A 58763-nucleotide genomic window follows, 5' to 3' on the forward strand; every position below is an offset into this window, starting at 1 on the left:
TTGCACCTCCACCTTTATACTGCCTCCAGTTCCATTTCCCATGGCCCCTCAAGCCTTCCTCCTGATGGCCCCCCTTCTCCCCTTATCTTAAGCTCTTCATGGTGCCCTGTTGTGATGTCTGTGCACATGCAGACATCACGTGTCTGGACTGTGTGTGTGTGTGTCTTTAACCACCTCTTTTTCTGCAAATGGGAATCCTCCCAAATTTGCAGAAATCTCCTCTATCCATATCTGACCCCAAGGAACAAGTTCAGAATTAAATACATTGAATTCATATCATATAAGAGAGCTGTCTTTCTGATCCTATGTTAGTTTTGTTTTTGAACCAGTCTCTATGATTATTTAATCCTCTTTGCATTGACAGCACTTCTGCTTGAAAGCCATTGAAATCACCATGCATTAGAACCTTATCTGAAATAAAGTGTACTTACTAACAATGACTTGGTCTCTGCTTTGATGAATTTCTCAAACCTACCCACTTGAGGGTTTTGCTGAAGTTGGTTGGTGGTTCCAAGCTGCTGTCCTGCATATTGTATCACCCCTCCTGTTTGGATAACAGTACCATGGGTTATTTGGCCTGCCTCAGTTAGACTGAAACCATTTGGGGGAATGATTAGTTTTGTTCTGTTAGCCATTCTCCCTGAATCTGTTGTCATAACTAAGCTGCCTGTGAAAAGAAAAAAAGAAAAAGAAAGGAAAAGCTTTCCCTCAGATTTATACAAATATTAAAAATGTCCTTCCCATACACACTTACTCAAAGCTAAACTTCAAGAGATGAATGACACGAGGATGCTCACGTGAAGGGAGTTCGGAAGGCTTTGTCAATTTCCCCTCTATACTGAGCCAGCAAAGATGCTCCTCAGAGGGTTTGTTTATTTCCTCTTCACTTCCAAAAGGCTCTATCAGTTTTACCTCCCCTTCTAGGAGGTGAAGAGGAAATAAACAAACCCTCTGAGGAGCAATCTTTGTTACTCTGTAGAGAGGGGAAAACTTGGCTTCCCGGCTAACATTGTGACTCCCTTCATGTGAGTGTCCTTGTGTCATTCATCTCTTGTAGTTTAGCTCTAAATCTTAAATGGAGCCCTAAAACTGGGTTCTATGCCAGAAGCTTGACTCATGTAAGTATTTAATGGGATAATTAACCATGCATAATTCCAGTGCTGTACTTGGCACATATGAACCAAATACACAAAAGGCTAGAGGTTTCCTGGTATATGGCCAGATGAAAGTGTTTCCCTCTTTTTGTCTCCAAAAGAAACAAAATTATGTGAATAAAATTTAACCTTAATTTTCAGTTATTGTCTTCCTTACTGGAAAGAATCTCTCTGCCTAATTTCAGGCAGATAGGAGAAATAGTCCCCATTTTATACGCAATTATAATTATTGCTTGCATGGCAGGCACAAGGAAGAATGAATGTGAGTAGCTTTTTCTTCATTTCCCAGGATCCATAAAAATGAGCTAAAGTCCATTCCTTTTTTCAGTTCAGTTTGGGACTTTAAAAAAACACCCTCATTAAAACAGTTTTAATGTCTCATATGCACAATAAAACTTCTATCGACATTTTCCAAGGCTACTGTTCCTTTAAAATTTTCTTGTGTTCCTCCTTTTTTTATTTCCTGTTTACACACACCCCATAGTTGGTTGGTTCTCTTGAGCCATTCACGGATATATTGAAAATTATCTGCTCTTGTTCACAGAGGACTGATGTGTCATTTACATTTATAGCCAGCTAAAGCTGCTGCTTGTTTTTTTAAAAGATAATTTATGCTATTATGATTATATAAAATAAAATATGTATAAGTAGTTACTTAGACTTACAAAATAAAAATAGTAGTTATCTTCCTTCTCCCTCAATGGAACTAGAGAGTTTTGAACACTAGCTGATAGGGTCAAATTATGATTACCAGTCTCAAGTAGGCAGCTGATTTTTCAGTGATCAGTTTGACCACATGTGACACTATCGTATCTGTTCAAAGAGTTGTTGTTCTGCTTCCAAACACTGTAGAGCACAACTTTTCTTTTGCATGTGTATTGTCACACAACTTGATGGAGATCTCTTCCCCACTGTCATTGCTGCATACAGCTTTGCTCCACAGCCATAACACAGAATTAAATCAATCAAGTAGAGAAACTTCTGGCAAATCAATGATTTTTTAAAATGCTTGACAAATAGGTCTCTTTAGCGGCCAGACTATGACCCAGGGGGTACGCACAAATTCTCCAAAAGATTTAATCAAGTTTGTAATTTTTACTTATTACCAAGTTATGACTTGGCTATATAGCACAAATAATTGCTGCACAGGTGTAAAACTGTTTAGCATGGCATGTAACTGAAGCTATTTAAAATTTGAACATTAATCTGATGGTCATCAAAACAGAAGTGCTTGAGATGAAGAATCCTCTGCCAGTGGTTAAAAAAAAACTCCAGCGTTTCAGACTATCTACCATGGAAGTGTGTCTTTTGTTTTTAGGTGAAATCTGATCGTTTAGTAGTGAGGAGAAGGGCATCTGATCATGGTCAGAAGCCCTTTGCACATGTTCCTTCAAAATTGCAAACTATGCCCAAATACCCAGAACGTAATCCCAAAGTACTTACGTTACGCTCTGTGGTGTGCTTACAGCTTCCCAGTGCATCTGCAGTTTCACCAGGAAATGATCTGTGACAATAATACGGGAGGCCATCTGTCAACATTAGACTTTGACTCCTGCCCTGCCCATGCTACTGAGTCTTTCTCCATTATCATCCTATTACTTTATGACAATTAAAAATGTTATTCCTTTTAAGATATTTTTCTCATCCCTGTCAAGGGATCAGACTCTCTTTCTTGATTATTCTGTACGTTGTCTTCTATCCTGATACATAGCTGTTTTTCACAGATCACTAATTTTCTCTGGGGGGAAAAGGCAGAGGATCTGGTCAGGTCTCTGGGAGTGCTGGGCTAGGGCTCTACCCCCTCCCTCTGGTTCCAGGGCTGCTGCCAGGCCCTGAGGCCAAGCTCAGTGGGCGCCTCGGCTGAGAGCTCACATTATTATCAGTGCCTGATCTGGTCAGGTCTCTGGGAGTGCTGGGCTAGGGCTCTACCCCCTCCCTCTGGTTCCAGGGCTGCTGCCAGGCCCTGAGGCCAAGCTCAGTGGGCGCCTCGGCTGAGAGCTCACATTATTATCAGTGCCTGATCTGGTCAGGTCTCTGGGAGTGCTGGGCTAGGGCTCTACCCCCTCCTTCTGGTTCCAGGGCTGCTGCCAGGCCCTGAGGCCAAGCTCAGTGGGTGCCTCGGCTGAGAGCTCACATTATTATCAGTGCCTGATCTGGTCAGGTCTCTGGGAGTGCTGGGCTAGGGCTCTACCCCCTCCCTCTGGTTCCAGGGCTGCTGCCAGGCCCTGGGACCAAGCTCAGTGGGCACCTCGGCTGAGGTCTCACAGTGTTGTCCCCTTTTTTTCCCTCCTTGTTTGCTGACACAATGAGGCTTCGGGTGGGGGCAAAGGGTAGTCGTGGGGGGAAGTGCAAAGATTGTCCCGGTTGCCCCACGGGAAGCAGTACTGGGCAGGGCTCTGCGGCAATAGAGACTCCTGCTCCCCAAAAATCACCTGTGGGGCTGTGGAGGAGGCCAAAGAGCTCTTGCCGCTGGGGGAAGAGGAACTTTTTCAAATGTTTGAGGAGGAGGAGGCTGAGGGATCCATGGAGGAATGGTTTGGGTTCGATGAAACATCCATTCCGTCCCCATCCCAAACTCCTGTTGCTGTCCCTGCCTGCAGTCCATCCCCTCACCCCATCTTCTGTTGCCAGCTCCACAGCGCAGCCAGTAACCCTTCATCCTCCCTCCCCTGGAAGAGTTAGCGGGCCATGGTTCAAATTGGCTGTATGGAGGCCCTTCTGAGCCCTTCCGAATGACCCCCGTGTGGTGTGGTGCCGTGTCTGTGATGGCCTGGTGTGCAGGGGCATTGACCTGAAGCAACTGTCATTGACAGTCCTGACCAGGCACCTGAAGACGCACCACTTGAGCCTGTGGTCTCCATCCTTGGCCAGCGAAGCATCCGGCGGGGGAGACAGAGGGCTACCAGCTCCTCTGAGCAGGGATCAGTGGGAGGGTCACCAGAATCCACCCCAAGCAAGAAGCCTTGCCTCGAGGTGCTGCTGATGGGAGCGGAATGGTCAGGCAGGCCGCCCTTGGAGAGGTTGTCCCATTGGGGTCGGGGATAGTGCCACTGAAAAGGCTGAAGTCAAGGGCTCAGGAGGCGGGCGTTCGTGTGGTGGCAGAGATGATTGCCCTGCAAGGATTCCCCCTATCCATTGTGGAGGGCGTGGGCTTCCAAGGGCTGCTTCAGCACTTTGCCCCATGGTTCTCCATGCCGTCATGGCGCACCATTGGGCATTGATTCCTGCCTGCTCTCTACCAGTCTGTGCGAGACATGGTGCTCAGGGAGTTCTCGGCCACCAAAGGCCGTACCGTACACTTCACAGCTGACCTCTGGAGCGGCTGCCATCACGGGTACCTTGCCATCACCGCCCACTGGTGGCAACCAGAGGACCTCCGCTGCCCCAGGCCAAGAACTGGTCCCTGGAAAAAGGCACCATGCTTGACACTGGGCTACAAGGTAGTTCTTCTCCAGGCCTGGGGCATGGATGAGGTCCATACTGGGAAGAACATCGCCACCACCATGAAGGCAGCTCTGAAGGACTGGACAGTGGGGGTGGAAGGTTTTGTCCGTGGCTTCATGGTGACGGATGTGGGAAGCAACATGTTGGCAGCCCTGAAAGAGGCATCCCTCCCAGGCCTGGTGTGCATGGCGCACAAGCTGCACCTGGTGATGAGGGACGTGCTCGGGCTGGGGAGCAAGCCAAGGGATAGCTGGGACGAGGGAACCTTGTGGATGCATAATCTGCTGGAGAGCTGCTGCCGCATCGCTTCCCAGTTCTCCCGCAGCATCAACTCTTCCCGCGAGCTGTTCCGGAGGCAGAGGGAGGGGGGACCCCGAGCACCAACTCTTTCAGGACCTGCTCACCCACTGGAACTCCACCTACGACATGATATGTCGTCTGGTGGAGCAGAGGGGCCCATTGCAGGACATCCTGTCATCCATGGACTTTCTGAGGAGGGGAGAGAAGCTGAGCCTCAGCTCCATGGAATGCAGAGTCCTTGCCCAGATGTCCCAGATGCTGAAACCCTTTAAGGTGTCAGGGTTAGAATGTTCTTCCTATGTGTGTAACCAAAGAGACTCCATTTTAATTCTTTCAGTATTCAAAGTGCTTTATTCACTGGTGCCTAGATGTTCCAAGCAGCTGTCTCACAGAAGAGGATTGTTTTGGCTATCGCTTTTCCAGCCTTGGGAAACTTTCGCTTTCTCAGCTTCAAAGAGATTGTTTTGAGAACGATGGGGGGAGGTTGGGTCTGCTGGGATCTGATACTTTGTACTTTATGCTTTGCCTGTCATTCGTAACAATACACGTGTACCAGCCCAGATATTGCATCTGGGCCAGTGGACTATAATGATTGCTTTTTCAGTAAATCTTTTTGGAAACAATGGACTCTTGTCTGATTGCAGAAGGTAGTCTGGATTACAATTATTATTTAGCCACAGATCTGACATTTTGTTACGAATCACATTTTTCCAATGCCTAAGCCGGAGAAGACGGATTCCAAAGCTGCACCCGACAGGGACCCTTTGTTTGATCCATATGCCTCTCCTGGCTCTCAAGGACTGGAACCTCAAGGACCCGTACAAAGAGGGACAGGGTCCTCTGTTACTACGATCTACACCCTCGCGCCCAGTAGGACAGATACCCGGCCCACAGCCGCCGCTGACCCGCTGATTTCCTTGCCGACGCCAACACAGTGGGGTTCGAGACCAAGGGACGTGAGGGAGAGGAGAGCAAGTACGGTGTTCGTGCAAGCCCCGATGGAAGGCCGACGGAGTCTCGAGGTGATTGCAGAGCACTCCAGTAGTCAACCTTGGTATTATTGGAATCAAGAGTCTGACCAGATGGAATGGGATCGAAGAGCCGCGGAGAGTACCCACACTTGGGAAACATCGCGCTGCGATGTGATGAGTTGGGACTATGCGGAGGTCGTTCCGTGGACGGGACACCAAGATCCGAATGAACATTCGTGGATACAATTACAAAGCCGAACCATAGCCGTGGATGCTGGAATCTCGGCGGTCACAGGATTAGCGAAAGGAATCCTGGCGGGGAGATCGCAAGAAGAGCAAGGGGCGGGTGTCCAAGGCATGGGGGAAATAAGACCTTGACCTGGAGCGACCTGTGCGGAATCTTATACAGAATACGGAGAGGCCCCACAAGGTCCCGGAGAACCGCCCTATCAAGGTACGGGAACCGAGACCATCTCAGGGGACATTTCTGCTCCCCCTAAGATTTCCCCCTCCCTTGGCATTAAAGAAACTAGTTTTAGAAAGTAAATAAAAATCTAATGGCACCTTACTTTTAAAAATGTATTAGTACTGTAGTGATTTTGGAATCAAATTACCAATAGCTTGTAGATGAAGTGGAAGCCATAAACGACTTTGAAGGGAGTTTCTCCAGTGGAGGCATGCACACTGTTATTATATGAAAATTCTGCTAGGGGAAGCAAGTCAACCCAGTTGTCTTGTTGAAAATTAATATAACAGCGGAGGAATTGTTCTAATATTTGATTAGTTTTTTCCGACTGTCCGTCGGTTTGAGGATGATGACTTGAACTTAAACCTTGCTCAATCCCCATAATTTGTAGAAGCTCCCGCCAGAAGTTGGCAACGAATTGTCCGCCACGGTCCAAAATCACCTTTGACAGAAAAGAATGCAGTTTTACAATGTGTTTTAGGAAGATATCTGCTAGTTTTCGAGCCGAAGGTACAGTGGTGCAAGGTATAAAATGAGCTTGTTTGGAGAATAAGTCCACTATGACCAAAATGCAATTGTGACCCTTGGAGGGGGGAAGGTCGGTGATAAAATCCATGGATATTGTTTCCCATGGTCTGCTTGGCGTTTCTAAAGGTTGTAACAGTCCCAGGGGTTTGCCCTTGCGGGACTTGGCGCTAAGACAGATGGGGCATGACGCTACATACTGAGAAATGTCTTTGCGCATGCCCGGCCACCAAAATTGCCGTTGCACTAAATGGAGCGTTTTTAAGTACCCATAGTGTCCAGCCGTAGGGGCGTCGTGACAGCATTGTAATACTTCTTTTCTTAAACTGCTGGGTACATAGAAGCGGTCTCCCCAAAGCCATTCTCCCTGTTCAGATTGTTGCAATTTTTCTTTGGGTACGTTCTCCCCCTCCTTTTCTACTTCAGCTTTCAGTTTTAGTCTCCACCCTTGATCGGGTTGAGGAGGTTGGGTTGCGCGGCTGCGCGTTGTCACCACTCCCCCTAATTGCATAGGCAAAAAGACGGTGTCTATTGTCTCCTCCCTCTTGCTCTTGTGTTGGGGCATGCGCGACAGAGCATTGGCAAGAAAGTTAGTTTTGCCCAGCAGAAAGTTTAAAGTGAAATTGAATTTAGAGAAATATTCCGCCCAACGCAGTTGTTTGGCATTTAGTCTTCTGGGACTGCGTAAGGCTTCTAAATTTTTGTGGTCCGTCCACACTTCAAAAGGATGACGGGCTCCTTCTAGCCAATGTCTCCAGGCAGCGAGTGCCGCTTTTACAGCGTACGCCTCCTTCTCCCAGACATTCCAATTTCTTTCAGTTTCAGAAAATTTCCGGGATAGGAAGGCACAGGGTTTAAGTATATCATCCTCCCCCCTCTGCAAAAGGACGCCTCCAATTGCAGTGTCGCTGGCATCAACCTGTACTATGAAGGGGCAACTTTCATCAGGGTGTTGTAGAACGGGCTCAGAAACGAATTGGGTTTTAAGGTGATTGAACGCCGCCTGGCATTCCGGCGTCCAGGACAATTTGGCATTTGGTTTTTTGGCTTGGTCCCCCTTGTCTTTGGTTTTTAACAGTTCGGTTAGGGGGAGTGTTATTTTAGCAAAGTTCGCTATAAATTCCCTATAGAAGTTGGCAAAGCCCAAGAAGGATTGTAGTTCTTTGCGGGTAGTGGGTGTTTGCCAGTTTTGTACAGCTTATACTTTGCCCGGGTCCATTTTTAGACCATCTTTAGAGATGCAATATCCCAGATAGGTGAGTTCCGTTTTGTGGAATTCACATTTGGACAATTTAATGGGCAATTTGTTACACATTAGAGTAGTCAAAACTTTCTTCACGAGCTCTACATGTTCCTCTTCTGATTCTGAATAAATTAAGACATCATCTAGGTACACTACTACTCCTTTGTATAAGAATTCATGCAATACTTCATTGATCATGGACATGAAAACCGAAGGGGCCCCGGCCAGGCCAAAAGGCATAACCAAGTATTCATACTGGCCGAGGGGCGTATTAAAAGCAGTTTTCCATTCATCTCCTTCTCTGATACGAACGTGGATGTAAGCATCTTTTAAATCTAATTTTGTAAAGATCTTACCTTGCGCCACGACGATGAGTAAATCTCGGATGAGTGGGATGGGGTAGGCGTTGCTGGAGGATACTGCATTTAGTCCTCTAAAGTCCATGCAAAGTCTTAGTCCCCCATCCTTTTTCGTAACGAAAAGTACTGGAGCAGCATGCGGGCTATTAGCGGATCGGATGAATCCTCTTTGAAGATTTGTGTCAATGAATCTGCGGAGCTCTTCACGTTCATTAAGACTCATGGGATACAGTCTGCCTCAATCTGTAAAGATCTTTACCCAAAGGCAGACTGTATCCCATGAGTCTTAACGAATGTGAAGAGCTCCGCAAATTCATTGACACAAATCTTCAAAGAGGATTCATTCGACCCGCTAATAGCCCGCATGCTGCGCCAGTACTTTTCGTTAAGAAAAAGGATCCACTAATGTTTTCATTATGCCTCTTTTCATTATGCCTCACCACCCCCGACAGAAAAGAGGCATAACGAAAACATTAGTGGATCATGCAAGACGGATATGTGAGCCGCACTTTCTCAATGAGGAAATTAATCATCTAAACCACGCACTTCAGGCAAATGGCTACTCCAGAAATGAAATCCGAAGAGCAATCAAACCCAGGATGAATCAAAAAACCAAGGAAAAACAGCCTCCTACAGGAAAAGTGTTTTTGCCATATATCAAAGGAATTACTGATCAGATGGGAAAGCTTATGAAAAAGCATAACCTTCAAGCAGTATTCAGACCCACCTGAAAAATACAACAGATGCTACGATCAGCAAAAGACAGCAGAGACCCCCTCACCTCTGCAGGAGTATACCGTATACCCTGCAGCTGTGGACAAGTTTACATCGGGACCACAAAGCGTAGCATCCAGACAAGAATAAAAGAACATGAAAGACACTGCAGACTTGGACAACCTGAAAAATCAGCAGTGGCTGAACATAGCCTAACTCAAACAGGGCACAGTATCTTATTCCAGGACACCAAAATACTGGACAACACTTCCAACTACTTTGTCAGACTGCACAGGGAAGCCATTGAAATTCACAAGCATAAGCAAAACTTCAACAGGAAAGAAGAAACCTTAAGAATGAACAGAGCATGGTTTCCAGTTCTGAAAAACACCAGGCTAACAAAACACTCTATACCCGACAATAGCCCTGCAGAGAAGATTAGCACATCAAGCACCAATCCATATGCAAAAGAACCTCCTCAGGATACAGTGAAGCCTCCCACCATTAGCATTCCACACCCTGGGAAACTCTTACAGGATGACTCAGCTCAACCCCACCCCTCCTGAGTAGATATAAATGACCTGCCAACATCTTTTCCACACTGTGACACTGAGAGATCTCTGTCTTTTGGTACTACACCTCTGAAGATGCCAGCCACAGCTGCTGGCGAAACGTCAGGAACTACAATGCCAAGACCACGGCAATACAGCCTGGAAAACCCACAACAACCATCCACTCAGTGGTTTGCAAAGTATGCCTTTATTATCCCCACAACATTAATCACCCTGTGAGGTGGGTGGGGCTGAGAACTAGAAGCTGTGACTGACCCAAGGTTACCCAGCTGGCTTCAAGTGGAGAAGTGGGGAATCAAACCCGGTTTTCCAGATTAGAGTCCCGTGCTCTTAACCACTACACCAAACTGGCCGGAACTAATATTGAATGGATGAATGTACTCACATGGAGCAAATTGAAGTGTAACTGTGAGTGCATGGGAAGTTGGAGGGGAGACATGTGAAATCAGGATCACTTGAGCATTCCTAGGTACTTCCTAAAGTGTATTTCTACTCTCAGTTGGGGGCTTTAAGTATTTTCTTTTGGCTGACCATGATCACAGAAATGGAAACTAGCATCATTGAAGGTTCAGCTTCCATAGAAGTAGAAGAAGTAGATTGTTTTATGTTGCCCAAAACTGAGCAGTGCAGGAGCACTCCAGGGCCTGTTATGCTGCCCCGGCAATGCTCCTGCACTCCACAGTGAGTCAATTTTGGCTCCCAAATGGGCTCAATTCAGCCCACTGCAGAGCATGACCGCACTGCAGGGAGGGCCCTGGAGAGCTCCTGCACTTCACAGTGGGCCAATTTAGGTCCCAAACAGGCCAAAATTGGGCCACTGCAAAGCACAAGAGCACTCCCAGGGGAGGCACAAGGCCCTTTGTGATGACATCACTTCCCAGAATTGACATCATTGCACACCCTGGGAAGACATGTATGATGGTGATGGGCAGTTCTCCTATCTCCCGCCCAGAGGGTGAGGGGACCTGTCAACCCTATAGTCTACTATGGCAACAGCAGCAAGTGGGGCATGAACATGAAGGAAACGTGCCCATCCCTTCACTTTCCTGCGCTGTTCATTGCTGCTTCTGCCCTACCTCCTGCTTCTCCCTGGCTCTTTCCCCTATTGGGCGTGTGCTAAAGCACAGATGCTATGGTAATTTCCACAGCCACACCTTTTTGCCTTATTTTCCCCTACTCTGGAAAATCCAGAAGTGGCAGGGAATGTGAAGAAAGGCCATAAATTTAATTCTTTCTCTACATGTGAGAGAAATATAATTGAAACACTGCTAAGAAGGTGCATATGTAGGAATTTAAATGCATGAGAAGATTAGTTTGGAAGAGACGTAGAATTTCGGGGCAGAATTTCAGAACGTGCTGCCTGGGTTTTCTTATGTAGGTGGTTTTGCAATGGACCATGGGAGTGATAATGTCTTACCACATTTGTTGATTGGATTTAAAAAAACAAACAACCCCATGTCACGTTTTAAAGGCAGCTGCAAACTGCCCCAAAAGTCATTCTGGACATTTGCAAAGAGAACAATCAAATCTAGGGAATAGCTGTGTTTGGATGTATGCCGTTTTTAAATTTCTTCAACCCGTATCCTATTGTATTAGTTCATTGAATTTCCTAGCTGTTGAACTTATTGACTTGCACTGTGTAATCAACCTTGGGTATCAGTGAGAAAGGTGGACTATAAATAAAACAAAAGAATAAGAAAATAAATAAGTTTCACAAACATTAAGCACGGTAAATTCAACTGAATCGAGCCTATTACTAGGTGGCCTTTGGCAATTCCTATATCTCAGTCCTCCATTTATAATATGGGGATAATAGCAGGAGTGTTGTGAATAGAGGTGAGCACGATCCCCCCAAAATTAACGATCCAGCTGATCGTGGATCGGTGCTGGTGCCGATCCCGAATTAACGATCCACACCGATCATCTCCCATCCCCGATTCGTGGATCGTGGATCGTGGAAGCCAAAGTGGGGCACGCTGCTATTCCCAGCAATGTGGGAAGGTGGGTGGTGGTGGTGGCCGCTGGGCCCGGTAGGCACGGGGAGATGGCGATGAGCCGCCTCCCCTCAGGGGGCGGGAGGGTCTGGCCATTCGCCGGCGGCACCCCCCATGTGCCTGCCCGCCAGGCCGAAGAGGAGCGCGCTGGCGGGAAAAGAACGGTGGGTGATGACGCCAGCTGCCGGGCCTGGTGGGCACGGGGAGATGGCAATGAGCTGCCTCCCCTCAGGGGGCGGGGGGTCTGGCTGCTTGCCGGCAGCACCCCCCATGTGCCCGCCTGCCAGGCCGAACTGGAGCGCTCTGGTATTCCCTGCGCAGGCAGGACGGTGGGTGATGACGGCGGCCGCCGGGCTTGGCGGGCACGGGGAGGTGGCAATGAGCCGCCTTCCCTCAGGGGGCAGGGGATCTGGCCACTCGCTGGCGGCACCCCCCATGTGCCCACCCGCCAGGCCAAAAAGGAGCGCGCTGGTGAGAAAAGAACGGTGGGTGATGACGGCGGCCGCCGGGCCCGGCGGGCATGGGGAGATGGTGACGAGCCACCTCCCCTCAGGGGGCGGGGGGTCTGGCCGCTTGACGGCGGCATCCCCCATGTGCCCGCCCACCAGGCCGAAGAGGAGTGTGCTGGCGAGAAAAGAATGGTGGGTGATGATGGCGGCCGCTGGGCATGGTGGGCACGGCGGGCACGGGGAGATGGCGACAAGCCACCTCTCCTCAGAGCTGCCTATCAGGGTTTGCAGGGATGAGATTGGAGTGCCCATGGCTATAGAACACCCCCTTCCCCCTCCCTCCCCTGGGTGTCTTCTCCCAACTGGTGACTGCTTTGCTGCTCCGTGGTTGGAAGGAAGCCCTGCTGATCAAGGAAAGCCGGGCTTCCATTTGGGTTTCCAGGGCGACAGAAGGAGGGCAAACACAGCTCAGGCATTCTTCTTGGCTCCGTTGCCAGGGGAATAGATTGCTGGCGCCTGAGTGTCTGGCTTCCCGATCTGAGCCTGATCGCCCCAATCTGGGCCCCTCCTGATCGCTGAATTGTTGGCCATGGACGATCACGATCCGCCGGTTCACGATCGCGCGATCGCCATTATTGTGGGGTTTTTCGATTGTAATGCGGATCGTGCCCATCTCTAGTTGTGAATACTACTGAGATAATGTGAGTGCAACACTTGGAACATTTATTTGTTTACTTATTTAAGACATTTACACTGTTTTTCACTCATCAGCATGTCTCCTGTACCAGCTTCTCAACAATAGTTAAAAGAATATTTTAAAATCACATTTACAAAAAAACAGTAAATAGTCCCAGATTAATCATAAGATCATTGGCCAATTAATTGGGTGAGGCATTTAAATTAAAAAGTTTTAAATTAGTGATTAATAGATCACCTGAGTACAGTTTTGGGCAAGGACAAGGGGCGCAGGGGGACATGACATTGGCTATGAAACTATGCCACTTCCATGGAAAACCCAGAAGTGGCATAAGGTAGGTACCCTTAGTCACTTCTGCGTTTTCTTTGGAAGTGCTGTAGCAGCATATCTGGCACTGCCATTAAAAAAAAAACCTTCCTCTGCCACCTGGACCAGCAATGAGCAGTTAGGGCTGCTGGCAGGAAGCCTCCCACTGTAGTTGGAAGGCCTGGCAGTCCTGCACTTGAGTCTGCACTGGAATAATTTGTGCAGATGGATTATGTTGGTAAGCATCTTCCAGATATTTAGCAACCTAATCCAAGCCCTAAATTGACTCTTGGGCAGATCAGGTTCTCTCTGCCAGATTAGTTCTTCCTGCCAGCCCGTTTGCCTGGTTTTTTTGCAGTGGCAGTTAGTGCTCATGCTGAGAGATAAAACAGAATCTGCATTAGGTTCCAGATGCTGCTGTGAATGTCCCTGGGCGCTGGCAGCATCCAGTGCCAGTGGGAACCATGAGAAATATACATTCCATCATGCCCAATAAGGATATGCAGAAACATTGAGATGCAGAGGGAACCACTGGAAAAGTAGTTCCTTGGAAACGGCTGGGCATACTCACAGCAATGTTCGGAGATGCTGGGAATTATGGAAATTACATTTCCCATAGTTTCTTGCTGCTTAGGATGCAGCTACATGAGGTGGAAGAACAATTCACAGGCAGCAGAGTGAACATTCAGTGGGATACAGTGGGAACCATAGATGCTGTGCAGGCTTGCAGCTGTGTTTAGGGCCCATGGAGATCACAGTACCTATGGATTCATTTTGGGTCCATTCAACTTGGGGGATCTGGGTTTGAACTAGAGATGGGCACGAACAGCAATACGAACCAAAAAAAGCCACGAACAGCCCAATCTGCTTTTCGCGAACAAGCTGTTCATGAGGCCCCATTCTAAACGAACAGGTGGTTGTTGCAAGCCTCGTTCATTGCTGTTTGTCAAGCCAGACAGTCTGGTACCTGCAATCAATTCCCTTGGCAACTTAGGCAGGGATTGTCTGAACTCTGTCTGAACTGCTGTTGCCCTGGAAACCCCAACCTAAGCCCAATTTAGCTTGACAGGCAGGCCTTCCTTTCAAGTGTGGAGCTCCAAATTTGTTACAACAAGGGAGCAAAGACCAGGGGGGAGGGGGCTTCCAGCTCTGGCTTTTGCAGACAGTGGAAAGGGAGAGACAGGCGCTGTTGGCATTTTGATAGAGAGAGTGCATTGGAACTTGAATTTTCTTTGTGTGTGGTGGGATGGGGATCTACCCCTTCAAGTCCTAGGGCTGCTGCCAGGCTCTGGGCCAAGCTATTATTTATTATTGGTACCTTTCCTGCTGCCTGATCAGGTAAGGTTTCTGGGAGTGGTGTGGTAGGGATCTACCCCTTCAAGTTCCAGGGCTGCTGCCAGGCTCTGGGACCAAGCTATTATTTATTATTGGTACCTTTCCTGGTGCCTGCTCAGGTCAGGTTTCTGGAAGTGGTGCAGTAGGGATCTTGACCAAACTTGGATGATAAGGACACAAAACTCCTGTGGTAAGAATTTAAGGTATTTAAAGTACACCGTGCAAATTAGCAATTTCAACATATGATATAAACTCTCTTACAATTCAATCTAGTACAAGGTAAACAATGCAATAAATCTTACATAAAGTGCAAATGCAAGATGCATGAACAATTCTTACAAGGTGCAACCATACATTGAAAAGTTCCTTCCATATGATTGCAGTTCCAAAATATATAATATGTAAGGTACACTTAAGAGAAGAGAGTGGGGAGTGTCCTTCCACTACCCTATTGGGGTATGGCACAGTTCTCAAAACTTCTGTAGGATGGTTTTTAATCCTCTGTTCTTCTCATTGAAAATTAATGAGGCAACGCTGTAGAGGAGGGCCACCAACGTTAGATGTAGACAGGGTCCAAAAGCTGCTGAGAACCACTCAACAGGCACTAGCAATTCTCCTGTTTCTCAGGACTTTCTCAAAAGGGTTCAAATTCAGACAATTTGCAGCATCTGGTCTTCTAGTGTACTCCTTTCTCCACAGTCAACATCCACAATGGGTTCCCAGATACAAAATTGGTAGTTTTTGCAGAAGTTTTGAGGACTGTGCCACACCCCAGTAGGGTAGTGGAAGGACACTCCCTACTCTCTTCTCTTAAGTGTTACATATTATATATTTTGGAATTGCAATCGTGTGGAAGGAACTTTTCAATGTATGGTTGCACCTTGTAAGAATTGTTCATGCATCTTGCATTTGCACTTTATGTAAGATTTATTGCATTGTTTACCTGGTACTAGATTGAATTGTAAGTAGAGTTGTACTACTTGTACAACTCTACTTACTTGTAAGTAGAGTTGTAAGTAGAGTTGTACTAGATTGAATTGTAAGTCATATGTTGAAATTGCTCATTTGCACGGTGTACTTTAAATACCTTAAATTCTTACCACAGGAGTTTTATGTCCTTATACTCCTGGTTTGGTACTCCGCGGCATCCCTCCTTTCGGTAGTACAAACTTGGATGATGGCTGGAGGAGAGCCTGCTGGCCCCCATGAACAGCCAACCATGAACATGTTCGTGAAGAGGGCCATGCTCGTGGTTGTTCATGAGTCCCTGTTCATGGATGGCAACGAACAACGAACATCATGTTCGGGTTTTTTTTCTGTTTGTGCCCATCTCTAGTCTGAACCTACATGGGGCTTTTCATCATAATTTTCAAATGCAGCTCCATCACTTTTGAATTTGATTACTTAATTAATTTATCTACTAAAATTTGCAGTCCTAAGATGTAACTATGGACTATTTATGTATTTGTAAACACTGAAGGACACTGATAAGATTTGCTTCTAGGACAGCTGGATTGCTCAAATTGTGAACATATTTTCTATAACTTCTTTCTTGGTTTCTTGATGACTCAACCTCTTTCTCTCTAGGAAGAAGGAGCCACATTATTATAAACTGGAGGAGCAGGATTGACTTCAGCAGGAGCCACACTATATCCACTGACAGCATATGGCACAACCACTGTGACCTGCAACACAGGAAAAACCATTCACTATCAGAAATATCTTGTGACCATAACCACGGTCATCCTCAATGTAATGGTGGTAGTATGCGTTTATTAGCCAGAGGCCATCATGTTCTCAATACGAATTCAAAATTACAAATGATTGCACATCAGTGGGGCACATACCATATAAAAACAAACATTAAAAGGCTACATATTTCAGCAATTCCCTACAATTTAAAGTTTACTTAATAAATCAATCTTTAAAACACAATCAATCAATCCTAAAAACGTAATCAGTCTACAATATATATTTTAAAATATATCCAGACAGTCAACAAAATTGTACATTACTATAATTTACATAATATAAAGTGCATAGAATTCCAATTACCTTATATTATCAAATTATATCAATACTTATCTAGGATTTGCCATATTTAGCCAGGATTGCCTATTAATGACCATCCAGCCATACTTCGCCACTTTAAACGTCATTTCCCTATTTCTGTCTGCTGACATAAATAACTAACATAATATAATTCCTTCTATTTTTCCCTACCCAACGATCAATTATAGGTTTAATATACATTTCCCTATTATGGTCATATATTTTAAAATCGATGAAGGTATGCGGTAAGGACTCAACACTCCCATCTCCGCATGGGCATAAACATTTTTCATAAGGTATCTTCTTATATTTACCTTCCAGGACAGCAGAGGGTAAGACATCATACTGTAATAGACTAAAAGCTCGCCTATAATCAGGATCCTCTAAGCTGTTTATATAAGGCATTGTTGAAACCCTATTCATGATGCCTCTGTCATGCTGCCTTTCCACATCTAGGATTTTTTGTTTGATCGGAACCTTAGCCTGTGCCATTAATGGTGGTAATATTTATTGACACCACCCTCTCTCATTATCATTAAAGTAAGTGCCTCCAATCCAGCATTGCTGGTAAAGTGGGAACAGGGGTAGCCTATACTTAATTTATTATTTTAAGAAATTATGGCATGAAGTATTTACTTGAAAGAATGAGCGCTTGTTTTTTGTATATAGGAACATATGTGAGAAGACCTTGAAAGAACCAGAACAAAATGATGGAAACAAATTTGGTAATTTCAAGATTATTTCATCTTTCTCATGGGGAAAGGTTTAGAAAGAGGACTGTATTTGCCACCCTTCCTGTTAGCAGTCAGATGCCTCCTCACACAGAGAGGGGAGTTTATAGATAAACTATCATAAACCCCCTTCCTCATATTCCATAAGGCACTGCCTGGTCTAAAGTGGGTGCAAGTCAGGTGGGAGCCTGGAAAATTACCAGAATGTGAGTCAGAGTGGCTGACTGACCAACGGCCCCTTCCTTGTCCTGGAGAGATGCATGACATAGGAAAATGAGGCTCCCAGGAAGCTCCTGACTCATTGTGTCAACACCTGACTTTACTTCCTCTCACCCATCTACCCTAAACAAACAACATCCAAGCTATTCAGCAAGCACCATTCACACCTATAATACACCTCAGGAAGACCTATTTAGCCTCTTCCAACTCCTTTGTCCACCTCCAGAGACAGCCACAAAACCAGTTTAGTGTAGTAGTTAAGAGCAGCAGGACTTTATTCTGGAAAACCAGGTTTGACTCCCCACTCCTCCACTTGAAGCCAGCTGGGTGACCTTGGGTCAGTCACAGCTCTCTCAAAGCTCTCTTGGCACCACCTACCTCACAGGGTGATTGTCATGAAGATAATAACAACACATGGTTGTTGTGGGTTTTCTGGGCTGTATTGCCATGGTCTTGGCATTGTAGTTCCTGACGTTTCGCCAGCAGCTGTGGCTGGCATCTTCAGAGGCTACACCTCTGAAGATGCCAGCCACAGCTGCTGGCGAAACGTCAGGAACTACAATGCCAAGACCACGGCAATACAGCCCGGAAAACCCACAACAACCATCGTTCTCCGGCCGTGAAAGCCTTCGACAATAACAACACACTTTGTAAACTGTTCTGAGTGGGTGTCAAGTTGTCCTGAAGGGTGGTATATAAATTGAATGTTATTGTTTGGGGGGCAAAGATGTTAGCTTGCCACACAGAACATTTTATCCTATATTTGGGCTCTCTAGCCACTTGTGTTTATGTGTGTGTGACTTGGGACCTGTCCATAGACCCCCAAATCCATTTTGGCCTCTTCTCTTCCCTGTGAAACATTGGTCATTTTGCTGCTGTCTTTGTGGACTTCTATCTTCGAGATTGGTAACTATAGCTCTCCCTGAAACTGCTTTTCCTCCCTTTCCTCCTTGACTTTCTTAGTTAGCCTTGTATGTGCGCTGTGTGCGTTTTTTTGTATGTTTGTCCTTTTATTTTTCCTAAAGACATTGCCTGTTGAACCTCTGTTGATTTATTTGCAAGTTCTCTAAGGGAACAATCCCCATAAACATAGGTGGAGAATCCCAGTTACCCCCTCTCGCTGTGTCTCCTTAAGCTAATCCCCCCCAACTAATTATGGACCTCCTACTTGGATAACATCAATTTGCTCAGTAGTTAGATGTTTTTGTACATAATGGCTTGGATCCCAAGTTACATTTCTGCTAATGGAAGGGAGCAGTTTTCAATTCATCCCTCATGCTATCCCAAGGGTCCCCTGTCCTCCACTGCCCTATGAGATCCAAGTTTATGCATTTCCCATTTAGGTAATCAATGGCTTTAATTACAAGTAATATAAATTTTTAAAAATGAAATTAGAATCTCATAGTAGTCTTCTCCACCTAAAAAGCCTAAACTAGGCATGTGTGTATCAAGGGGCAAAGAAAAGAGGGGGTGAGAATTTTGTATTTGAATTAATAAGACAGGCTAGTCTCCAAAGCTTTTACCTTAACAGTAAATTAGAGCAGCCTGAAATCACTAAATGAAATAAAGCACAGAGGAATTACAGTACTGGGAAGGAGCTGTGACTTAGTAGTATTAACTTTGCTAGGCACATGAGTAGCACGTTCAATCCCTAGCATCTTCAAGTTTTATTTATTTATTTATTTATTCGATTTATATTCAGCCCTCCCTGCATCAGCAGGCTCAGAGTGGATTACAACCATATACAATTAAAACACATTAAATAATTGATACCAGTTAAAACCATAAAACAGTCAAGGTTACACAGTTAAATATACATATATATACATCATCATAATGGCAACTGCACATTTTAAAAGGATCAGGTATTAGATGATATGATTGACCTTTGCCTGAGGTCCTGGAGATCTGCTGCCAGTCTGAGTAGACAATAATATCCTTGATAGACCAATGGTTTAACAATATAAGGTAACTTTCTGTGCACTTGAGAAGTTTTTGAATGACAAGAAGATTTTCTGTTACTGACAGTGGTTAAAAGTTCTTACTACTGTTTTATATGTTGGAATAAGGTTGGAGAAGTGAATTTGACATTAAGGTATAGTAACTTGCATTCTGGGTCAGTTGGGTAAATTCCCCATTCTCCTAGTGGAATAGAGATACCTGTGGAGCCTATTTTAGTATAGCATGAACTCATTTTATTGCAGGAAATAATCTGTTTAATTACACGATGGAATCTGTACTCAGCTTCTTTACACTTTGCACTTTTATATTTTCACATCATGATTTATATGGCCTTGGAGACTTCCGGTTTGGCTAATGGTGGGCTGAAGTGGTCCAGGGAACTGGACCGTCAAGAGTGACTGTTTTGGGCAGGCCAGGTGCTCAGATCACCGGCTGCCACTTCTCTCCAGGTAGGAGAGGAGCCATAACGCTACAAGTTCCAGAGAGAGCGAGATCTCAGCGCGGGGGAGGGTCCAGGACGATGGATCTCTCACGCCGCTTTGAGGTACTCTCGAAGAAGGATGAGCTAACATCTCTGCAGCACTCTTTGAGTCATTGTTCGGCATAAGCCCGCCAGGACCCAAGCTTCAGAACCAGATTTGGCTAATGGGTAACGATTGAGGCAGCACGAAAGACCCAAACGGAACAAATCGAGGTAAAAGAACTTTATTTGGCTTTCAGATTTAAAAAGAGAAGGAAAATCTTTACTAAAAATGAAAATTGTGGACTGAGATGATAAAATAAGACAGGAGCAAGACATCTTGAAGGAAGATTTGAAATTTGAAGGATTATAAAGCATAAAAGAAGAGAAAATAACTTTTGTTTATGCATACTTGCGGTTTGGAGAGAGATAGCTGGCTGTGAGAAAAGGGGAGGAGGTGGAGGAACGGCTGAGTAAACATCGCGAGAGAACGGAGCAAGAAGAACATCGAGTGGAACTGCCTAGAGAGGCTTGATTTGGAAAACAGGAAGAAGGAAGTAAAGCAGCAAAGAAGTCCCCGAAGAAGCAACGCGAGATATAGCAGCGAGAAGGCAAGAGGAAGGGGATATTCATCACTTTGAACTACCTTAAAGTTGCCATAGAGACTCTCCGCCCGATATCTGGTGAGATTAAAATAATACGAATATTTAAAGCAAAAGATAAAGAAGATGTCGGGTGGGGGGAGAAATCTATTGTAAATTTGAAGAGAGGGGAGAAGAAACGGCAGGCTGCTATGCGATCGGCTATAAAATTGCTGGGAGAAAAAATTGCAGAGGGACATAAAGAGTTGATACAACTTATTCGGGAAATGAAAGAAAGTTTAATTAAAAGCACTAAGGATATATGTAAAACAGTTGTGGAACTGAAAGATGAAGAGCAAGCAATTAGGCAGACAACTCAAGGAGACGAGCAGGTGGCAGAAATTGATTACAAAACAGCAGGATGTAAACAACAAAAATGTGAGGGGCGAGGAGAAACGGAGCAGTATTTGCAAGAAGATTTGAATGAAGACGTATCAGCATTTCTAAAGAATCAAGTGCAAGGATTAACAACAAGCATGAAAGAGAGAGCCATCCCCAGTTACTTCAAGTGGAAGAAGCTACCAAGTGATAGAAGAATTCAAGTGAAGAAGAAAGCCGAGAAAAGCAATACGAATACAAGAATCAAGTTACAAGTGGGAGTTACTTAAAAGACTAAGGCCACAGTTTAAAGTCTGAAGAGTTTATTTTTCATTTCTTAGAAGTGGGATGTATGGGGTTTTTAAGGTTAAAAGTCAATTGAAGAATTAGTAAATTAGGTTAAAGTGAATAAGGGAAATGTAATGTATAGTTAACTAGGTAATTGATATTAAATACATTTATATATAAAACGGTAGAAGGAATTAAGAGGAAGGCAAAATTGTTAATAGTTTTTTTTTAATTGTTTGTTTGTCTATTTGTAGAATTGGGATGTATGATGCAAATGAAATGTCGTGAGCTAAATGAAGAAATTAGCAAATTAAGACAAATGGAAAAATTGGGAAATGTAATGGAAAGTTAACTATGCAAATTGATACTAAGCAAATCTACATATAATTGTAGAAGGAAATAAGAGAAAGGTTAAATTGTTAATTTTAATCTATAGTGTTATTTGGGAAAATATTAAGCTAAATGTATTTAGATTAAAAAAAATGGGAATGATAAATGAATGGTTTGAAGAAATGTATATGAGCAAAAGAAATATGTTCTGATGGCTTTTTAATAGCTTATTAATAGTTATAGAATTGTATTAAGTAATGGTAAGTTAGGATTTTACCTCTAGTTAGTAGGGAGAAAGGAAAAGCGATATAGAACAAATGACAAGGAAATACGGGACCGTAGTGCTGTCGGGAGTCTGCACAGAAAAGGGGGGAAGGGGAGTGGTTGGGATGCATCTAGGGACAAAAGGGGAAATGTATTTGTAAGATATGAATGAATTGTATGTCAAACCATCCAATAAAAATTGTTTAAAAGGGATGATTTATATGGCCTTGATTGAAATCAATCCATTCTGCATGAAAGGATTAGCTAAAGTGGGGGGCAATCACGCTCCTTAGCCCTTCAGGCTGCAGCTGTCCAATGGCTCTTCAACAAAAGAGGACTTCCCTAGGCTGGGTTAGAGCCTTAAGTCAGAATCAGTAACCTGTCTGAAACCTCTTTAGGATTTAGAACCAGAAGAATCCTATGGTAGCTTGAAGATCATTTTTACTCATGTTTTATTTGGATCTGTAAGTGAAATATCTATCCTGAACCGCCATCACCATGAGATTTTTAACATTTAAACACTAAGAAGGTATAAGATGTTTGCTTACCTGGTCATTGCTATGGCAGGCTGCCCTACACCCAAAATGTGCAGTTGAAGTGGCGATACAGAACTCTAGAAAGCTGAACAAGAGGAGAACAGTACCAAGAGCAATCCCTAAGGTCTGCGGAACAGAGGGAAAAGCGGGTTTGGTACTTATTTACTAAAGGTAAATTAATTCTGGTGGGGCATCAAAACATTAAGAAGTGTCCTAATAACCACCTTTGGGTGCTATCAATTTGAAATCCTCACCAAGGAAAGAAATGCAGGCAGTGGCAGTTATTTGGAATCATCTGCTAATGGGGCCTGCCTGCCTGAGAGGGAGAGGAGTTGTGGGGGTTTTTTCAGCAGTGAAGTATCCCTCACAAAACCACACAGACTTTCCATGCAGCACTCATGATTGCAGAGGACATGGTAATGGTGAAGGGGAAATGCTTCAAAAGGGGCTTAGACAGACTGAGGGAGGAAAAGTCTATCAGTGGCCACTAGCTACTAAATTGAACCTCCACATTCAGAGTCAGTGAACCTTTGAATACCAAAGCCAGGCGGTAACTTCAGGACATGGCCTTGGCCTCTATGCTCTGTTGTTGGCTCTCCATAGCAACTGGTTGGCCACTGTGTGAGGCAGAATGATGGACCAGATGGATCACTGGTCTGATCCAGCAGCAGTTTTCTTCTGTTCTTAAGTGGGGATCCATGAGAATCACGGAGGAGAGTCACACAACCCCTCCTGCAACCTCCCAGCTTCATTGCAGATCCTCCACCATCCTTGATGCTGTGCCCACCAGCCTCCCTCCCATTCCGGGTGAGAGTAGGCCAGCCTCCTCCTTACCCTTCTCTACGGCGAGACAAGCAGCCCCACTGGGCCCACTGCTGGCAACTCCCCTGCCTACCAGCAGCTTTGCTGATGGAGGAGGAGGGAGCAGGTGGGGGGTGGGTAGGTGGGAGCTCAGCTGTGATGGTGGAGGTAGGTAACCCAGCCGTTGATGCTGGATGTCTGTGCACAAAGATATGCTCCTTGCACAGGCAAAGGCAGCAATCATATCTTTTGATAGGATTTAACACCTCCCTCCATTTTTTTCCATTTACCAGATTTTTCTGCAAACCTGGGGGGCGGGATGTCCCCGCAAGTTTGCAGAAAGGCCTCAATTGTCTCAATATGGTCCCGATCTAGGATTACCAGTCCCCCAGTGGTAACAGGGGATCCCTTGCTTTCACCTTCTGTCTCTTGTCACCACTCACCTGGTTGGCAGGGGGAAAGGTGCAAGAACTGCCCTCCTGGGTGCACTCCTGGGGCGGCGTGACAATGTCACTTCCCAGGAGTGACATCATCGTGCTGCCCCGAGAGTGCTCCTGCACTTTACAGCGGACTGATTTGGACCCCAAGTGGGCCAAATTGATGTCATTGGGCACATGTAAGGGACATGGAGAAGGTTAGTGCCTCCTGCTGGGAGTATTAAGGGGACCTGGTAACCCTATCCTGATCTGCAGATTTAAGTATCTTCAGATCAGACCACACTTGAGTAGTAGAATATAAAAGTGGGGAACCTGCAAGGACTTGCATGGGTGGCATGTCCTCTTTCTCTTGCTAGCCCCCCTAGCCTCTCCTCCTTTCTGGTTCTCTTATCTCTTTCCCACCCACATTTGTCTACTCCCTTGTATTCATATTCCCCCTTTCCTACCCACCCCCAGCAGCCTCTACCCTATGGCTCAGTTGTGTGGTGCTGGCTTAGCCGGGCCTTGTTGCATAGTGAGGAACCTGCAAGGATTTGTAGGGGATACTTCATTTTTCTCTGTATCCCCTTCCCCACACTATTCCCTCTTTCCCTCCTCCTAGCAGTCTCCATATGCTCATCTTATAACACACTGTCCAGTCCAGTCTCAGTGTTGGATGCTGACAGAATTCTAGCATCTGTGAAGGCCTCTGCTTGTACTCTGGATCCTTGCCCATCCTTAAAGTCCAACATAAATCAGTCACTAACTCAAGGCACCTTCCCTCAGCCTCTCAAAGAAGAGGTAATCCGTCCACTACTTAAATCATCCGTAGACAAAATGATGTAGCCAATTATCTCTGAGTCTCTAATCTGACCTTTCTGGGCAAAGTGGTTGAGAGAACAGCAGCTGCCCAACTCCAGGCCTTCTTGGACAACACTGATGCCTTGGGCCCTTTTCAGTCTGGTTTTAGGCCAGGCTATGGGACAGAGATGGCCCTAGTGGCTCTAACTGATGACCTCCATCTAAATGTATACAATATGTATAGATCTGTCTGCAGCCTTCAACATAGTAGACCTCCATCCTGTTGAGGTACTTGGAGGCACAAGTAGGTAACAGGGTATGTGCCCTGGACTGGTTCACATCATTCCTTATGGGACATACTCAGGGGGTTGTTATTAGCAGGGCCGGATTGATGGGGGGGCAGGGGGTGTAGCTGGCCCCGAGCCACCAAAGAGGGGGCGCCGGGCACAGTTGCCAGCCCCAGGAGCACGCTGCCAGCCCCGGGAGCGTGCCTGGGGAAAGGCAAACGGTGCAGGTGGCCTTGCAGCCACCCGCGCTGCCTTTTGCCTTTCCTGCAGGACAAGGGGCAGACAGCTTGCGGGAAAGGCAAAAGGCAGCGCGGGTGGCTGAGAGGCTGCCCGCGCCATTCACCTTTCCCCAGGACAAGGGGCGTGTGGCAAGCCGGCCGCCCCTTGTCCTGGGGAAAGGCAAAAGGCAGCGCGGGTGGCTGGGAGGCTGCCCGCACCATTCGCCTTTCCCCAGGACAAGGGGCGCATCGCAAGCTGGCCACCCCTTGTCCTGCGGGGCAGGTGAACAGCGCGGGCAGCCTCCGAGCCACTCACGCTGCCACCAGCTCCACGGCGTGCCGGGACAGCCGGCTTGCTGCGGGGGCGGGGGGGGCGCTCCCCAGTGTGACGACATCACGGAAGTGACATCATCACGCAGCGCCAGGTGCGCATGTGCGCTATGCGCGCGCACGTAGAACCTAACTACGGTTGCCCTGGGTGCTGGCAACCGTAGATCCGGCCCTGGTTATTAGAGACCTATTAGAGAGCTATCCTCAGAGTGGGAATTATCTTGTGGAGTTCCGCAAGGCACATTCTTATCTCCAATGTTATTCAACCTCTCTGTAAAGAGAATTTTTTAGGAGAATTCATTTGTAGCTACGGAATTGGATGCTAGCAATATGCAAATGATACACAGCTCTATATCTCATTATCCAAATCCCCTGGGGATGCAGTAGAAGGTACTGAGTTGCTGCTTGACAGCTCTTGTCAATTAGCTAAAATCAAACAAGACAAGAAAGAGGTGATGCTGGTTAGAAAAGCAGAGCTCTTGAAGGACATTATGGTTCCAACCTTTGATGGGGTTCAGTTGACCCTGGCTGACTCAGTTGAGAGCTTAGGGGTTATACTATACCCAGCACTGCTGCTAGAGAAGCAAGTAAATGCAGCTGTAAAAAAGGCCTCCCAATTCAAACTAGCTTTACTCATTGGAACAAGATACCACCCTGCAGTTGGGCAAAATCAACAGCTGCCTACACATGTGCTTTCTCTATGGTAACCCCCACCTTATGGAATTGCCTGCCTGAGGTAGTAAGGAAAGCCCCTACACTCCTGGCTTTCCACAAACTATGCAAAACTGAATTATTCAGGATGGCTTTCCACCTGGTTTACAGGACTGTGTCATAAGAAATAGCTCAGAGAGATACCTTGGTAAGGATGAGGATAAAACACTATGCTTTTGGGCACTGTCTGCTGATATAGATATTTCCATGCTGCTAAACATGCTATGGAAATTATTTATGCTTTGTTTCAGATAGATTTCATCTCTGTGCTGGGGTTTATGCTTGTTTAAATTTTCTCTGCTACCATTCCCAACTGTAGCAACTAGAGAAGGTAGCTTTATTGTTTTGTTATGCTTCAGACCTGCTGAGATTTGTACTGGTTTGATTTTAATGAATTGGTTAATTGAATACTTAATCAAAACATATTTTCCTACAGGAGTCTATTACTTGTGCGTAACACCACCGTGGGACACAGGGAGGTTAGCTGGTGGCTTTGCAAGGGTTTGTTAAGAAGACAAGGGATTCCTCTGGTTGCTAGGTACGGGGAGTTAGAGGAACAACAGCAACTCCCTTGCCCTTCACAGAACTTAGGCCCTGCTCAGGGAGGAAAGGAAATGTTATAGGATTTGTTCACTTACTCTATGCCATTTTGTAGACTCATAGTCTGGATTTGCAGCCATCTCAGATATATACAAGATCACACCAATTAATGCCATGACAGCACTTGTGATGTGCATTCCCACAGTGTATTTCACCTGAAGGAGAAGAACAAAGAATCAGGCTACCTAAAGGCAGGGCAAGAGGTTCCTTGAAAGCAAACAGTACAACAAAAGTTCAAGCATAATGTATACCCAATAAGAATCCTGAGTTTAAACTTCACAGACACTTTCATCAAGGGAAAACTTTGAAGGCTCAAGAAACAACATGAAATTGTGATGGTTCCTAGCCTTCATCTTACATTTCTCCTCATGAAAAAAACCAGAGTTTGAAGCTACATAATACCAAACCTAAATGACACAAAACAGTGTACAAGCTTTTGAGTTCTTCAGAACTCTTAATCAAGTGTTTTTTTAAAAGAAGGGGTGAATATATTAGTCCATGATCTTAAGACCTTGCCTTGTCAGTATCCTCTGAGCAGGTATGCATTTAAACTGGTGCTGGTAAAAGATGGCACCCTTGGCCTACTGGAAAGAAAAAGTACAAAATTGAAAATACTAAAAACAACAGTTGATCAAATGTCTTTCTAATACCAGACAAAGCGCAGAGACCCCTTAGATGAAGAGTTGCCAGTCCTTGGGTTGCAACCCATGGGAGCAATATGGGGGGCAGACCCTACAGAGGGGTCATAGTATTAATGCTGTGATGATACCTGCAGCTGAGCAAACAGAAGTGATATCACAGCATCAGTAACACTCTAGGATTTACCCCAATCTCTACAGTAAATACCATAGAGATACAGGACATTCCTAGAGTGTTGCTGTGACACTGTGATGTCACTTCTGCCTGCTCAAATGGAAGTAGTCATGCCACCACCACCACCCATCCCCATCCCATTTTCGCTTCCCAATGATCCACAGAACAGAGTCGGACCCAGAGCGCAAGGGCTGGAAGTTGCCCTCCATGGACAATCCGGTTAAGGTTAAACAGGTGAGAGCACAGGAAGAATGTGGGGTTAACAATAACTAAGTTTTCCCCACTACACAAGATTATACTACCTCTGTGGCTTCCATTGACTGTGTGCACTAACAAAAATTAATCTATAATGCCAATAGGGGAACTCTGTAGTCCTGAGTTGCACTGGAGTGGCTTCCAGCAAGGGTTACTGACAAGGCTGGCAACTGGCAGGAGACTCACCAGTTAGGTGGAAGCCTGTTAGGCTCCTCCTCTCTTCCAGGGATACCTCATCCAGCCAATAAGGAAGCCTCAGAACTGGGTGGAGGAGGGGAGTTGCAACCACATCCTTATCCCTCTCTCACTCCCTTAGCTAGACTTCCCTAGCATGCCTTAGGAGAGCTCTGGCTTTCCCAAGGATCCCTCCCCCCGGCTTCTCCTTTTGATGTTGCCCCTAAGGGTGGACAAACCTTGTGATTGGAATCTTGGAATATATTTGGTTAAGTGGAAGAAGGGAAATTTATCATTTGTAGCAGGGTGCAAAATTTCCCCTATCAGTTGGTACTGTGACCATTGTCTTAACCAGGTTTTCTTCTGTGTTGATTTTGAGATACACAGCCCTTGCTGGATAACAGAAAGGAGGCTGCAAAATAAACTCTGGGACTTTCCCCCTCTAACTTTCTGGTTTCCTGCAGAAAGTTTCCTGGCTTGCATGTCAACACCAAAATTTAGTGACCGTCCAGTGATATACAGAGAAACATTTGTTGTTTTATGTCTAGGGATTGGGCTTTTGCCCTGGTTCTGATATAAAGTTGTTACCGGTTATTTAAAATACAGTAAGCAGTTGTTGCTCTAACGTTGCTCAAGTTTGAGTGTTGTTATTAGGAAGCTAGGTTTCCTTCTTTTATTTTGGCTTAGTCCTGACTTGATTCTGGTGGAATGCACCATTTGATTTTGGGTTAAAGTTATTGATTATTGTTGATCCTGTGGTTGAGGAAGGCTGATACTGTAGAACTCTTGCCTTGTTGTGGCTTTGTTCCACACCAAGTTCTTGTTTGAATGAGACTTTAAGTTTAAGAAATTGGGGGGAGGGAGGAATTACTTTTTATTTTCTTTATTTTGTTATGGGTTTATTTTATTTAATGCCAGCAACTCCTTCTCCCAGGTCTCCATTTTAAGTAAAGTTATGCTTGCTTTGGGGACATTGGACCAAGGATTTTGTTAAATTGAGATTTGTCTGCCAGTGTAGAAAACAATGGGTTCCCTGCACATCTAGATTCTCTCTTGTTTTATTTCAACTACTGGGTAGAACAGGCTGCCTTTTTTTCTGCCTGCAACCACCAAAACTTGTGCATGTGACCATGAACTTGATGTAATGATTCTTATCACTACGGCTTTGAGCTGACAGCATTCACCAGAACCAAATGCTGTGATAAGTGGTCCCTTTTAAAGTCAGTCATCATCACCCACCTCTGAAGCTTTAGGCGACCTCAGTTTGCCTAAGCAGTCTTCATGAGATACTACACCTCACTTGGCTCTAACAAATCAGGGGAGGAAACTGAAGCTTTCATTTCATGATATTAATGGCGATAAACAATGTTTATCCGATGCCAGACCAGCTGGTGAATAATAGAACGAATTTTTCTTTGAGCATGAATTGGCAGTATTAATTGCTCTGTAAGGAGGCTTTATTGCCTTGTGAAGTGTTTGATTGTAAACTGAATAAGAACAAGGTACAGCTATGTGGGCTTTGGGGCCAATCAATGTTCTTGGAACTTGTGCTACCTGACTAGCCCATGTGTGGAGACCCTCACACTTACCTGACCGAGCTGCAACAAAAAGCAATGGTTTCAAGTGAGTGCCTTTTTACAGGAGTACCCAGCCCACCCTACCCGGGGAGATTTGTGCCGGGAAGGGCTTCTCTCTTTCCTGCTCTCTGACAGTTGATTGGTTTGCCCCGGTCCTTCTTTACTCCCTTATCTGTTTGACCCATGAGGTCTCTCACATGGAAAAGAGGGGTGGGGGCTTTGCAGCACAAACTTTAAAATCATGGAATGCCCCTGAGTTTTATATGATGACAAAAAGGATATTGTAATGTTTTATAACAGGTCAAAGGACTTTTCATCACCATTGGGTTTATGCTTCCCTTTTTAGCAATTGTAAATGGGTTTTAAATCCTGGTTGGTGATAGTGAATGTGAAGTTTATTGTAGAACAGAGGATTTGTAATTTATACCATTCAGAGGAAGTGGGATTGGTAGATAGAAAAAGGAAAGGAAGATAGGGATATTAACTCCAGCTTGAATAAACAGAAGAATGCGATTAAACAGAATTAGGATGGGCCAATGCCCTGCCCTTCTTCTGGTCATGATACACTTAAGAACTACTTCTACCACCATTTGATATCTCCCATACAGAATAACACTTTCAGAATTGTCAACTGATGCCTCTAAATATGAGATCCAGCTGAGTGTACTTTTAAATCACCTTCATGAATGAGTTCTAATCTCCCAAGTTGTTCCAGGAGATGTTGCTGCCCCTGACATAAAATCCCTGGAGACTTGGTCCACCAGAAGTGAACTGGACTTGTGCCACATTGGGAAAGGCTGAACTTGAATTCTTCTGGCTATGAGTATCGTCATCTGAATAGCAGAAGGAAACCAAGCCACCCATGCATGAAAAAAAGGTTGTAATACCAGATCCCGAATGTGAGTGAACATAAGAGTAGCTATGAGCAGCTGAAACCTCCACCCAGCCTGTTCCTGAGAGTGAGGCAGCAACATGAACTTTGCTTGGCCCTGGAGAGGGAGAATTGAAAGACCTGGACTCTTTAAGTTCTTTTCCAACTTACAAGGACATTGTCTGATAAAGGACTTCTACATGAAGAGAAAGGTCTTCTACATGGTTTAAATTATTTCTCATGGAACGGACTCAAAGGGTTGCGGTCAGAGATCAGCTATCTCCAGAATGGGAGCTATCTTGCGGGGTTCCACAGGGCGCAATCTTATCTCCTTTGTTATTCAACCTTTACATAAAGCCTTTAGAAGAACTAATTCACAGCTATGGAGTTGGGTGATATCAATATGCAGATGACACCCAACTGTATAGCTCTCTATCTAGGTTCCCACAAGATTCAGTAGAAATTTTGGATCGCTGCATGACAGCTGTGGTGAAATGGCTGAAAAAGAACAAATTGAAATTGAACCTAGACAAGATGGAAATGATGCTTCTTGGGAAGGCAGAGATCCTGAAGGACATTGTACTCTCCACTTTTGATGGAGTTTGTCTGACTCTTGAAGACTTGATTAAGAGCCTAGGGATTATACTGGATCCAGTGCTATTACTAGAAAAACAAGTTAAGGCAGCGACAAAAAATGCTTTCTACAACCTCTCCTTAGCCTGGAAAATGGCCTCTTACCTTGACATGGCCAACCTGGCCACCTGGATCAATGCTACGGTAACATCAAGATTATTGCAATGCACTACATAGGTCCAGGGCTTTTTTTCTGCCAGAATGAGCCAGAACTCTGTTCCAGCAGTTCTCCAAAAAGATCACATGATCATGTGTTCTCCTCCCCTCCCTCTCAACCAGCCCTCAACCTGTGTGTTCATGATTTTGTGTCTTCTGTTGCATATCCTCCCTTCAAACTCTCCCCAGTAGTTATGTTAAATCCCCTGTAAACCCCTCTTTTAATTTTGATACCTCTTTATTGATTTAACAGTTTAAAAGGACATATTTTTTTAATCAATCCCCACAGGCCAGATGAAGGGGGGAGGGTTAAAATTTAAAGAGCCCTTTCTGTGTATGACCTGAATTGACTGGAGCTTTGTGGCACAAAGTAGCACATGGGCAATAAAGGGGTTAACAATATAGTTGGACCTGTGCAGTATGGGAGTTGTAGGCAATAAGGATTCTGGGAGCTGTAGTAAAGCATTGTGCTGCTTCCTGTAATGGCCAGTCCCAGGGACGTGAGGGGAGATAGTTCTTTCAGTCTGATTTTCTACCTACTAAATACAGCAAATGGCCCCAAATGAGGAACTGCTTTTAAAAATGTATTTTTAGTTTGCTTAAAAATACACCGATCAGTTGTGCCCTTCTTCCCCCCGCCCCTTGCCTATATTCACTTTCTTGAATTCTGGTACACTAGCAAATAGGCTTTCCTGCTGGGTGGAGTTCTTGTGTTCTTTATATTTTGCCGAAGTAATTGCATGTTTGTGACCTTTTCAATATACCTTCCTTTACTCTTTACCTGTATTGGTAGATTTGTAATGACTCATTTCTCATATGTGTACCAAGTGAAATTGCAAGTGCACACTTGAAAATTCATTGGGGTTTTATTTCTTGTTTAAATTTAGGCTTCATTGAGGGACATTGAATTTTATTTTGTGGATAGTTCCAGATACATTACATTTGCCTTTTAAAAAAACCAATCTGTGCATGGTGTTTATTTCATTTCCATGGCCAGTCATTTTGCATACTCCAAGTCTTGTTTTTGCACCATGAAAATGTTTACATAGATGTTTTTAAGGCAAGAGATGTGGTTTGCCATTGCCTGCCTCTGCAAAACAACCCTGGAGGGATCACCTACTTAGCTTCCGAGATCTAAGATCAGGCTAACCTGGGTTGTCCTGGTCTGGGCTCAGGTGGTATACTGCCCCAGTTAACTCTTTTTTTAAAATTTTTTTATTGGAATTAGAAATATTTTGTCATTTATAACAATCAAATTACTTTAATATTCCAGTTCTAACCCCCTCCCTTCCCCCCCCCATTTGTTGACTTCCAACAGTTTTCCAACCCTTTGTCTATTCTTCCCCTACTCATTTCAACTTATTTTGTCAATTAAACATATACTTTCACACTCTTCTAAGCTAGTCTATTATAACACAGTGCTAAGTCAATTTCCCTTCACTTATCAACTAACTAATACATTCCTGGCATGTTATTCAATAGTAATAATACTGGTAATATTCTCAATATCCTGTACTCTAACTTATTCATACTGCCCCAGTTAACTCTTATGGTCTCAAACCTATGCTTAGTCTCACCTTGCTCATCCCTGATATAGATTGGGGTTGTGTGGGGAGAGGAAAGAGTTCTGGCCCTTTGAGTCCAGTTTGCTTTTGTTAATCAAAGCTTGTGTTCCCTGTGCCGTGGTAGCATTTTTTTAAAAAGATGCTTCATTTCCCCTTTAAAATTCTTATAACAATACAAGAAGCCCAGTTACAATAAGTGTGAATATACCTTTCATCCACACATTTCTCTAATCGTTTTTAAAGTCCCTAACACCCTCTAGCAATTGCTACTTCATTTGGCAGTGAATTCCAGATATTACAGATGCATTCTTTAATATCCAGAGGAGTTAGCTGTGTTAGTCTGTAGTTGCAAAATAATAAAAAGTTCAGTAGCATCTTTAAGGCTAACCAACTTTATTGAGGCATAAGTTTTTTGAGAATTACATACATAAGTGAGTGTCATCAAAATATTGATGGCACCCTATACCAATGCCTCAGACAATCTAATTCAAAAGTCTTTTAATCAAATGGATTCTGGTTTTGGAAAAGGCGTGCTCAAAACTTGGAGGTTGCTGCTCACAAAGTAGATTTCTGGCTCACAACACTGCACTGCTTAGAGGGAACATTGACCAAGTAAGGGGTGGGGAGTGCTCCTGGGGTGGCTCTGCCTTGCATAATGAAGTCACTTCCTGGAAATGACATCATCGCATGGCCTTGGGAGCGTGCACAAGCGCACTTTGCACATACTCATATGATCCCAGTGAGTTCTACCACCTTTTTTCCCAGAAAAAAAGCCCTGTCTCCCATCTAAACTAACTAGGAGAGTCCAACTGGTGCAAAACACTGCAGCTTGACTGTTATTAGGAGTGAGCAAGAGCATGAACATCACTCCCATTCTGCAGTCACTTTGCAGGCCACCCATTAGTTACTGTGCTCAGTTCAAGGTATTGATTATCACTTACAAAGCTCTTCACGGCCTTGGTCCGGCATATCTGTGGGACCACCTCCCTCTCTATGCTCCTCCATGGCAGCTTCACTCTTCCGAACAGGGTCTCCTGCAGGTATTATCCTGCACATGGGTAAAATTAACAGCAGCCCACATGGGGTTTCTCTGTGGTGGCCCCTACCCTGTGGAATGGCCTGCCTGAGGAGGTCAGGACACCCCCCCTTGGCTTTCCACAAATGATACAAAACTGAATTATTCAATTATACAGCCCTCCTCAGATAGAAGGGCTGAATAGGAGGGCTGTATTGTAGGGAGATCTCAGATGATCTGCTAATGAGTTAGGAACCATAGACTCACTATGTTGTATTGGATTCCTGCTAATGCTATGTCTTTATGATCTTGTATCTATTTACCCTATGGCATTGTTTATTGGAAATGTTCCTGATATTGCCTGTACTGATCTCACATTGTGTAATCTGCCTTGAGTCTCAGTGAGAAAGGCAAACTATAAATGACATAAATAAAATAAATAAATAAATTCAGAAACAGAACAACTGAAGACTGAATCAACCCAAGGATATACACTGCTGTGTATAAACAGCAGTGTATATAAGGATAGACTCCAGCAAAGTTTCATGTAGCTCACAGGCTGAATGGCAGAAAAAACAAAGAAGGTATTGCTTATGCTGTTATGTTTATTGTCCTTGGCATTTTGGGTTTAATTTTGGCAATTTTGATGGTGGTGCATTTTGGACACCTGATATTTCCTTGAGGTGTAAGTGACCAGAGGAAAGGAGTAGTTTATTATTGGTGAGTTTGGTCAAATTTTTTTCATTTCCTTTGACAGTTATGGACATGAGCCGCAAACTCTGCTTATCCTAGTCACCCAACTCTCCAGGAATTTTCCAAGCAGATATTGACAGCCTTATATGCAAACAACTTTGATTTATGATACATTAATATGAGAACAGTGTTAAGGTTACCATATAATCCTGTGTAACAAATGGGAAGGTATTTTTTAATCCATCTTTATAAAAGAAAACATTTCATATGTCTTACCCAGCAACGGCTCAGATTTTTTTCAGCTGACACAGAAAGGGATCCAGAACCAATGAACTGTCCAAAAGAGAAAAACGCATCAGAAAATATTTTAATTAAAATTTACAAAAAATAATTATCTTTGCTCAGAAAAATCAGTGTAATTGGTGTGATATTGGCCTATTTTCTCCCTTTAGTTCATCTTTAAACAGGAAAAGAATTGGCTTCTGGCAGTCTTAAGAAATGCACTGACATAGTTTGAAGAGGATCAGCAATAGATTTTTCAGTTATGAGGCAAGTTGGCTTTTCCTTTCCCTTTGCTTATTAACTGACACTTATACTGTTTCTTGATGAAAAGTAGCATTGTTAAGACGAATTTTCTTAATTCCTCTTTATCCAATTTCTCCCTGAAATCTAACAATCTATTTCTTTTCCTGTTTTTAGAAATTTGGAGTCTGTGGAGGTTCTGCAAAATTTCAGAATTTTGTTCAGCAGATTCTCAGAGGCAGGCAGTGGCTTCCCAAACCTTCCTACCCTCCTGCTAGAGTGCTCTGTTGTGTGTAACATCAAAAAACAAACAAACAAAACCTGCAAGGGCTGAAGTTACAAAAAGTACACAGAGGTGTAACAGAAATGTACAAAGAGAAATGAAAGATAAATTAAAGATAAATTATTTTTCTTTTTGAAGGAGAAAAAGAGAATAAGAGGATTCAATGACTATATCTTTAAAAAGTGAATTTTGGAAAAAGAATTTCCATTCTCCATAACAATGCTAACTGAAAGGGGCTGCTCCGTCATTTATTTTTGAGTCCCATCACTCCGCATCAAGCGCCTTGCATGTTTATCAATTGTTTGCTAATTTATTTTTAAAGTTCTGTCACTGTCTATTTAAACTGTGATACCTGCTCCTTTAGGGGAGCAAAGATGGCTTTACGACAGACACAAGGCGAGCCAACCCTGTGTACAGCCTGGGTCTAAGAGAGGCAAGTTGATTCATGATCCACCTAAATGCTGGACAATCAGTGACACACAAAGCTCTTCCTGTTCCAAATTAGAAGCACAAGTTCTCTCCAGTCCCCAGACTTTACAATATACAGTATTGCCCCTGAGGACTTGAGTGGCTTGTTGGAAAACTTGTGACCAGTCTAATGCAGCTGGAACCTTTGGTGCATAGCAGAAGACACTGTCTGAAAAAACAGGAATGTTGATCTAACCAAACCAAACCAAGTGCCCAGAGATGTGGAGGAAGTATCCAAGTAACTAAAGAAAGATGCTGCCTGGAAAAATCACATAGATAGGATTGTCTATCCAGATCAAATGAGCAAAGCAATGCAGAGCTGGAATGAGTCTGTGCTCCTTAGCTAGACACGTAGCCACAGAGAAACATGATGTAGTTGGATTCGGTTTCGTTTTCTCAGCCATGTTGGACGCTCCTCTTCGCGGGCTCGAGAGGAAGCGCCCGAGCACCCTGTCCGGGCGGCTGATCTGCGAAGATTAGCCCCCAAAACTCCCAGTGAGGGAGGCTGGGTCCGGGACGCTGCGGGAAGAGCCCCCTGGAATCAATGCGGGGGGTTAATTGCCCGTTTGTCCCTACGGAGGCCGGCGGACGTGCGCGGCGCCTCGAGTGCTGCCGGGCCATGGAAAACGGCAAAGAGCAGAATTAAGCGAGAGCCTGCAAGTAAGCGAATCCCTTCTGATACTACAAGCGTACGTGAAGGAGTGGTGGGATCTGAAGCTAAGAAGGCTTGTTCTTCCCCTTTGCTGAGTTTCAGAATCCGGCTGGCGGTTCCCCCCCCTAAAATGGCAACAAAAAAACAAAGTCCTGCCCTGGGCAAGTCAGTTTCGGCTGCCCTAAAAGGAGAGTCATTGGAGGAGGTAGTGCGGAGGGCGGTTGGTGAAGCTATAAAACCCTTTGTTGACAAGCTGAATGAAACAGATCAAAGGGTGGGCTTAATTGAGAGCGAAGTGAAAACCATTAAGGAAGCAGCGGGGGGGGGGGCAGAGAAGTCTGCTTGGGAAAGTGCGTCACTCGTGAAGGCTACGAATAAAGAGCTCAAACTGGTGGAGAATCAGCTGATCGGGCTACAAGTGGAACGAACACAGACAATTTTGCGTCTCCAGAATGTGAAAGAGGAGGAAAATGAGGATTTACGGGGTCTGGTCTCGGAACTATTGGTGACACCCGCGAGGGCAACTAAAGAAGAAGTAAAAAGCGCCATTTTGGAAGTCCGTCGGGCTACTTCAAAATATGCAATGAAGCGTCAGTTGCCTCGCGAGATCATCATTGATTTTTCATCTAAGAGGATCCGGGACACTATCCTATATAATTCATACAATGCGGATTTGGACTTTTTGGGTAATAAAATTGAGATATTGAAAGACGTCCCATTTCTAGTTCGGAAAAGACGTTTTAAGTATAAAAAGTTCGCAGCTCTTCTGAGAGAACGTGGAATAAAGTACAAATGGTTATTTCCGGAAAGAATCTGGTTCAGTCACAAAGATCAAGCTTTCAAGTTATTATCAGAAGATCAACTAAGGGATTTTGAGGATAAAAATCCGGGATTTCAGTGCACCAAGCAAGACGAAAAGGAGAAGTCTGAGGGGGAGGGGGAGGAAATGAGCACTGCGGCTGCAGCTGCTCAGAGAGAATTGCATCCGGGACCCAGGAGGGGAAGAAAAATTTAATTTGAATTTAAATTGTAATTTGCATTTAGTAAGGTCAACCACTCCATCAATATAATATAAAGCTTTAACTTTTGAATAATGGCAGTATGAAGGGAAAACATGAAACGTAGTGTTTAGTGTTTGTAGATTACCTTCCCCTTTTTCCTCACCCCCCCTTCCCTTTCTCTTTTTTCTCCTTTCCTTCCCATCCCTTGTGCTATTGTAGTCTTTTGTAGTTACTGTTTTGTAGGGTATGTATGTATGTAGTAGTTTTGTATGTTAGATATTGAAAAATAAAAAATATTATTAAAAAAAAAAGAGAAACATGATGTAGTTGGAGAGGTAGGGGAGGAGCTTTGCTTAGAGCTAGGAGCTCAAATCATAGCTCAGCCCCCCCCCCCAACCCATTCCCTGCCCCTAGATGAGCCCAGCCATTCAGAACAAAGGAGCTGTCTGCACAACACTCTCCTGGATTTATTTATTAGAAGCTATGGACACTCATGAACCTTAAACTGAATCAGTTAATTGATCTTCTCTGACTGGCATCTGCTCTCCAGGACCACAGGTAGAAGTCTTTCACATCACCTGTGCCTTTTAACTAGAGATTCCAAAGAATGAACCTCGAACCTTCTGCATGCAAGATGGATGCTCAGCCACTGAGCCATGTCATTCCCTATAGATACTGCTCTGCAGCAAGTTGCTACAAGGCAACTTACCCAGAATTCTCAGTGGATAATTGTTAAGCCAGCCTTCCTCTTGTCCTAGCTGTAGCTCGCTGCTGTCTCTGTTACTCTTCTGAGGCCACAGAGGCTATGGGGGAAAATACTCTTTCTGCCAGGATATAGGATGTTGGATTAGCACCCAGCAGGTAGATGCTGCTGTTCCAAAGAGCACACTGCTTCTCTGAGGACAGATGTCAGTTGTTAACTCCTTCCCATTAGCTACATCATTAGCAAAAGGAGAATCTTTTGATATGGTACACAGAAGATGAGATAGTCAAAGTGCAAATGGTGAAGTGGGCTATAAATTTTAATAAAGAAATAACAATGGAGGCGTGGGAATACTTGTGGAAAAACACATTGAAGATCACGACATGCACTAATATTAAAGAGAATGTCTACAAAATGATTTATCGTTGGTACCTGACACCAAAGAAAATTGCATTAGGGAATTTGAACATGTCCAATAAATGCTGGAAATGTAAAAAGCATGAAGGATCTTTGTACCATATGTGGTGGACTTGTGAGGTAGCTAGGCAGTACTGGGGGGAAATAACCAGAGTGATAAGTGAAATTTTACAATTTCAAGTTAATAAGAACCCAGAACTGCTGCTACTGAATTTGGGAATGGAGGACATCCCAGCACAATATAGGACATTGTTATTTTACATGACGGCAGCGGCTAGACTTTTGTATGCGCAAAAGTGGAAAGTACAAGAAGTGCCAACTATCGAGGACTGGATTTACAAATTGCTGCTGTACATGGCGGAAATGGACAAAATGACAAGGATACTGAGGGACCTTGATCCAGGACAGTTTAATATGGATTGGAAGAAGTTGAAACAATATTTGGTGAAAAAATGGGAGGTGGGAGGAGAACTGTGGCAGTTTGAAAATTACTGAAATATAACAAAAGAAGAGGGAAGTGACTTTACCGGGGGGAGGAAAGTTAAAGGAGAAATTCTAAGCAATTATATTATTTGACTATTAAATATAGTATTAAGCAATAGAGGTGTTATTATAATAATTATAAAGAATTATAAGGATAGAAATTAATTAGTTTCATTTCTGGCAGATAACTGTTTAATGGAGAAATTATATAATCAAAATAGAATGAATATAAGAAAGGTGGAAAGAAATATATAGTAACATACAGAATATGAGTTAAATTGTTTAACCTGTGCCGAATGTATATCGTGTTCATAGAAGTACTCAGAAATATGCAGTATATGGGTCAAATTGATTGATTATTGCCGGCAGATAATTGTATAATGGAGAAATTATATAATTAAAATATAATGAACATAAGATAGGTAGAAGGAAGTAAAGAGTAACATATAGAGTGTAGGTTAAATTGATTGACTTATGTCGAATGTATATTATGTTTATAGAAGTACTTAAAGTCATGTAGAATGTGAGACAAATTGTTTGTCCCATATTGATGAGACTAGAATGTGTAAGATAGAGTATAGAGTACAAAAAATAGATAAATGATTATTATTAAAGGGTATATGCCAGGAATGTAATGTCTAGTTGATAAGTTAAGTGGGAAAGGGAACAGAGATAGCACGGTGTTATAATAGATAAGCTTAGAAGAGAGCGAAAGTATATGTTTATTAGAATAAAATAAGTATGAAATGAGTAGGGGGAAAATGGATAAGGGGTTGGAAAACTGTTGGAAGTCAACAAAAGGGGGGGAAGGGAGGGGGTTAGAACTGGAATATTTAAAGGAAATTGATTGTAATGAGCATAATACTGATTGGTTTCTAATCCAATAAAAAATTTTCAAAAAAAAAAAAGCAAAAGGAGAATCTGGAAGATCCCCAGTTCTCCTGAGCTTGCTGCTATTGTTAGCAGTCAGATCCCCAGTTACCTTTGCTTACTGTCTCCTTTAATGCTAATTCCTCCAACTAATTAAGGAGACTACCTATTTGGGTAACACTATCGCTACTGCTCAATAGGGTACAGGCTAGCTGGTTGCTACTGAAGGCTGAGAGAAGAGGGACCAGGATAGTTGGACCAATGAAAGGAATCTCATTCTTCCTGTTTTCTCTTCTGCTTTTTGGTTGCACTGGAGTTTAACAGAATGCTGGAGCCATTGAATGAAACACTGCAAAATGACTTGTATTTAGAGAAGTATGTAGTCTTTAAGCTTCAAGATGAGTAACATCTCTATTTCTTCTGTCTGCATAATAATCTTGTTCCTGTTGTATTTTACGGGAATTAAATTGTAAAAAGATAGGAAGCTGCATAATGAGGATCTACATCAAGGCTTAAATTAAAACCACAGACATTGAAACATATTGACTTTAAAGATAAACATTATAGTACTTACAAAAAGCCCACCCCAGAAGGGATAGCCAGAAATGGTGGTCAATGATACATAGTAGTGGATATTAAAAATAACAGCTAAGACACCCCCAAATCCAATGTGTATCAATCCAATCATAATCTGAATGGCCTGTGGGGGGAGGACACAAAAAACAAGAAGATAAAGCAGTTGCTTGAACCTGGGAAAGACATAAGCCTGAGATGACAATTTTAGAATGGGTAAAAATGCCGGAAGCTGAGCTGGTCTATTTCCTTTAGTCAATGCAAAACAAAATTGAAACAGAATCTCTTATTTTTCTAGAATTCATCAAAGGAATGTGAACACCTCAGTTTAAAGATGTTTTAATCCAAATACAGATGAAATACAAGTGCTGAACAGTGGTTTTGTCCCAGCTACCAGATAATTTGTCCAGTTCTGATCCTTAACCACAATGACAATTGCTGATCGATTTTGCGAAGAAGCTGAAGTTCCTCACCCTAGTGACACTTTTATAGCCTTTCATAAAAGCTTCAATAGCATTTGTTGCCTTTGTGTTATGTCAGTCTGCGTTCTGGCTCAAATGATTCACACAACAACTTTCTTGGGTTAGAAAATGGCCACAACTTTACTAATTACAGCTTGATAGAGCATTGGCCAGGCACCTGGGCTCAGATCTCCATTGGCATTGGAGGGCCATCCTGCCGCCCGATGCATCCTCTGCCAGCCCCATGCTGGACCACCGTAGCAAGTGTCATCTGCCACCAGCACATGCCAGGCGGTCTTCTCTTCCCAATCCTTTGGGGTGAGCAGACCTGTGGCCCACTCATCCTGTTGGGATCTGGCCCAATGCCGCAAAACCGCCATGGGAGGAGAGCCGGAGGAAAAAGTTGGAGCTGCTTCCCTCCCCTAAGGGTTCCCGACTTTAATGACCAAAGGAAGGCAAAAAACCCCAAGGGGCCTTGGCCAGTCTGGCCCCATGTGGGGAAAAAATTCCTTCCTGGCCCCCACAGGCAACTGGCTCAATTAGCCCTGGGGATCTCTGCTGGGACCCCAAAGGGGGCCCCACTGCATCCCCTGGCTCCAAGCTCCGGCTGCGCCGCTCATCCTGATGTCGTCGCCAGTCATTGGCCATCGTACCCAGGGGATGTCTTACCTGCAGCTAGATCAAACAATGTTAGTGCCTTCTCTTATCACAGACACTCTGGAAGCCCACCAGGCAATAGCCTAATCAGTCTGCCGGCAACCCCGGCCAGGTTGCCATGGCTGCTGCACTGCCTGCTGCTTGAGGGCTGGATCTCTGGACTGCCCTGAACTGGAACCTTGTGAGCCAGCTACTGTTGGCATGGTCCAGGAGCTGGCCTGTCACCACTGGGCATCTGCTCCAGCGCTCAGGCTGCCCATGCCACCGCCCTGTCGGATGTGTCCCCAGCTGACCCAGCCCCCCACAGAAAAAAGGCTGCCCTGTACTGCATGGTCTTGGGCTGAGTTGCAGCCCTGGTCAGGTGCCCCCAAGATGACCTGTGAGGCTGCCATGATGGGCTACCCAGGGTCTCCACTGGGGGGCTCCCTGCAGGCCTGCCCTGCTGTGGCCCGCTGTGCCATAAACTGCCAGCTGGGTTGGCCCACCCTTTGCCTGCCTGCCAGCTGGTCACCACATGCATCTGGATTGTCTTGTGAGCCTGCTCAGACTCATCCCTCCCTGTCAAGTGATCCAGGCCCCTGGGGCGCCCACTCGGATTCATCCATCCCCACTGGGTGTTCCGACCCCAGCTGTCCTGTGCACCCTGGTGGTCTTGGGTGCATACCTGGACACATCCATCCCTGCTAAGGGGTTCCAGAAACCCCTCTTCCAGACCCTCCTGCTCCGCCCGGCGAGCCATCTGGAGAGGATGGCCGAGAATGCAGGACAGCCACCTCGCGCACCTGTCTGCAGATGGTGCCCGTGAATTCGGCATTCCAATGTTCTCAAGTTTCCCCTGCTCTTCCTGGAAGGGTTCTGGGTGCCATTCAGCGTTCGGAGTCCGAACCCGAAATCCATCATCCTGACACTGAGGAAGGAGGCGTCTGCCTTTTGTTTGTTACCCTGGTTGCGTGGCGGGCACCAACACCCCATAGTGTCACAACCAAAGGGGTGCCGGCTTGCGCGCCAAACCACAAGACTCGCTCCAAGCACAAGGATTGACTGTTCGCCGTTCGCAGTACTGTCTGATTTTAGTGCCGCAACCCAAGGAGTGCCAGCCTGCGCGCCAATCCCCTGTTGTGGGATTGGTCACTCCAGAGGCCTACCATGTTCAGGATTGGGATGAGCTCCATAGCGCTGGGTCTCCAGGAGTGCCATCCCCATCCATGTCTCCGGCCATCAGTGTGTTTCTGCCATCTCCACTGGAGGATTCACCCTCAGGATGCACCTGCCAATAGCATTTGTGCCATCTTCCCTTGGGGGATTCACCCTCAGGATGCAAACCTGCACAGGATACACCTCCCTGTGGTGGCACTCGCTTGTTGATTCTTTGTGCATGTCTCGCAGTGGTCCCAGTCTCTGGCCTGGTCATTCCACACCTCCTTCTGAATCCAGGGTTCCAGCCTCCCTATCAAATAATAGAGCTTCTACTTGTTACTCCCCCTGCGTGTTGGCATCCCAGACAGTTGGCCTCATATCCAAATCAATAAAAGAGACCTCCTCAGCTGCTAGGCTGGCTTCCACCACGGGGTCCCCTATCTGGGCACTTGGAAGATAGTACTTCCTCAAAGCAAGCCATGTAGCTCATATTAACCGAGAGTGTTTCAGGATTAATGATGCTAAATCCCTTTCCATCAGGGCACACCCAGCCAGGAGTCCCCATTCCGCCCCGGGCCCAAATTCCCATGTTTTAGCCCCAAAGGTTCCGATGTTTGAGTCCTGCCTCTCTTCTCAACCACATCTCAAATGGAGCCTTCTGGGACCCTTCAATGGCATTCTATTGCCAATATAGGCCGCTGAGGTTACCGCCTCTGCCCATCAGGCGGAGCTGATGTCCACCCTGGTGCCCTGAGGCCCCTGAGTGCATGGCCATGCCGGTGCGATGTGGCCCGGCCACGGCCCGGGCACCCAGGTGCCACCAACCAGCACACTAGGGCAGCCCCTGGCTTGATGGGACCACCCCAGGACCCCAGCATGCGCTGCACCATTTCTGGCACCAAGGCCCACCAAGGTCCCTTTCATTGCAGCCTGGCTGTGACCTGGGAAACCCAGGCAACACAGCCTGGCATGACAGGGGAGCCCCGGCACACCAGGGGGTGAGGTCTGCCTTCTGCTACCCCCCCCAGCTGGCCCTCCTGGAGGGAGCAGTTCGTGGCCGCCCTCCTCCCCCAGGAGACCCCCCTGGAAGGAGCCCTACACCCACCAACAGATGAAGCCAGAAACGTGCTGCTCCTGCTGACGCTCCTGGGAGGAATGGCGTCGACCACGAGGCTGGACTGGAGGTGTCCTGGGCGCTCCACCCAATACTGGCTGACCCGCCTCTACCGCATCCTTCACAATGGTGACAACCCAGCCCGCTGGTGAGTCAGCGAGCTTCTCTTCTCACACACAGCTACCACAACATCTGTAGTGTCTGGGGTCTGAGACACAGCCCCCAGCCTCGCCGGGAGAAAGCAATGGGAGGCAGCTGGGAGGCGGCTGCCCTGCCACCCCAGCCAGCGGCCAGGGCCAGAGCCTGTCCACCCCAGGGGAAAGGGGCAAAGGTCCAAAGCCCCAGAGGGCTAGAGGGGGCAGGGAGAGGCCAGCTTGTTCCACCCTACAGGGGGAGGATAGGGGGCTGAGCAGAACAGAGGGAGAAGGCAAAGGCAGGGAGAATAGGGACCCAGCAGCAGCCCAAACAGAGCCCTTACCTGCCAAGGAGGAGAAGCAGCCACAGCAGCTCAGAGCCACGCCCCAGCCTCCACCTCAGCTTGAAGACAGTAACCCAGCTCAGAAGATGCTAAGAGCCAAGCCCCTCCAGGTGGAGCTGCTGAAGGCACTCTGTGGGAAGAGCTGGGCAGCCAGCCAAGGGGCCACAGTTGGGCCTGCCTTCAGCAATCAGCTCAGCCAGAGAGGCCTGGCCGCCAGCCAACATGACACAGCTGTTGCTGACCCAGGCAGCCCAGCCAGCTACCCCAGCTGCCGCAGCTTGAGACAGCCCAGGCCAATGCTGGGAGACCAAGGAGGGATGTGGCCTGGCAGGTGGGGCCTGCAAGGAGGGCGGAGCGGTGAGAGAAGGCCCTATAAAGGTTGGCTGGGAAGAGTTCTGGGGTGATGGGTGTGAGTAAGGAGCAATGGCGTGGAGTGGGAGCAGTGCGAGAGTGGAGGCTTGGAAGAGAGTTCTGGGAGGAGGAGATGATGGAGGGCGCAGGGGTGAGCAGGCCAGGTTGAGCAGGCCAGCGAGTGGACTGAGAGGGAGTCTGGGTGATGTATACTGCCCCTCCTTCCACGGAGCAGGGTCCTGCAGCATCCCTGGCACCCCTCTGATGTCAGGGTCGGCCCAGCCAGTGCCCCGCACAGTGGCAGCGACGACGAGCCCTGACATGTAGCTCCAATGCAATGTCTGAAAATCTTGCAGACAAAGAGATCCTGTAGAGAAGTTCCACTCAGGCTTCATGTACACATTACAAACACCTCATGTTCATTGGGGGATAACACAAGGACTTTACATCACATGTGTAATGGGAGCTCTGTGCCTCCCAGACATACATCATCTCTTTTCTGTTTGCAACCAGAGAAGCCAGGTAGAAGGAGCTTTAGCCTCTCCCCCTTGCTATTTTCACACCTGCTGTGGAAAAATGCTCTTATTTGTAGGTTTGGACTGTGTCAAAACCTTCACCCCTGGTTTAAAAAGTATCTCTTAACTGATAACAGGGAGGAGGGAGGAGGGAAAGCCAGATGCTTTTAAAGCTGTAACCAGCCTTTAGTCATGCAGCTGTGACTTGAAGGTTTTCTGCTAGAAGCTTGCCCTTCCATGTTTGGGGGAGGGGGGCAGAGACTTGGAGGACTAAAATGCCAGAAAAGTTTTTTTCCTGGAATTTCCAGGAAAAGCCTCTCAGAATTGCACCTTTGACCTGCCTAAGGGGTGGGGTAAGGGAGAGAATAAAACTCGCTGGCACAGGGAGGAGAGTCTGTGGCTGATTTGAGCTGGAAGCTGAAGGAGGTGAGAGCTGGCCCCTTGCAGGTGGTGGCCATTGACCAAGTGGAGGCTGGAGGCCTGAAGCAGGAGAGGTATGAGGACTTCTCAGAGTACACAAGACATCTTATACAGGGATGCTCAAGTGACTTACTTTCTGTGTGGTCTTACACTCAAGTGTACTCTGCTGCCCTAGCAATGCATGTGTATCCCCAAGAGCAGAACAAGTGTAAGATCTTTCACTTGAGTATTCCTGTCTTGTGTACAGAGACTCTCAGGAAGCTGGAACTTTCTAAGGGCCAAGCTACACATGACGAATGACACGTGAACGTCATGTGTAGCTTGGCCCTAAGACAGAGATAGAGAGATAAGATAGAGAGCTTGCCTAAACAGAAGATCTAAGTTAGGCATGTACAAAGGAAAGGATAACTGCATTGCGTTTTTACTTATTTCTTTTTGAATTCCCTTGCTTGCTTTGGTGGTACACTTAAAGTGGGAGTGTGAACATTTTCTCTCTCTCTCTCTCTTTTAAAAAACTTAAATGCTGGTAGCTGTTCTCTGTACCACATTGACTCCCACTGCTCAACAAAATTACCTAAAATGAGCGCCACAGGAAGGGGGTACATTTGTTGGCAATTGGCTGATTCCCCCAATGGTGCAGAAGTACAATAAACTGACCCTGAAGTAACCAGGTGCTGGGTAGTAGGAGACCTGATACAAGGCAGGGCTCAGAGTGGCAAGCCTGCCCAGGAGACAGAGGAATCTCTTTGCCCTCCACACAGGCAATTCTCACAAAGGCCAAGTGGTGGCAGCAGGTGCAAGAGAGAAAGAGCAAATGCCCCTCTAAGGGTTGCAGGGGGCACCATGTGAGTGGCACATACCAGGCAGAGACTTGGACTGTCACTGGTGATCCCTGGACACCCCAGAGAGCAAGAAGAGTTAGTGCTCACAGGTCAGTGGGGCTATTCTGCCACATCTGCAAATGGTCCTGTGCAGCTGTGATTACACAAAAGAGTCACAAAACTCTCATAGTGTGATGCAAAGCCCTGTTGTTCTCCAGTAAGCACAAGGACTTTGTAATGTGAAGAATCACTACTGATCCCCCCAAAAAACCTTCAATGGGGATCAGTTGTGAACTGAACTAGCCAGGGAAAAATGGTTGTTTCCTGCGCTTTTGACAGAGCTTTGATACCCAGAAATCAGTATGTAAAGGTTTTTCATGGCATAGGACAAAACATTTTCACCTACTGATACCCACAGGTATGAAACTCAGCCCCTCTAGCTTCACCCCAAGGAATGGGCTCCAGCCTTCAAAATATCCCTTCTGTCTACTACAGCAATGCATACATTTTATCTGTAGATAATGAATGGGAGAGGTTCTTTCCCTTATTCTCTTGTGTCCTTGAAAGGGAGGCACCATCAATAGGTAGAAAAAGATGGAGCAGATTGGACACATACAAACACACAGACTTGCTTCTACAATAGCCATTTTCTTCAGAATTAATTCCCTTCATTGTCATAGGAGAATGTAGATGATGGCCATTTCCCCATGTCTTAAAAATAGCACCCCACTCCCTGAACGCCAGCAGCTTTTCTGTGCAATTTCTGACATCACCGTTTCCAAAATGCCATGAAAATGGAATCATAACTGCCTGCATCCATTTTGGAAACAGTGACGTCAGAAATCACGCAGAAAAGCTGCCAGAGTTCAGAGTGGGGTGCTATTTTTAAGACGTGGGGAAACGGCCGATGTTGCAACCAAACCATTGCAACATCGAGAACAACATTTGTATGTTGTTCTCGAATTTCTTTTGTTTACAGAGCTGATTTTTGATTAATAGAATGGAATAGCAGTGCTGGCCCTTGCAGTGCTGGCTGGTAAAGCACTGTTGATGAGCATGGGGGAGGAGTGATCTGTGGGGTGGTTGGAACAGTGGGTGAACCCCTTTTGCGAGGAAACCATTCAGTTTTCTATGGACTAGAATATGAGGAGAAATCAACACATACTTACCCCCAAAGTCTTGGTCTCCATTTTGAGAAATTTCTCCAATACCCCCACCTGAGAGTTTTGCTGAGTTTGATTGTTCTGGCTTCTAAATTCCTGTGTTACAGACTGTGTTGCCATTCCTGGTTGGATCACAAACCCAGGAATCACCTGGCCTGCATGGATTATGTTGGGCATGACACCATTTGGGGGAACAAACCACCTTGTCTCATTAGCCATTCTCAGTGGATCCACTGCCATTGCAGAAGTGTCTACACAAGAGAAGGATGGGATGAGAATGAACAATGCTTCAAATGTTGACCACCAGTACCCCCCCCAATATATTTACTGAAACAAAGGGGGTGCTGCCTGACATTCATGTGACTTATTTATTTTTATTTAACAAAATTTATATCCTGCCCTCATGAGTAAGCACTCTACTCATTTATGAGTAATCCCTATATTTTTCTTTGTACACAGGAATCATGTACTTCCAAGGAAGCACAGGAACTTATCTGGACATGGGAAGATTAAAGAGAAAGAAGTAAATTGATGTGAATAAAGTCTAATCTTTAGGGTGCTGTTTTAAAATGTTCAGACTTCAGAAGGAAGAGGAGAGCAGCAAAGACGTTTATGAATGGAGAAGCAAGATTCACAGCATGAGTCAAAGCTTGCTATTCGGTATATTCAAGATACATTCGCAAGAAAGTGTATTTTAACATGTGAATGAACCATACAGCTCTGTAATAATCCATGTGTGCTCTCCCTAAGGTGCCTGATCTTTAGAGTAGGGTTAATGACTTTTTAAAAAATCTGTATTTTCATAGCAGCATGATGATCTATGGCCATTAGTAGGCAATAATAGTTTTCTGCTGGTTTGTGCAAGTCAAGGTTTTATTTAAGACACAAAAGCAAATCAGGGCAACCCCATGTGAGGCCAAAGAGAAGTCACAACATTTGATCACTACTGATTTTCACCCCCCCCCCCCAAAACACCCTTCAATGGAGATCAGTTGTGAACTGAACTAGCCAGGAAAAAAAATGGTTGTTTCCTGCACTTTTAACAGAGCTTTGATACCCAGAAATCAGTATGTAAAGGTTTTTCATGGCATAGGATAAAATGTTTTCACCTGCTGCTACCCGCAGGCCAAACTGCTGGGAGTCAGTTCAAATGCTACCCATATAGACCTCTAGGCCTAGGCAAGAAGAGGAATTATTATGTACTGGAATAACATACAGCTAGATGGAGTTTGACCTTATGTGTATTTAACAGCTTGATAATAAAAAAGAAGTAATGTCTTTGTGTATTTTCTGAGTGAACATTTCTTCCAGCAACGTATAAGGGAAGAACATCTACATGACCCACTCAATTACACTGCAATTTAGGTACCCTGGTGTAATTTATTCTTATCAGAGTTTCTGTTTATGAGTTATATTGGAATTTTGTCTTAGGAAGGTGGCAGAATTTCTCTGTTCACATCCCTACTTATTTGAGGCAGAACTAAATGGTTCTCTTTTAATTAGGGATCCCATTCTCCCAGTGGAGATGGAGGATCCTCAGATTTCACTCTCTGCCCCCGCCACCACTAACCTCGCTGGCAGGGGGGGAGGTGCAAGAACAGGCCTCCCGGGCATACTCCTAGGGTGGTGTGACATCACTCCTGGGAGTGATATCATCGTGCTGCCCCGAAAGCACACGCATACTTCACAGCGGGCCAATTTTTGCTCCAAATGGACCCATTTTGACCTGTTTGAGGCCAGAATTGGCCCACTGTGAAGTGCATGTGTGCCCTCACATCTGTTTGATGATGTCACTTCCGGGAAGTGACATCATAGTGTAGGGGCGTGGGTGCTTGTGCTTGCGTGAGAAGCATGGGACTGCCAAGAAGGTAAGTACCAGATATCCCGCCTCCCACCAGGAGGGTGAGGGGACCTGGTAATCCTACTTTTAATGCTAATGCAAGTGGGGTGGGACAAGCATTTCTACAGGTGGAATCTTCTGGAAATACCTTCCCATAGTCATTTTTAAAGATTCCTTCAGCTTGGCTTCAAGACTAGAGGACATTCAGCTACTAGGAAAGGAAAAGTGACAAAGTGACAGATGCAGAGGAAAACTGGCAGGCCCAGGAAGAATTAAGCACCCACTTCCTGCTGACCAAGCTTCCCCAACAAATGCCTCTCTTGTCATTAACATTAGGCAGCTGAAACATATTGAAGATATACACATTTGATGGTATAATCTGAAGCTCCACCCTTATCAGAACATGCTCATAAAATCCCAAAGAATTTCTATCAATCTCTTTGTGGTTGGCTAAGAATATGTGGCAGAGAAACTAGAATATATAACATACCTAGGTTTTGACCTTTTATCCTACCTTGTGTACTCTCTAAACATGAGTGCTAATATTGAAAATTGGAGAACTCTGAATTAGGGCCTTAGTTGATACTGCTATTCATTTGTACTACGTATAGGGCTGCCAGCTCTGGGTTGGGTAATTCCTGGGGAATTGGCGGGATCATGAGGAGGGTGGGGTTTCAGGAGGGGAGGGACTTCAGTAGGGTATAGAATCCATGATCCAACGTAGCCATTTTCTCCAGGAGAACTGAGCTCTATCATCTGGAGATCAATTGCAATTCCAGGAGATCTCCAGGCCTCACCTTGATGTTGGCAACATTAGCTACATGAGCAGCTATATCGAATAAAGGGGCTAACATAGCCCAGCTGAGCACTTTCATGGCTGGGAGATTTAGGTTCACCGGCATGAAAAATATCCATAAACTATGGTGATAGTTCCAAATGGGTAATGTTGTTAGTTTGCAACTGCAAAGTAATACAGAGGTCCAGTAGCACTTTACAGACCACATAATTGATTTCATCATAAGCTTTTGTGAACCAGAGCTAATTTCATGCATAGATTCTATTTCCATAAGACCAATGAATTTGATCAAATGAGCTTTGATTCATAAAAACATATGCTACAATAAATTTTTAGTCTCTATAGCTCCACTGGGCTGTTTAATTTTCCATAGCCCATATTTCTGGTTCTTTCAGTTTTTGCCCTAGCAAGCACAATCGTTGTGCTTGCTTTGGCATGGGATGGTTCTTTGGATTGTTGTCAAAGGTTCCTACTGGAACAAAGCCTTTGACAAAGCTACAAGGTGTGTTGCAAAAAGATCCTCCACATACACAGATCATTTTGAATATCCCTTCTGCCCTTTTGTGCATACAGCTGCAACACATTTCTTTAAAAGAACAGCTATCCTTTGCTCCAACTACAAGGGCATTTTCTGGCAACAAGAATAATCCTCCAACTTTCTAAGGATGGGTATGTCACCTGATACAGCTCCCACTAGTTAAGGTGTCAGAGAAAGCAGCATAACTTTACCCCCATGAGAACGACCCTTCATATGCCAAGACTCTCACAGAAAGATTGTAGATAACCAACCTGAGAATTCCTGCAGTGTCACGTCTTTCTTGATCTGACAGCCCTCCAAGCTGATGTGCTTTAAAGAGAGAATCCTTACCCAGACCTTATGTTACCCTCTACGTGCATATTCACAGCCACCCAGCATATGTACGACTTCACCAGGAAGTGTAAAATGTGAAGAAAATACAGGAGGCTTTTTGTCAGCATCAGACTTTGACTCCTGCCCTGCCCAGTAGAAAAGAGTCCAGTAGCACCTTTAAGACTAACCAACTTTACTGTAGCATAAGCTTTCGAGAACCACAGTTCTCTTCATCAGATACCCTGCCCAGAGTTCTGTACCTTTCTTCACAGGCCACAGCATTCTGCTAGAAAACATGTTCTTCCACTACAGATATTCTTCTCTTCTGTAAAGCGTTCTTTCTGGATTCTACTGAAACTTCACTTCTCCTCTAAGTTGGGACTAGAGATGGGCACGAACCTGAATACGAACCAAAAAAACCCATGAACCAGCCTGCTTCGTGGTTCACAAACCAATGGCTCGTGGAAGCTCATTTCCATGAACTTCCACGAACTGGGCTACTGGTTCGTTTGGTTCATTTTAAAACAGCAATACCCCTTTCTGTGCCAATGCAAAGCAGCAGGGAAAGGGGCATTTAAACCCGCGGATCAGCCGCTTGTCAGGGAGATCCCTGACAAGCAGTGGATCATTTAAACAGCAGGGCTTGGCTGCCTGGTCAGGAGTTTCCACCCGGATATTCACAAAAATAGTCTCAACATTTATGCAAAGTTATAGCAGTGTTATATACAAATTTGTCCAATGTGCAAACAGTGCAAATATGTTAGCTTATTACATGCAAAATACATTTATCATTTCCCAATAGTCCAATTGCCGCAGGGAACTGCGTGCCCCATTCCGTTTCTTCTATGAACAAGGCAAGATCTCCATGGGTGAAGAAGAATGGTAAATATGAGTCAAAACAAAATCCATCTGCTTTTGTCTTTTTATCCTTGCAGGTGCCTCACACAAACACAATGAAGAGCATATACACACTAATTCATGCACTTGCCCATAAAGAGGCTATCCTGAAAGAATTAGAATTAGAAACAAGGTGCTGGAGGCACCTTTAACAGAACATTTTTTAGAGACACATCATACCACAGAAATTAAGGTGGCTGTATTATTTGTGGCACAGTCAATCCCTTCTCATAGTACCAACAGAGAGTTATTGAGACGTGAAACAGAATGGATTTTCATGTTAAACACCTTAAAACCTCAGGGGTTAAACAGTGATACTTCTTTCCAGTGTTTTCTGAGTTAGAAGAAGAAAACCTTTCTGATGTTACTGCACCTTTAAATCAACATGGTTTTCTTAAGTGTTAAGAGGCAGAAGCCTATATATACAGATTATTAATACCTGGAGAGACACGCGGACCTGGGATTCTGCGTCACTCTTTGGGTTTTCTGGAATGAGTCAGCTTTCAGGGTAAGCAACCCAGGGTGGGGTCATTTAGTAAATAATGAAAAACAAGATGCTTGTGGAATTAAAATCTTTATGGGCAAGTGCATGAATTAGTGTGCATATGCTCTTCATTGTGTTTGTGTAGTGATCCACCAGCCCCTGAGGAAGTCGTACTGATGAAATCTGCCACTTAGCCAGCTGCAGTTAGGGCTGCATGTGGTTGGACTCCTTGTACAATATCTTTATGAACATCGTGTGAGGCACCTGCAAGGATAAAAAGACAAAAGCAGATGGATTTTGTTTTGACTCATATTTACCATTCTTCTTCACCCATGGAGATCTTGCCTTGTTCATAGAAGAAATGGAATGGGGCACGCAGTTCCCTGCGGCAATTGGACTATTGGGAAATGATAAATGTATTTTGCATGTAATAAACTAACATATTTGCACTGTTTGCATATTGGACAAATTTGTATATAACACTGCTATAACTTTGCATAAATGTTGAGACTATTTTTGTGACTATCCGGGTGGTTTTCCACTTTGTGCTTTTCTGGTTTGAACTGGATATTGGGCTTGTTGTTTTGTATGGTCAGGAGTTTCCGGCTGGCTAGCCAAGCCACACCTGCAGTTTAAATGGCCATTTCCCTGCTGCTCGGAGCAGCGGGGAAATGGCCATTTAAACTGCGGGTGGAGCTTGGCTGGCTGGCTGGCTGGGAGTTTCCAGCTGGCCAGCCAAGCCCTGCTGTTTAAATGGCTATTTCGCCGGCACTTGGAGCAATGGGGAAATGGCCATTTAAACTGCGGGTGGAGCTTGGCTGGCTGGCTGGCTGGGAGTTTCTAGCTGGCCAGCCAAGCCCTGCTGTTTAAATGGCTATTTCGCCGGCACTTGGAGCAGTGGGGAAATGGCCATTTAAACTGTGGGGCCTGGCTGGCCGGCCTGGAACTCCCAGCCAGCCAAGCCCCACCTACAACTTAAATGGCCATTTCCCCGCTCCTGGGAGCGGTCATTTAAGCAGCCCCTGTTTAAATGATCAGCTGCTTGTCGGGGATCTCCCCAACAAGCAGCTGATCCGGGGGTTTAAATGCTCCTTTCCTTGCCACTGCTAAGCGGCCAGAAAGGGGCATTTAAACCCAATGAACCACGAATCACGAACTGGTTCATGAACTTGCCTCAGTCTGTGGGAGTTCGTGGTTCCTGGTTCGTGAAAATGCCACGAACCATGAACTGCATGGTTCATTTTTTTGAGGTTCATGCCAGAGAAGGAGGGAGGGAGACGAGCAAACAACTGCCTTGCCTGTGAGATCGAAGCCAACCTCTCAGCCCTGCCCTTCTCTGAGCCTGAGCTACCTTAACAACATTGCCTCCAGGAGCCTGTGTAGCCAGAGAGGGAGAGAGGAAGAAGAGCAAACACCTGCCTTGCCTGTGAGAGCAAAGCCAGCCTCTCAGCCCCACCCTTCTCTGAGCCTGAGGTACCTTAACAACATTGCCTCCAGGAGCCTGTGCAGCCAGAGAGGGACTGACAGAGAAGTGCAAACACCTGCCTTGCCTGTGAAAGCGAAGCCAGCCTCTCAGCCCTGCCCTTCTCTGTGCCTGAGATACTTTAAGAACATCTTGAAGTGCCTCAGTTGCTTGAATTAATGTTGTGCTCACCTGTTGTTGTTGTGGGGAATGGAGAGTAAGCTGGATGATGGTGGATATAGGGAGGAGGGCTGGCATGTGGTCATGGATCCCAGTCCTCTGGGGACATGGGAGGTATGATGGTGGGAGCTGGTCTCAGTTGAGAAGGGCACAGAGATATGGAATGGCTTGGTGACCTTCTGACCTGTGTCCCATCCTGAGAAACGCTGGTGATGGAGCTAGGAAAAAGAGCTGATGTTGTGCAATGCCAGGTCCATAAACAATAAGACCGCAATGCTGCAAGATCTTTTTGCAGTGAGTGATGTGGGCCTGGTATGTGTGGCCGAAACCTGGGTGAGGGAGGGTGAAACAGTTGCCCTGGGAGAACTGATCCCCCCAGGATGTTCAGTCCTCCACCAATAGGAGGTCGGGGGGGAGGGGTGGCAATTCTTGCCTGAGAGTCTTTCTCCTTCAGGCTGCTCCCCGCCTCTGAGTTATCTGGCATTGAATGTGTCGGCCTGGTGTGGGGTGCCGAGGAGAGTCTGTCTGGTGTACTGACCGCCTAGCGCACCAGCAGATACCCTGTCATGCCTGCTAGAGGTGGTAGCGGGGTGGGCCTTGGAGTACTCCAGACTGATGGTGCTGGGGGACTTCAACATTCATGTCAATGATGCCTCCTCTGTGCAGGCTGTGGACCTGGTGTCTTCCATGGCAGCACTGGGACTCTCCCAATTTGTATCGACCCCTACACATCAAGCAGGCCACACGCTAGATTTGATCTTTGGGATGGGATTAAATGTGAATCTGAAAGTGGTAAAACCAGTGCCATGGTCAGACCACTCAGTCCTGAAGGCTCGGCTGGGGATTCCACCCCCCCTTGCAAGGACAGTGAGCTGATTTATGCTCGCCCGTGGAGACTTACGGAACCGATTAGGTTCCAGAATGCTTTGCGGGATCCAGTGCTCCACGGTAGTTTGTTAGATGAGCTGGTGGAGGACTGGCAGTGCTGGCTCTCGAAAGCCATCGACGAAATCACCCCCCATCGCCCTCTTTGCCCCCGTGCAAGACAGGCTCCCTGGTATACAGAGAAGCTCTGACAGAAGAAGCAGGAACTAAGATGGCTTCAGTGAGGGTGGCGATGATCTCGGGATGAAGAGGCAAGATCATCTTATAGGATGTTTATGAAAGCCTATGAGGTGGCGGTGAAGGCTGTGAAGAAAGAGTTTTATGCAGCCTCCATTGTGTCAGCTAGCTCATGCCCAGCAAAATTGTTTAATGTGGTTCAGTCACTGGTCTCCTTGCTAGAGGGAGGCCATCAAATTTTGAATTCAGACATTAGCTGTGAGGTTTTTAGGAGCTTTTTTGCTGATCAAATCTTGTCTCTCCGCCGCGACTTGCCAGCCACAGTTGATTCAGTGAATGAGCTAGAGACCCCTTGGGTGTCTTCGGGGCCAATATTCGATCCTTTCAGCCCACTCTTTGGGGAGGAGATTGACAGGAACCTGCGATCAGTTACACCCACCACATGTCCCTTGGAACCCTGCCCATCGTGGCTCGTAAAGGCCAGTGCCAAGGGGCTGCGGTCCTCGCTGTAGGCCATTGTTAATGTATCCTTAGGCTCCAGGGTTTTTCCTGGGCCATTAAAGGAAGCTGTGGTGAGGCCTCTTTTAAAGAAACCATCGCTGGACCCCACCGACCTGGTCAATTACTGCCCGGTTTCAAACCTCCTGTTTCTGGGAAAGGTGATAGAGCAGGCGGTGGTGGAACAGCTGCAGAGCTTCCTGAAGGAGGTCTTGGCCCTAGACCTCTTCCAGTCTGGGTTCTGTCCGGGACATAGGACAGAGATGTTACTGGTCACCCTTACAGACGATCTTCATAGACATCTGGATCGAGGCTGCTCGGCGCTGCTGATATTAATGGATCTGTCGGCAGCATTCAATACAGTCTATTATGATCTTCTGACTCACCGCCTCGCCGATGTGGGATATGAGAGACTGCCTTACAGTGGCTTGTCTTTTTTCTCCATGGTTGGGGACAGAGGGTGGCGCTTGGGGAGAAATTGTCATCCTGCCACCCTTTGGTGTGCGGGGTCCCACAGGGAGCAATACTCTCCGCATTATTGTTTAACATCTATATGCGCCCCCTTGCCCAGTTAGTGCAAAGCTTCAGACTTGGGTGTCATCAATATGCAGATGACATCCAGTTGTATCTGATGATGGACGTCTGGCCCGACTCAGCCCCAGATGTACTAGAACATGCTTTTGCAGCCATGACTGGTTGGTTGAAGCAGAGTTGGCTGAAACTGAACCCGCTGAAGATGGAGGTCCTGTACTTGAGCCGCAGGAGATTAGGTTTGGGACTCTGGCTCCCAGCCCTCGATGGGGCAGTGTTAGTGCCAATTCCAAGGGTTAAGAGCCTGGGGGTGATCTTGGATGCCTCCCTGAAAATGGAGGCAAAGGTTACAGCGGTTGTCAGGTCCTCTTTTTTCCATCTCCGGCAGACCAGGAAACTTGTCCCTTACCTGTAAACCCATGACTAGGGGTATGCAGCCCCAAAATACTCGGGTTTCCTGCTTCAGGTTTACCGGAAGAGGGAAAAAATTTGGAAAAAGCATAAATTATGCTATTTTACTCACTTTGGTATGCTCCGTAAATATTCGGAGCATACTGAAGTGAGGGTGGCAACTCCCTCACCTGCACCTCCCACCCTCCTAGGGCAACCTCTACATGCTCCCACAACCCCTCCACCCCTAACCACTTACCTTGTTGGAGGGAGAGCGAGAGGGACATCAGCTGGGCGGCGGGGTTGCCGCGGCTGTGGTGGCAGCGGCGGGGGCAGCGGCCTGGAGTCTGGAGCCCTCTGCAGCCGCACCGCCTCCTGAGGTGCAGGATTATGCCTGAAATCCCCACCGCCTCCATTCACCTGGCGCTGTTGAGGATGAGGAGCTCCTCGTCCCCGATATCGCTGGGTGAATGGAGCTCCCAGAGACAGGGGGGGTTGCAGGCTTAAGCCTGCAGTCTCTGCTGCCTCCATTCACCGGGTGATGTTGGGGAGGAGGAGATCCTCATTGCTGGGCAATGATCCAGACATTGCTGGGCAAACGGAGTGCCCGGAGAGATGGGGGGGTTGCAGGCTTAAGCCTGCAGTCCCTGCCACCTCCGTTTGCTGGGCAATGTCAGGGAGGAGGAGATCTTTGTCCATGACATTGCTGGGTGAACAGAGTGCCCAGAGAGAGGGGGGGTTGCAGGATTAATCCTGCAGTCCCCACCACCTCCGTTAGCCGGATGATGTCGGGGAGGAGGAGAGCCTCGTCCCCAACATTGCTGGGTAAATGGAGCGCATGTGGGGGGGGGGGTTGCAGACTTAAGGCTGCAGTCGCTCCACCTTTGTTTGCCGGACAATGTCGGGGAGGAGGAGCTCTGACATCGCCGGGCGAATGGAGTGCCTTGAGAGAGTGGGGGTTGCAGGCTTAAGCCTGCAGTTCCCGCCGCCTCCGTTTGCTGTGGGATGTTGGGGAGGAGGAGATCCTCATCCCTGACATCTCTGGGCAAACGTTGTGCCCGTGGGGGGGGGGGGTTGAAGGCTTAAGCCTGCAGTCCCCGCTGCCTCCATTTGCCGGGCATTGTCGGGGAGGAGGAGCTCCTCGTTCCTGACATCACTGGGTGAAAGGAGCACCTGGAGAGAGGGGAGGGGGTTGCAGGCATATGCCTGCAGTCCCCACTGCCTCCGTTCGCCCAGTGATGTCGGGGCCGAGGAGTTTCCTGGCCCCAACAATGCTGGCACTCAGCCGCTCGTTGGGGGAAGCCCCTGACGAGCAGCTGATTCATGAGTTTAAATGCCCCTTTCCCTGCTGCTCGCAGTGGCAGGGAAACGGGCATTTAAACCCGAAGCTTCCTGAAGCATTATGAATGCTTTGGGAAGTTTTGCTTTGGGGTTTCCGAATTGGGGCCAGCATGCCCCAAGCTTTCCAGATCGGGTCCGATTTGGGTATTTTACATGAATCAGATTCCCGAAGCGCACACCCCTACCCATGACTTAAGTACAGTGATCCAAGCAATGGTCATCTCTAGGCTAGATTACTGTAACTCAATCTATGCGGAGCTGCTCTTGAGCCAGACCCAGAGATTACAGCTGGTAGAAAATGCAGCGGTGCGTATAAGGCACATATAACATCGATCTTACATCAACTGTATTGGTTGCCAGTGGAGTACTGGATCAGATTCAGGGTTCTGGTATTGACCTATAAGGTCCTGTGCGGACTGGGACCAGCGTATCTATGGGACCGTCTCTCCCCACATATTCCCCGGAGGACACTCCTATCAGGGGACTAACAGCTGTTGATGGTCCCTGGCCCCAAGGAGGCCCACCAAGCCTCAACTAGAACCAGGGCCTTTTCAGTCCTGGCTCCCACCTGGTGGAACGCTCTGTCTGCTGAGATCAGGGCCTGGCAGGACTTACTATCCTTCCGGCAGGCCTGCAAGACAGAGTTGTTCCGCTAAGCATATGGCTGAGGCTGGGCCTCCACCAGCCTGAAAAAAGGGGTGTATAAAATCTTAACCCTCCCTGTGGCTGTCCACTATCCTGTTTTAAATGTGTATTAATACACTGCTGTTTTAATGATGTTTTAATGCAGATGAATTTTTATTGTATTTTAATATGTTGTTATCTGCCCTGAGCACGCTTGCGGGGAGGGCAGAATAGAAATTTGAAATAAATATCACCCCCAAAATCTCCAAGAGTTTCTCAAAGGTGAGTTGGCAACCGTAGTTATGTTCCTTTTTAATCCCTCACCTTAGTCATCACTCAAACAAATGTTCCCTTTTCTTACTATTTCTGGTACCAGCTGAGTCTCATATCCTTGGTCTTTCAGGTTTGGTAGCACTTAGAGACAGAAAACAAGGTGGTAAACCAGCGGGTTGAATCCAGACTAAATTTCCCCT

General features: G+C 45.9%; 2 protein-coding genes across 5 annotated transcripts in view; both read right to left on the reverse strand.

Moving 5' to 3' along the window:
• Positions 1–2668, reverse strand: part of LOC129323724 (membrane-spanning 4-domains subfamily A member 12-like) — a 16689-nt gene extending 14021 nt beyond the window's left edge. For 2 of the 3 annotated variants that reach the window (XM_054970354.1, XM_054970353.1), the window contains exons 1-2: positions 2598–2668; positions 432–667 (exon numbers count right to left, since the gene is read on the reverse strand). In XM_054970354.1, coding sequence (XP_054826329.1) covers positions 432–656 — 225 coding nt within the window. In that variant the 5' untranslated portion in view covers positions 657–667; positions 2598–2668. The remainder of the gene's footprint in view (positions 1–431; positions 668–2597) is intronic. The other variant, XM_054970355.1, reaches the window with a different exon arrangement.
• A 13316-nt stretch (positions 2669–15984) lies between these two features.
• LOC129325016 (membrane-spanning 4-domains subfamily A member 12-like) lies at positions 15985–50878 on the reverse strand. 2 transcript variants are annotated; one of them, XM_054972508.1, is made up of 7 exons: positions 50761–50878; positions 47342–47586; positions 40220–40345; positions 34523–34579; positions 26533–26649; positions 22343–22456; positions 15985–16214 (listed from the first exon to the last, which is right to left on the reverse strand). In XM_054972508.1, exons 2-7 carry the CDS (start codon positions 47573–47575, stop codon positions 16113–16115), a joined length of 750 nt encoding a protein of 249 aa, XP_054828483.1. In that variant the 5' UTR covers positions 47576–47586; positions 50761–50878; the 3' UTR covers positions 15985–16112. The 2 variants fall into 2 exon arrangements, with proteins under 2 accessions (XP_054828483.1, XP_054828484.1); XM_054972509.1 differs by lacking the exons at positions 40220–40345; positions 50761–50878 and having other exon boundaries at positions 47342–47450.
• Positions 50879–58763: the final 7885 nt, after the last annotated feature.

The sequence above is a fragment of the Eublepharis macularius genome, chromosome 2 (assembly GCF_028583425.1).
Source record: "Eublepharis macularius isolate TG4126 chromosome 2, MPM_Emac_v1.0, whole genome shotgun sequence".
Classification (NCBI taxonomy): Eukaryota; Metazoa; Chordata; class Lepidosauria; order Squamata; family Eublepharidae; genus Eublepharis; species Eublepharis macularius.

Coding starts and splice junctions, on each gene's coding strand:
- LOC129325016 (XM_054972508.1), bottom strand. CDS start 47,575: ATGGCAGTGGATCCACTGAGAATGGCTAATGAGACAAGGTGGTTTGTT. Junction 40,346..47,341: donor TGGAGACCAAGACTTTGGGG/GTAAGTATGTGT, acceptor CTCCCCCCACAG/GCCATTCAGATTATGATTGG. Junction 22,457..26,532: donor AGTCTACAAAATGGCATAGA/GTAAGTGAACAA, acceptor TCTGTTCCGCAG/ACCTTAGGGATTGCTCTTGG.